Source organism: Seriola lalandi, unplaced genomic scaffold (assembly GCF_002814215.2).
Source record: "Seriola lalandi dorsalis isolate HSWRI2012SDOR001 ecotype SW California unplaced genomic scaffold, Sedor1 jcf7180002054664, whole genome shotgun sequence".
Classification (NCBI taxonomy): domain Eukaryota; kingdom Metazoa; phylum Chordata; class Actinopteri; order Carangiformes; family Carangidae; genus Seriola; species Seriola lalandi.
In genome coordinates, this window is record NW_019525217.1 from 135794 (window position 1) to 202801 (window position 67008).

The 67008-nt window shown below is 39.6% G+C and overlaps 10 protein-coding genes across 17 annotated transcripts in view; 5 read left to right on the forward strand and 5 right to left on the reverse strand.

Annotated features, from left to right (window-relative positions):
* plat (plasminogen activator, tissue) overlaps nucleotides 1-4546 on the reverse strand; it is a 12724-nt gene extending 8178 nt beyond the window's left edge. For 2 of the 3 annotated variants that reach the window (XM_023421157.2, XM_023421154.2), the window contains exon 1: nucleotides 4401-4546. The gene's annotated coding sequence lies outside the window, so the exon portion shown is untranslated. Of the gene's footprint in view, nucleotides 1-571; nucleotides 798-4400 lie in introns of those variants that run through there. The other variant, XM_023421156.2, reaches the window with a different exon arrangement.
* Nucleotides 4547-8045: 3499 nt separating this feature from the next.
* ikbkb (inhibitor of nuclear factor kappa B kinase subunit beta) lies at nucleotides 8046-25282 on the forward strand. The gene is made up of 22 exons (XM_023421166.2): nucleotides 8046-8226; nucleotides 9629-9750; nucleotides 11717-11811; nucleotides 14226-14346; nucleotides 15320-15389; nucleotides 16982-17070; nucleotides 17603-17692; nucleotides 17805-17929; nucleotides 18808-18915; nucleotides 19012-19141; nucleotides 19441-19635; nucleotides 19743-19857; nucleotides 20401-20524; nucleotides 20629-20780; nucleotides 20980-21041; nucleotides 21120-21220; nucleotides 21342-21391; nucleotides 21511-21610; nucleotides 22669-22816; nucleotides 23079-23176; nucleotides 23636-23729; nucleotides 23908-25282. The coding sequence occupies exons 2-22, from the start codon at nucleotides 9646-9648 to the stop codon at nucleotides 23965-23967; spliced, it is 2232 nt and encodes a 743-aa protein (XP_023276934.1). The 5' UTR covers nucleotides 8046-8226; nucleotides 9629-9645; the 3' UTR covers nucleotides 23968-25282.
* A 153-nt stretch (nucleotides 25283-25435) lies between these two features.
* vdac3 (voltage-dependent anion channel 3) lies at nucleotides 25436-34541 on the reverse strand. 2 transcript variants are annotated; one of them, XM_087177943.1, is made up of 10 exons: nucleotides 34443-34513; nucleotides 31304-31420; nucleotides 29759-29830; nucleotides 29547-29596; nucleotides 28417-28569; nucleotides 28260-28312; nucleotides 27863-28090; nucleotides 27584-27734; nucleotides 26592-26649; nucleotides 25436-26500 (listed from the first exon to the last, which is right to left on the reverse strand). In XM_087177943.1, the coding sequence occupies exons 2-10, from the start codon at nucleotides 31416-31418 to the stop codon at nucleotides 26409-26411; spliced, it is 972 nt and encodes a 323-aa protein (XP_087034069.1). In that variant the 5' UTR covers nucleotides 31419-31420; nucleotides 34443-34513; the 3' UTR covers nucleotides 25436-26408. The 2 variants fall into 2 exon arrangements, with proteins under 2 accessions (XP_087034069.1, XP_087034068.1); XM_087177942.1 differs by lacking the exon at nucleotides 31304-31420 and having other exon boundaries at nucleotides 34443-34541.
* Nucleotides 28487-38777, forward strand: enkd1 (enkurin domain containing 1). Of its 3 annotated transcripts, none has more exons than XM_087177940.1 (8): nucleotides 28487-28624; nucleotides 36289-36386; nucleotides 36619-36843; nucleotides 36976-37148; nucleotides 37235-37378; nucleotides 37633-37775; nucleotides 37923-38059; nucleotides 38173-38777. In XM_087177940.1, the coding sequence occupies exons 1-8, from the start codon at nucleotides 28620-28622 to the stop codon at nucleotides 38331-38333; spliced, it is 1086 nt and encodes a 361-aa protein (XP_087034066.1). In that variant the 5' UTR covers nucleotides 28487-28619; the 3' UTR covers nucleotides 38334-38777. The 3 variants fall into 3 exon arrangements, with proteins under 3 accessions (XP_087034066.1, XP_087034067.1, XP_023276901.1); XM_087177941.1 differs by lacking the exon at nucleotides 28487-28624 and adding an exon at nucleotides 31181-31204; XM_023421133.2 differs by lacking the exon at nucleotides 28487-28624 and adding an exon at nucleotides 34716-35859.
* Nucleotides 38778-38832: 55 nt separating this feature from the next.
* polb (polymerase (DNA directed), beta) lies at nucleotides 38833-44185 on the forward strand. Its single transcript, XM_023421165.2, has 14 exons — nucleotides 38833-39045; nucleotides 39334-39391; nucleotides 40020-40086; nucleotides 40755-40829; nucleotides 40948-41006; nucleotides 41218-41267; nucleotides 41460-41511; nucleotides 41635-41689; nucleotides 41776-41848; nucleotides 41943-42013; nucleotides 42123-42209; nucleotides 42350-42417; nucleotides 42734-42873; nucleotides 43012-44185. Exons 1-14 carry the CDS (start codon nucleotides 38985-38987, stop codon nucleotides 43104-43106), a joined length of 1011 nt encoding a protein of 336 aa, XP_023276933.1. The 5' UTR covers nucleotides 38833-38984; the 3' UTR covers nucleotides 43107-44185.
* A 728-nt stretch (nucleotides 44186-44913) lies between these two features.
* On the forward strand, nucleotides 44914-47263 carry dynll1 (dynein, light chain, LC8-type 1). Of its 2 annotated transcripts, none has more exons than XM_023421140.2 (3): nucleotides 44914-45035; nucleotides 45792-45930; nucleotides 46881-47263. In XM_023421140.2, the coding sequence occupies exons 2-3, from the start codon at nucleotides 45799-45801 to the stop codon at nucleotides 47016-47018; spliced, it is 270 nt and encodes an 89-aa protein (XP_023276908.1). In that variant the 5' UTR covers nucleotides 44914-45035; nucleotides 45792-45798; the 3' UTR covers nucleotides 47019-47263. The 2 variants fall into 2 exon arrangements, with proteins under 2 accessions (XP_023276908.1, XP_023276909.1); XM_023421141.2 differs by having other exon boundaries at nucleotides 44915-45039.
* A 596-nt stretch (nucleotides 47264-47859) lies between these two features.
* On the reverse strand, nucleotides 47860-51194 carry rpl6 (ribosomal protein L6). The gene is made up of 6 exons (XM_023421139.2): nucleotides 51027-51194; nucleotides 50824-50922; nucleotides 49892-50035; nucleotides 48508-48556; nucleotides 48157-48341; nucleotides 47860-48044 (listed from the first exon to the last, which is right to left on the reverse strand). The coding sequence occupies exons 1-6, from the start codon at nucleotides 51171-51173 to the stop codon at nucleotides 47892-47894; spliced, it is 777 nt and encodes a 258-aa protein (XP_023276907.1). The 5' UTR covers nucleotides 51174-51194; the 3' UTR covers nucleotides 47860-47891.
* Nucleotides 51195-54358: 3164 nt separating this feature from the next.
* acaa2 (acetyl-CoA acyltransferase 2) lies at nucleotides 54359-59651 on the reverse strand. The gene is made up of 10 exons (XM_023421142.2): nucleotides 59496-59651; nucleotides 57999-58165; nucleotides 57729-57857; nucleotides 56931-57047; nucleotides 56691-56838; nucleotides 56247-56422; nucleotides 55589-55718; nucleotides 55383-55453; nucleotides 55025-55179; nucleotides 54359-54940 (listed from the first exon to the last, which is right to left on the reverse strand). The coding sequence occupies exons 1-10, from the start codon at nucleotides 59509-59511 to the stop codon at nucleotides 54859-54861; spliced, it is 1191 nt and encodes a 396-aa protein (XP_023276910.1). The 5' UTR covers nucleotides 59512-59651; the 3' UTR covers nucleotides 54359-54858.
* Nucleotides 58291-62605, forward strand: mrpl40 (mitochondrial ribosomal protein L40). 2 transcript variants are annotated; one of them, XM_087177944.1, is made up of 5 exons: nucleotides 58291-58406; nucleotides 60177-60263; nucleotides 61067-61222; nucleotides 61862-61943; nucleotides 62072-62605. In XM_087177944.1, exons 2-5 carry the CDS (start codon nucleotides 60235-60237, stop codon nucleotides 62297-62299), a joined length of 495 nt encoding a protein of 164 aa, XP_087034070.1. In that variant the 5' UTR covers nucleotides 58291-58406; nucleotides 60177-60234; the 3' UTR covers nucleotides 62300-62605. The 2 variants fall into 2 exon arrangements, with proteins under 2 accessions (XP_087034070.1, XP_023276911.1); XM_023421143.2 differs by lacking the exon at nucleotides 58291-58406 and adding an exon at nucleotides 59865-60042.
* Nucleotides 62606-62685: 80 nt separating this feature from the next.
* On the reverse strand, nucleotides 62686-65012 carry cunh22orf39 (chromosome unknown C22orf39 homolog). The gene is made up of 3 exons (XM_023421144.2): nucleotides 64917-65012; nucleotides 64109-64276; nucleotides 62686-63320 (listed from the first exon to the last, which is right to left on the reverse strand). Exons 1-3 carry the CDS (start codon nucleotides 64953-64955, stop codon nucleotides 63189-63191), a joined length of 339 nt encoding a protein of 112 aa, XP_023276912.1. The 5' UTR covers nucleotides 64956-65012; the 3' UTR covers nucleotides 62686-63188.
* Nucleotides 65013-67008: the final 1996 nt, after the last annotated feature.

Here is a 67008-nt window from a genome sequence, read left to right on the forward strand (position 1 = left end):
GGGGGTGGGGCAGGACGGGGGGGCAGAAGGGGAAAATGGGGAAGAGAAGAAAGTTGCACACAATCAGGACTGGAATGTAAAAATGGCCTAAAAATAAAGAACTTCCAAGCTGCTTTGAAAATAATCTTGAGGAACTTCTACAGACACATGCACGCAAAGAACCAGACATACAAGCAGTAATCATCCGCATACAGGCCTGCACCGACTCTTCTATTCTTGTGTAAGTCTTTATACTCTCCTCTCTGTCGGCTCGGTCTCCACTGACTCACGTTCTGTGGTTGGCTGAGTTAATAGAAAACAGCACTGTGTTTTGATATATCAGCAAGGTATGTGGTGTGTAGTTGCCAGTGTTGGCTGGCAACTACACACACATACATGCATACTCTCACACACACACACACACACACACACACATACCTGCACAAAGTGCTCAGGACCGTGGAGCTAATCAAACACCTACACAAAGATTTACTGCTCATTCCGCTCATTGTTCATAGGAACAAAGACCCCCTGCACCCCATCCCAGGACTTCACTTTTAAAACACAGACACACACGTATTCACACACTCACCATTAAGAGGACAGGTCCCTTGAAAACTGTCCTTGCGTCAGACTAATAGAAACCCTGTTGTCCTTCACTTTCCCCCTCCAACTGAGCCTCACTGGCAGGGTGACAACAACACTAGTTTCCTTTTTGTTTCCTTTGTGCAGCTGTTCAGTCACCCCTCTCTCAAGCCCTGTCAGCTAAAAACACGTGCTTCCTGCCAGTACATATCAGCACACGCACGCACAAAAACATACACCAACACGCACTCATCAGACATGAACATATGTGTATCCCACCCTGTTAAAAGTCTGTGGTATCTGAGATGCAGAGGCCCTGTTTGGATGCCATCATTTCTGCTACTTTGACAATACCACAATGTAACTAGCCTGATTAATACATATGACACAGACCATAAACACACAAAATGAACATGTATATGACAAACTCTCACTTACAGGATACAGAGTTCAAACTTTTATATACAATGTAACTACCAAAAAACTTGCATTTATCTGACTCCCAGAATCCCTTATTTGCTTTGACTGTATTACGTTATATTTGATGTGATTTCTGTTACAAAATGCATTTTATTGGAATTCTGAACATTTCAAATATGACAGCTCATTACAGAACAGTCATGCAAAATGATCAGGTGCAACAACAAAAAATACCTCTTACTTACTCATGTCATGCTAATTTGGTAACCCTGTTCTGTCCACATAGCAGACAAAGGTCAAAATCTAGAATGATTAAAAAGAGCATCATAACTAACAAAAAACATAAGCAACTATTCAGTTAACTCCTTACATATTCTTCCCCCCATTAAGTAGAATGAGATAAAATCCAAACTTTGATCACTATAACAGCTGGTCTTTTTTCTAGAAGGGTTACAGCCAAGATTGATGTCTCACTCTGCTTGTAGGGACTGGAGCTATAGAAATGTTGACTGACAGTAAGATAGAGGAATTAGTTCATGAGCAAGCCGCTCTTAAAACGGGAGCAAGACACCGACGTCTCACAGGCACTGATGGGGTTAAAGCATTCGTCAGTTACACCCAATGTGTTATTAGTTGAAACATGCACAGCCACATATGCAGCCTGAGGAGTGTGATTCCCCTAGTAGGTCAAATATGAATGGAAGAAATGAAAACATCTTTACAGTAGCAGCAGCCAGACTATGAGTCAGCAGCAGCTTCCTAACAACAATTTGCAGATGCACAAGTTTAGTGCATCCACTTTAGATCCATCCAAGATAATAAGGTAGACACACATAAACAAACTCTTACACACAAGAATTTATGTCCAGAGCAGAGAGCTTTGAACTGTTTTCTTCCACCAAAGTTATTCATTTCCTATTTGTGCGCAGTTTCAGTGTATTTAGTGGAACTGCTTTTCAAGTGCTGACCACAGTCTTCTACATTTAGCGGTGAGTTCACTGGACCATTAGCGAGGATGTGTAATGATGATGGCGTGCTGAGGTTGTAGAGGTCTGAGATGACACATTTTTTGTTTTCCAGCAACAAGACCAGAATGTCCAAGTCTAAAGCGGTGAGAACGGTTAAGACTGTGTGCAGGGAGCATAGTTGCATCTACCTGTGAAGTTCAAATTATGGTTCGGTGTACACTTTAAAGCATCTCTGAGGCTCCTCTGCCTGTATCTCCTATGCAAATGTCAGAACTGATACCAAAAAGAGCTTGCATTGGGTGGACTGCCAACACTGGGACCCAGGGGAGGAAATGGCACAGGACACACCTTTGCAATGCACTTTGGCACTTTTATGGTCTTATTTACTTTGGCACTGAAGTCAGGGTTCATAAAAATATTTCTTAGAAATCTAAACATGGCTGGATTGTGAACAGCATTCCCATTCTCTTGTCACGGCACGCTGGCAGTGTCCGTTTCCGGAAGTAAATCTGAACATCATAACGTGTTTTTGAACTGGTTTGACCTGCTGGGATCCCTTAACCTGTATTCAACCTTTTACAATAGCTTTTACAATAGCTTCAGTTTAGGTGTTGTTCCTTCATTTAAAAAGGTTTGCATGTGTGTAGCATGTTTGCTGATGATGTGCTACGTGATGTCATCTTGATAAGCAAGTTACTCAGAGGGCATTATGCATTCTTTACTCGGGGGATTTTCGGCCAGACTTCAATTAACCAGCTGTGATCCGGCTCTGTAAAGTCTCGCAGAACAGAGAGCTGCATTGTTACCCTCCAGCTTCCTTCTGTACACAATGTGAAGCATTCAACTTCTTATCAGGAAGGAACACAAAATTCATACAGCCAAAAGAAGCAGGTGTTCATCAGAAATGAGTATACACTGAGGAGATAATGGAGCTGAAAGAACTACGTGGAAGGAGATGAAAGGATGGAGAGAGAGAGAGAAACGTGAGCAGAGAAAAAAGAGGGAGAGGAGGAAAATGTAATTAGAAACCCAAGGTTCAGCAGAAAGAGGGTGAGTAGTCCTGAGTCATCCTTGCTTCCAGGACTGCACAGAGAAAGAAGGAGAAGGAGACACGGACGGAGGAATTGATGGGATTTACAACCACAACCGAGACCATTATATGATCAGTCAGATGGGAAGAGTAGAGATGTGAAAGAGAGCTTTTGTCCAGATTCAGTTTAGTATTGAATTAATAACTCTCAAGGGATTCAGTTTCATCTTCTGTTCATTGTTCCCAGAGTCTGCTCCAGCTCTATCATCTCTCTGACCTAGTCTTAACTTACAGCTTTATGAGCCAAACTACTGATCTATGAGTCACAAACATCAACTTGAGGCACAAACCCAGCTGACCACACTGCAGGGAATGCAGATAATGGATACATAATCTACTTTGTGTCAACATGCAAACAGTACAGAGTGTCAGTGCGATGGAGACTCAGCGCTGACTGATGGTGCTGGGGAGGAGACGCAAATCCAACTCATTAATTTGATAAGGCAGTGATCCTGTGCAGAGCCTGGCTTGAGTGGTAGACAGATACAGATGCACACCATACACACACACACACACACACACACACACACACACACAAAGTCCAGCAGCAGAGTACAATATCACCATGTTCTTGTAACATCTAAAGAAGCAACTACAGAACACTTTATGATTTTGTATTGCAAGGAGAGATTTCAAATGACCTTGATAACAACAAATGACTGATTAACTCTTGAGTGTGTGGGGGGATGTGTACAGGGTTCCCACCAGATTAAACAGGTGGATGTGTCCGCCAAGATGTAATGTGTCATGTTGAATCATCTTCCTCTTCCTCTCTGTATTTCTGATCTTACTTTACATTCACAAAAGTTGAATTTGATTTTGCTGATTAGCATTAAATAATACAAGAGAGCTGTGTGTCAAGCTAACTCCATATCATCCAATCACATTTGATTATCCATTTGCATTTGATTAAAGGTAACTATCCCAAAGAAAGTATTTTAACCTTCAACCTTTAAGTTGATTAGACTATTATTACTATGGTTGGGTAATATTTTGATATAACTGAATAGAGTCTTGCAGTAGAATCTTGCATAACAGATTAAATCCCTACTTCTACTTGACACAAGCAAATAATAACCATCCACTCACTATACTGCTTATTCTTTGAGGGTCGCAGGGAGCTGGAGCCAATCGCACATCAAATAACAACCGTGCAATATTTTCAAGACAGTGTCATTATCTACGCAAGTGATCTATAAACTCTACAGCCTCAGATAATAATGATGCTTAAATAACACGAGTCAAACTGAAAGAGAAAAAGAACTGAAGTTGCCACTTGAGGAGAAAGCAGCATGGTGCACAGTCTGGATAGATCTGTATCGCGAGAGCATCAACGAAAAAGGAAAATACCCACTTACCCACTGAAATCTTCTGTCTTCTCGGTATGTTTGCAGTAGAAATGTCAGTGTCCTCGGGATTAGTGGCTCGGACTGAGTTGGCTTTCACTCTGCTCCCCGCTTTTATCGCAGCGCTCCAGCCCTGCCGGTGCGCGGAGGGGGAGGGCTGCTGTGACCTCAGCGGCGAAGCGTTGGCCGTTTGGGCCGGATGCTGATGCAGCCGGCTGGGTGGTGCCGAGACGGGACGGGACGGTCCCAAGTGCTTCGAAAGGTTGAGAAGGCAAATCACTCATTTAGTTAGAAATGTGTGTTTTCTGAGGTGTGTGATCGGGTAATCTTTTTTAGCTATAATTTCGCCCAATGTCAAGGACAAATATGAAAATTCATCATTTTGTATGGATTTTAAAACACTAGTTGTGTAGTGTTTATAATGTTGTTTGACCTTTCTCAACAGATGTGAGAAAATATGAATATTCAGTTTTATTGAAATGTATTTATTATCTGTTTTAATATAAACAAGCTATTCATCTCTCAAGGCACCAGGGCAAAAAACTTGTTGTTTAGCCCATATTGACTCCCATTATACATGTGGATATGTTTCAGGTCATAAACTATATCTTGAGTTGATAATGTACTTCAGAGGTGCAAATTTCAAACAAATTTGCAATTAATCAAATTGGGTAGACCAAACGACACGATGTAAACAGAGGGCTTTTGGAAATAAGATAAGTTAAGATAAGATACAATTAAAGTGACTATAGGTGCTGAGTGACATACAAACTGGCATCCCTATTAATTTTTCACACTGTCAGTGCCCTCTGGCAGTCTTTGATGGGCTGTGGATCACACCACATCTGTGTGGTTAACCATTTGGCACCAGGAGTCATTTGTTAAACCCACTGTCCTCCTTATTCAGCCCAGCCACTCCTCAAGAAATCAGTCACTTAGGCTCAAGAATAGCTCCAATTTTTGTTTGGGCAATAGTGATTTTACTTGCATTGGATAATTCATGTTCATTGCTTTTACTGTCTATTAACTTAACTCCACATTAAATAGCTGAACACACAGCACTTTAGGATGTAGTGGTCGAGGGTAATAAACTTGGCGTCTGCCCTCTTTGCTTCCATCTGTGTTAAGTTAGAGCACACTCCCACTACTTGATGAGAAAATCCCATACTTACATACATACATACGCACACACACACACACGCACACACAGACACATTGGGTGGTGAAAGATACTTGCAGCATGTAATCTATTACAGATGACTCAAAATGAAAGTTATGCATTACATCAGGTTCCTGCAACAATGCCAGGAGTCATATCTCTTAGAGATATTTTTTATTCTCATTTAAAAAAAACTATCAAATTCTTTAAACATAACTGACCATGCAAAACCTCCCTTGTGTTGGATGATTAAAAGGGTATTTCAATTATCCTCAGTTTGACTGCCCCTTATTTACATTATGCAATAAACGGCAGTTCAGGAATTTGTGAATTCTGTGGGACAATTACAGAAACTAGACAGACCATTGTTTTAAACATCTGTGTTTACTGTCTTAATGTGCGGGTGAATGCTTTCACAATTCTTTGGAATCAACCTCTCAAAACCCATACACAAAGTATCAAGTCTTACATATGATGAATATACAAGAATCTGTTTTGGTGAAGTTTGAACAGGGATACAACAGAGTTTTTCTATCTGATATGACAATAGAGCCTGTTACAGAGATAAAAAGAAGCTTTATAAATCACATACTTTATGTATTTTATATTCAATTAACAAACCAGTAATATATCTGCACAGTGTGCATATCACAGTAAATAAATTATTAAGAACGTGTTAAGCTGTGGAAAAATTCATAAAATATGAAAAAGCAAATCATTTTTCTCTGTAAAAGTCTTCTGCCCTTACTATGTGTGTGGGTGCACAGTGAGCTTAACACTTTTAAATGGAAGATATCAGGTGGCCTTCAAAGTTTTTACCAGTAGCAACTGTGAAACTCTGAAAATAGTGAACAACACATTCAACTAAATATGTATACAAATCAGTGGTCAAATTAGATAGGCTGCTATACATCAATGTTTTGTAGAAAGTAGCTACAACAAAAAAACATGGAATCACGTCATATTGTTTAAACCGTAATTAAGGTCAGCAGTCAGGGAAAAAGCTTTCAGGTCAGCCTCTGACTAATTCAGAGTCTAACATATCAGGAATTTCTGACAGCAACAAAATCAGGAAAAAAAACTTACAGACCTCTTGAACTGTTGGCATAATGACTGTAAATGCCCCACCTCTGGCAGTTACATCAAAATAAATCTAACATTAACACTGATACAATAAATTCTGCTAGTTTTACAGGAGCTATACACAGTTTTTTTGTATCTGGTTTCACTTGGTTAATGAATTGCAACAAAATAAGATAATATAAGATATTCATCTGGTGTGCTAAACACCTTGGAATAATGCATGAACACTGCAAAGTCAAAATAACGTGTGTTTTTTATTATGCCAACATTAGGTGAATGTAGCATTAGCAGTTACAGAATGCTGTATTAGCAACACTAGCTTCAAACAGCTAATGTAATGGCTAGCAAGAAAACTTAATGAACAGGTTGCAGTTTGCAAACAGATAATGATCAAGGGAACTGGGGGAGTAAAGGATATTACTTGGAAATGACAAAATGATTAATGGTTAAACTCCTGTGCAATTTAATGAGTAGGCTAACTGTTAGTTACTCTACTAGCAACAGCACGTTAGACTGAAACCAACTGCTGGTGTCAGAATAAAAAGCTATAATGAAACAGATGAAAGTAGTGCAAAATAAACACTAGTGTGATAATATGTAATCGAGTACAATACTTTCCACAGGCTAGGTTTACATGACTAAACAAAGCTAAATACGACAACAAAGGTCTTTCATTATGAGTTCCATTTGTTCTGGACTTCCATGAAGCCCTCTCTCTGTTGTCCACTATCCTCGTAGGAAAAGCTTAGGAAGCAGCACCATATTTGTAAGTATAAACAGGAAAGCTTTTTCTTCTCCCTACAAACATTTCCAATCTGATGAAGTTGGTTTTACACACCCAAACACCACGTCAGCAAACGTCACCATGTGCATTAACCAATAGAAATGTGTGTTGTTGCATGAGAGCAGCTTATCTGTTTTTATCTCATTCAAGAAAAGCAAATGATGAAATGAAGAACATCATGTAAAATACAACATCCGCTGGATCAATAATAACACTGCAATGAATGTTATATACTGAAATGAGTTTTTCAGTAAATGTTTAATCCTGTGATTGCTAAAAACAAAAACTTCAGTGCCCGGCTATTTAAGATAGTCATTTAGCACTTTATAAAAATAAAAAATATATTTGTAACCTGTTGTTTAAAGAATTTTAGTGTATGAAACAATGGGCACAGACAGGGTAGGGAAGCATTTAGGGAGGGAAAAACAAATTGTTAGTTCTTCTCTTTTTGTCCAAGCTTGAACTTTCAGAGTTGGATTTAGGGACTCAGGTTGTCCATGAAACAATCAGGAACAATGATTTATGGTCTGAAACTATGAGTTTTTTCTATAACTTCTGCATTGACCTACCAGCTGGATGTGAGCCGGGGAGTCTGCCTCCTGTGGGCGGGTCTCAGCAGGTTTACAGGAAATACGACTATCAGGAAGTGAAAAGTTTGTAAGATTTGTTTGTATCGTCAAAATATACTATTGATAATAGAAGTGTTCAAAGCGGTTCAAAGTTTAAGTCTAGTCTAAGTTAAAGACCGGATACGCACGTGTTCAAAGACAATCAGGTGTGAAAGCGTGTGAACGCTGCCTACGAAGTCTAAGGTAGGATTCAGTTGAAATGGTACTTCAGATGAAGCGCTTCCCTGCAGTGAAATAAAAGCCGAGAACAAGCGCGTTAAACTTCAGAAAACGTGAAACATTAACAGAGACGGAGTCATTTTTACTACTTGTAAGCAACATATTGTTATGAGCAGAGAGGTGAGAGCAATACTCACCGTATAAAGCATGAAGGTAAAAACGGAAGCTGCCTCATTGATGCATGCTGTCACTGCAGTGTTGAATAGGCCTGATAACAGCATGAAGGATAGTGACTACAACTATAGAGCCATTCGTAATATACACATATATACAGGGAACGATTTACCCACTTTTCTATAGATTATTTGGTCTGTGTAATTACAATCTGTGTGAAATTAAGCCAGTGTTTATACACAGTCATAATAGATATTGTTGCAGTTTTGTAACATAACATTTTTTGATCCAATTTTTAATCAATATTTTTATAATGCTTTACACCATATACAGACAGCTCCAGCAGCAGCAACAATGTACAGTGCCCACAAGGACTAAAAATCTGATTTAGCTCCATGATATAGGATGTACATAACACCTGACATACTCAGATCATTTCACATTCACACAAATATGTTGTAAAAGTATAAATGTGGAAATATCAATACATCTATTGTATATGGATCCCATAATAAGAACTATAACCAAGGCATTTCACTGTTAAAAAATTGATAACCTTGTCAGGGAAATGACCGGAAGCCTGTTTGCACCATACCAGGATCCTGAAACTGAAGTGTGTCAATGTGTCTGGTTAAAAACTTTGGTCTGGAGTGAAAACCCTGAACAAGCAAAGGGCAGGTCAGATTAAAATGTACCAGAGAAATTCCACAGGATGAACCTTTGGGATTTCAGCAGTACTTCAACTCATGATTATTTATCCAATCCGTTCATTTATTTGTAAAAATTTGTTTAATGATCAGTTAATTGAAAATGTAGAAGCTTTAAATCGAGAATGTTCTGTCTTAAACGATTACTTGATTACACGGGCACATTATCATACACATTTTTATTTACTTGTTTGCATGGTAATGTTAGCATGCCAACATGCTGAAAGACCCGTAGAGCCTTGGTACACCTGAAGATGAAAAAGTACATCTTAGACTGATGAAAATTAGGGCGAATGTTGATGTAGAGCTGAGATATTTCACAGACCATTGACTCTTTTATTTTACATGAAAACAAGGCATTTTTTTCTGGTGACAAATCTTGACATTTTTTTCCTAGTAGTGGTAATGATCTACGAATGACTAAGCTGCTTCCCCGTTTTTTTATCAATCCACTTTATTTTTCTTTTGCTGATGTGAGCCTCTCAGAGCCACTAATATGACTGTATGCTTAACTATATCCTTGTTATTTACTGTATCTGGTGTAGGACCAGCTGAGGAGGCCATGAATCGAGTCCCCCTGCAGCAGCCACAGAGCTGCGGGTCCTGGGAGCTGAAGGAGCGCCTGGGGACCGGAGGCTTCGGGAATGTCACAAGATGGCAAAATAAGGTACATAAACCACATACTTCTAACTGTGATGGGATGTGATAGTAAACTGAATGACTGGAAATTCCTCCAAAAAGAGGATGTTTAAATAGCAAGCTGTTAGACTGACTAAAAATGTTAAACCATTTGAAGTGCTCAGATGGAAGATAAGTAAAGTAGCCCTGCCAGCATTTCCCAGAAGACATCAGCTACGTCATAAACAGTGCAATTAACACTACCCTCAAAATGAAAGCTCCTAAAAAATGTCAATTTTGTCAAGTAAACCAATATATAACACTAATAGAACCAAATACAATATATATTATGAATATACAAATAAATATATATAAATAAAATATTCTCTTGCCCTATTTACAAATAAATTAGGAACTTTAAAGTGCCCTCTTCAGGTTGCAGTAAAAACGACTCTCATTGCACATAAGGAACACATCACTGTTTGCTTGTTTCTTGGACAAGTGTGTGTTCAAAAATTCTTACAAAACATCAGATTTTCCACGTGAAACTCAGTGTTTTATTGGTTTCATATAGTTTTTTGTTTGTATTTTTGCCCGCGATATTGGTGTTGTCATGATAGAAATGGATTAAATTGAAAAATTTTTTGATCTGAATCAAAAACGGTCACACACATAAACAAAAGGACGTAACAACAGTTTACAAATACAATAAAAAACACAGTGCCCCAAAAAGAGAATTTTGCTTCAAATTTGTGAATGGGTTTTCACCAGCACCTTTTCTTGAAAATAGCATGACATCAGTGCAGGAAGCTGTTTTCTTTCTGCGCCCGGTCCAGCCAAAAGTGTGTCTATTGTTGATTCCACTGTAAGTCACAGGATGAGAGTGAGGACACTATGGGAATATGAACACGCCCGCTTAGTGGACCTTCCTCTTCCTCCCTTCAGTATCAGCTGCAGCGGTGTTACTCATACTCACGCTCAAGGCAAACTCTGAGCTTTCATTGAACCAGGCAGCATCATCGTGTGAATTTAAATATACAGCACAAGTGATGGAAAGTCAGAAACTGTAGTGAATATGATCCCTCAGAAAATCTTTTCACTTGCACTTTCAAATAGAAGACATTTTTACATAGCCACTTCGTTTACATAAACACAAAGTCTGCTGACTTCCGCCTTAATAGCCGTAATTGTTTTGCGGAGTGAAAATTTGTCCTTCTGAAATCTTTTTTGAGGTTTTACACTGACAGTGTGTGTCACTACATTATAGTTTGTTTACACTGTAATAATTCTACTGCTGTTTGCAGTAAGCAAGGAAGTAATCATCAGCGCCACTGCAGACTGGGCTGTAGGAGTCAGCGGGAAAAACACAGGAGGAAAATGACCTAACTGAAGAGGGCACCGCTGGCACTGCTGCCGCCCCGATGATTAAGCTTCCTGTATACGAAATTTCCCGTCTTCCTGTATTAATGACAATAATGTGGGCTATTATTGGTTCACATATCACATTATAGGAAGCTGGGTGTCTGCTTTTCCTTGATGATGCCATGAGAAACAGGTAGTGAGATGTACTTGTGTTGCTCATTGATTTTGGCAAACGGTTAACTGTGCAGTTTGCTCTGCAGGTAAAGGTGTCACCATGCATGATACGTATTTGTGTCTTGGTTTGTTCTCTAAGTATATCATTCACATTGTATTAAATCCGTTAAAAACATTGTTTAAACATTTCCCCTGCTATGTGGCATCTGCTTCTGTTACATGATTGAAAATAATATCAATAGAGTTTCAATGATTAGTTGATTAACTGACTACTCGATTGACATAAAATTAATTTGTTACTTATTTAATAACTAAATAATAATTTCCGTAAATTGCCAAGCAAAACTGGCAAACATTCACAGACCCCAGCTTCTCAAATGTGAACATTTACTGATTATTCTTGAACTGGCATTGCGGTAAATTAACTATATATTGTTTTGTGTGTGTGTGTGTGTGTGTGTGTGTGTGTTTGTTTTCAGGACACAGAGGAGCAGGTCGCTATAAAGCAGTGCCGTCAGGAGCTGAGTGACAGAAACAAAGAGAGATGGTGTCTGGAGATCCAGATCATGAAGAGGTCAGTTTCACTCTCACGTGCATCGACCTACAAAAAGGTCCCAGAGCAAAAACGTAGTAGTCCCTCCTTGGCCCCTCCGCCCCGTCCTCTGTCACCTTGAAATACCAGTCTTGTACAGGACACACAGCAGACACATGGCAGCTTGTGCCATGTTCCCTTTTCTTAGGCAGTAGACAGTGAAGATGAGGAGAGAGGGCGGATGATTGGCAACAATCAGTGTTCCTTTGCTATAAACAGAATTTATGTGGGATTATGAACCATACAAGCAACGGTTATGGTCTCAGGATCAGGTCATGAAGCAGGACCTGAGGTTTCGTTCTGTAACACACAGGGAGTAAACTGTTTTGTTAGCTTTTAGTTTGTCCATGACAAATTACCTAAACTCTTCCCGCTGTTTACAAAAGATTCCCGAGTCTCTTTTTCCACAGTGATGCATCTCAGTGTGTGACAAGTTTTTTTTTTTTTACTCGGCTGAAGAAATTGGTGATTTCCCCGTTTCTCTTTACCGTCCAAACTCTTTCACACCTTGCCCTAAAGCCCGTTCTGGCATGAGAGAGAAGTTTTGGTTTGACTTGTTGTGACTCACCCTGGTATATTCCATGACAAACTGGGTGCTAATGAGTTTGACATTTGACTTTTATGTACCCATCTGTTTCGCAAATTTTCTCAAAATACGAAAACTAAATTTCTATCCTGAAATAGTAAAAATCACACAAGACATGAAACAATTAGAACAGCATGGAAGTTTGGGTTATTTTGGTCTTTTGGTGGTTATTTCTGACGGGGGAAAGTGCCACCTCCTCGTTTTGCTCAGGTTTTGTTTGTGTTTCATTTCCACACACGTCTGCGTTGTCAATTAACAGTTTCAGTTTTGGTGTCGGGTCACTGGAGATGGATGGTAGCTTGTCCTGGTTTTGATTGTCTTTGAGATGCGGTGTGTATATGTGTGTGTGCGTTCATGCGTGCATGTGTGTGTTAGTTTTGTCATTTGCTGGTGCAAACATGAGTATTAAACCACTTTTCTTTCCTAGTCCCAATTTAACAAGTGTGTTGTTTTCAGACAGACACAACCACAGCCCTCCCATGCACCCACGCTCGACTCGTGGAGAAACCACAGGGCAGGGGACACATACATGGCAACCTACCATTATGTTATTACAGCTACTTAACACAGATTTAAACATACACATATACTGAAAAACAACACTTTCACAATGTTTTTGAGTTATGATGTGTTTAAAGAGCTTGTATTGCATTCATTTCGCATCTGCTGAATTTTTAATTCAAAACCAAGGAAAAAAATAATAAAAATTTTATTCATTCCACAATCTCATGCATGTTCACTATTTCATCCCACTCTAACTGTGATTCCATCCACTCTCCAAAATGTTTTCAATTACAGTCAAGAGAGGCAGAACAAAAGATGAGAGAAATAGTTTCCACATCAGATCATATATGTAGCGCTGTGTCGGAGAGGGTCTATAGTAACACAATATCACTACACTACTTCTAAACATGTTTAGGTTTACAGTGTTTTCTCCTCTAATGTTAGCTAACACTGTAGATCTGCAGGGGAAAAAACATTTTAATGAATAATAATGACTCCACTGTTCTATGGAAGAATCCTCTCTCCTGTTACTGTCGCTGTTACAACACACCGATTGCATGTGCTACAGTCTTGTAGCTTCAGTTTGTATCAAATTCTTGCTGGCTCTGGTATCACTTTGAGATTGTTATCTTTCAATTGCTCCATTGCTTTTTTAACAAAGCCGTGACCCTGTGGTAATCATAAACACATTGTTTCATTCAGAGTTACGAGACGGTGAAGAATGGGAAACAGGAAAAGTAATACAGCTGGTCCAAGAGGTGTTGGGGGAGGGCGATGTAATCAGTTTTAAAGATTATTAATTACCTAATGAACAGGTTTGCATGTATTTAAGGTATATTTGTTGGACGCTGCAATGATGCAAGAAAACAAAATTAGAAGTGTACATGTCTGATTGTACGTAATGTAGGTTTTTTAAATTTTCTGTAATTTATGCTTTTTTTTCTTGTGAATTGTTGGATACTTTTACCTCTTTAGGCTTCTAAAACCTGTTAAAGAAAAAATTTGCTTACAGGGGGAAACGCTCTTAACTCATTTACATATACAAGCAGGGTGGCAAGTAGACAGTGTTTCATGTTACAAAACCAAAAGGATTGGAAAACATGGGTCTAGATCTAGATCTGTACATTTTTCGCAGATTCTCTTTTATCATCAAATTATATGAAATTTATATGCGCACATATAAATCTTAGGCATCTAATATGGCAGCTTTTGGCAACGCGTTTATTGTGTACATTCAAAGTACAGATAAAAGTATGATTCACAGTGCAGCCCTCTGACTGATGTCTGCTCATCTTTATTCACTCAGGTTGGATCATGTTAACGTCGTTGCAGCCAGAGAGGTTCCTGAAGGAATGCAGAAAATGGTGGCCACCAATGACCTGCCACTGCTGGCCATGGAGTATTGCCAGGGAGGAGATCTAAGAAAGGTAGGAGTCTGTGATGTGTCTGGGGGAGTGTGCGCACATACTGTATGTGGTTAAGGATACAAGATTAAAGCTGAAAGACCATTGGGTTAAAGTATTAAATCACAATAAATGAATAAGGAGGAGTAGGCGGGTGTATCGATATTTCTTTTTGTACCACTTTTCCCGGCTCTCTCAGCGCCAGGCCTGAAGATATTTTTGTCTTTGTAAACCTTCACAGCTTTTCTTGTTTGTATCAGGGTCAGAAATCACTCAGGTCCTCCAGCAAAATATTCTTTAAAAAAAATCATCAAGTTCCTGTGAAGGAAAAACATCCAAATCATTTTGTAATTCACTGAGTTTAAGGTACTCAGGCATTTGCTTGCAGTGCATTGTGGGGGAGAAATCTGGCGCAGTTTTTAATCCGAAACCAACCGAGTGCGCAGCCTGAGGCGATGTTGGCACCAGGCAGCCAGCAGAAGAGGAGAATGCCAACCATCACAAAACCACAGTGTCATAAAAATTTCAAAGCATCCCAGATGGTCAAAAACTAAGCCGTGGAGTTGGGGGCAGGTGGAGCGGTTAGTGGGGACAGAGAGTGGAAAACAGCCCCATCCTCTTTTGTCAGGCCTGCCACAAGTTTCCAGTCGTGGAACAATTTGAAAATATATTTCTTTTTAAAGTAAAGTGTTACAACAAAGCTTTGATTTGCCAATTCACAACCAGCAATACCGCTGAAAATCAGCAAACAATGCAAAAAAAAAAAAAAAGATGTGGTTTGTTTTCTGCTTGAATCTGAGCCCGTTCATGTCCTCTGAAGTATGTCAGATCTCTTAGAAACACAAAAAATAGCTTTTTATAGAATAAAAGAGCAGGACGTTTTAAAACATAAAGAAGATTGATGAACCCTTGGCTAAGCCTGTGTCTCACAGTATTGTTTTCTTCCCATGGGTCATACTTTTCAAGTATCAAATGTCTGTGTTTGTGTTCTCTGCAGTATCTGAACCTTCTGGAGAACTGCTGTGGAATGAGGGAGGGCTCTGTTTTGATTCTGTTACGGGACATTTGTAAGTATCCTGTTCAATCCTCAGCTTCAACGTCACTATTATGAAATCCTTAATTGTGCGTATGTGAAAGGGAGCGATTGATCTCGTGATCTCGCAGGGTGATTAGTTTCCTGTAGTATGGAGTAAGTCGTCATAGTGACCAGTATCGTGATGTCACCAATGACCATTAACCACCAGCCTCTTAGTCACCCTGGGGGCTGCCCCACGCAGACGGGCTTACGTCAACAATCGGACTCTGTCGTTGTTTTTCACAAACACAATGTACGAACGCTCACATCAACAACACAGTGTGTATTACATGCTGTATAAACAGCATGAGAGGAGACACATATGGTATGGATCACACATCTAGAGTGGAGGGTAGAGTAAGACAAACAAGCGCGCGCACGCACACACACACACACACACATACACACACACACAAACTCCTTTTTCCTGTTACCCACTGGTGGACGTTTCCTGATAATGAGTGATCCCCTTTAAACTGTTTCACGATTGAGGAGAAAGACACAGGCATGCGGGTCCACACCCACCAACGCACACTCTCACTCACACACTCATACACACACCTACACAAACACACATGCATTTTAGGGGCCAGAAGGTTATAAGTTCCGCTACATTGAACTCTCATTGCCAGCACACACACTAGTCACCCTCTGACGCAAGTGAGGCAGCATTATTGTTCTTTAACTTCAGTTACAGCAGATTAAAGGCTTACATGTGTCGATACGAGTCTTATCCTCTTATGAGACTCATTAAACAGCCACTTAACACCAGGCTGAAAAGCTTGTGTTTTATAGTCCTCTGATTAAAATTTTCAAGCCTGTTTCACTGTCTTACGCATCCTTCTCTGTTGCACCTATTGCACCTGTAACCACGCCCAGCAGTGATGTCACAGGCTCCCGGAGTACATCTTTACATCACTGCAGTGAGGGCAGGAGTTAGACCACCGGAGGTCAGCAAACATAAGATTCTCAGCGACTGTTCAGTTGCTTTTAAAAGAGTAAATTAACAACCTCTGAACATCTCGCTGCAGTGAGGTAAAAGTGTACTCTAGGGCGTGTCAGTGCACTGTGACATCACTGTTAGGTGTGATGCAACAGAGCGCACTTCTGACCACATCCTTTGGTGATGCTGGGTGTGATCAGAGGTGAAACTTTCGACCGGAGAGGGCAGTGACTTGTCTCAAGTGACGAGACTTGAGTCAGTGTCGGCTCAGGCTGAAACCTAAGTTTGAAAATTAAAAAGTGTGTGTGTGTGTGTGTGTGTGTGTGTGTGTGTGTGTGTGTATAGACATTTTACACTTGTAGGTCCTGGACAAATCTTTGGCATTTCTGTAGTGCAATTTCTTTCCTTTGTATACATTTTCCTGTATATATACGTCATTTGTATACACATTAATATCTATCTGCAATAAGCTAATATCGGTCCATACATCCGCCTGGCCAATTTTTCAGTCTAGCTCTAGTTTATGTGCAGCATTAACCTCTTTCATATGAGAATCTTAGCCAAGTTTATAAAGGTAAATTCAGACTTACGCTTTTAAATGTTCCTCTAAATATGCTGTTCGTTCGTATTTTCTTCCGCAGCTTCGGCTCTGACCTACCTCCATAAGAAGAGGATCATCCACAGAGATCTGAAGCCAGAAAACATTGTGCTGCAGCAAGGAGAGAAGAGAGTGAGTTAAAGACCCCGTGAACCATCTTGTTATGACAAATACACCCAAGCCACAACAAAGAAGTCGTATAAAGGCTTTTTGCCTCTATGTGGGTTATGTGGAATAAGTGCAGGAGACTCGTCTCTCTCACGTCCACGTTTACACTCACCAGTCGCTGCACTGAATATTTAATGTGGAAAACTAAATCCTTTAACTTATCCTTAGCGGTTACGTGGAACTTTCGGGGTTGTCTTGCTCTTACCTTCCTCTGTGGGCCCCCTTTTGTTTAGTTATATAACAAATCATAGCATCCTGCAATAGGAACCAGGGAAATGAAAAATTGCTTTATAACTGAGGCTAGACGTATTAAAGATGTTTATGCACACTGCTGTGTTTATGGCATCTTAACAAAACAAACTTTATCTGCACTAAGTTTATAGTTTTGCATGAAAACTTATTTTGTCTTTCATACTAGAGAAACAATAGAGCCAATATAAACAACGTAACATTTTTGTTATTATCTTTTTCTATGCTCTCTCCTCCCTAATCTTAGTTGATCCACAAGATTATAGATCTCGGCTACGCTAAAGAGTTGGACCAGAGCAGCCTTTGCACATCATTTGTGGGAACACTGCAGTACTTAGTAAGTGATGAAACACAGGTGGACATGTTTTACACATCATTTCCTCGCTGTGTTATAGACAGTAAAAGCTTTAACCTGTTTTTTTTTCTTTTCTCTCCTTCCATCTTCTCAGGCTCCAGAGCTGATTGAGAGGCAGAAGTACACGGTCACTGTGGACTACTGGAGCTTCGGGACTTTGGTGTTTGAGTGTATCACAGGATTTCGCCCTTTCTTACCGACCTGGCAGCCTGTCCCCTGGTAGTACCACCTTTCAAAATTTTCAAGAAGTCATCAGTAAGCAATTGAAGTCATGTTTCCCCAAAACTAGGGAGGATGATAAATTTCAAAATTTTCCACCATGACTCTTCTCAAATTTTTTTATTTTTTATTTTAACACTCCCTCACTCCCTACCTTTGTGACTACATCCTAGCTTTTGCAAAAAATATACTGAACAATGATATTTTTGATGTTAAGCAATGATAAGCTTAATTCCAACTGATTATTGTTACGTGACTGGATTTCAAACACACACTGAATTTATAAATACACAAAGCAAAGAATTGCAGGATATGTGGGTTGTGCCAACTTCAATGCCCCTTGTCGCCAATATGATAAAAGAAAAAGAAACAACAACGGGTTGGGTGTAACAGACGTGTGTAGGACCCAAATGCAGCACACAGTTCGACAAAAGCAGACCCTAATTTTAACCAAAGCAGAAGCTGGAGCTGACAGGTAAATCCAAAAAAAAAAAAAGGCTGGGGTATGTGTCCTGGGTGAGTGTAATCAGGGGCAGCTGTGTGGCCAGGTGAACGGAGTTGGCTTGATGAGGTGGGCGTGGCTAATGCAGGGAGGTGAAGGGGAACAAGGTGAAAGGAAACCTGGCTGGATGACAGGGAGTGTTGAAGTGAGGCAGGTGAGCTGAGATGCAGAACTGTGACATCTGGGTTACACAGAGAAAAAAAAAAATACTCCTCCATTGCTGCATGTATCATTTGCAGATTGGAATTTACAGTCGTCACACTGAGGATAAAATTGGGGACAAACATTTATACCCTCACGAAACAAAGATAAACAACTCTGATCCAAAATGTTTAGAGCTTCTCTCTCTCATATAATCCATCTGTTTCCTTTTTAGGCACAATAAACTGAGGCTGAAGCAGGACGATGACATTGTCGTCTATGAGGACCTCTCCGGAGAAGTCCGCTTCTCCAAACACGTGCCCCAGCCCAACAACCTCAACAGGTGTTTTTACATTTGACAGGCCCACACATACACATAAAAATGCTACTTTAAAGACCCTTATTATCTCAGTGTAACATGCTTACTGTGGTTTCACAGTCTGTTATTAGAGAAAATGGAGAGGTGGCTGCAGCTGATGTTGAAGTGGTCTCCTCAGGAGAGAGGCAAAGACCACGATGCTACTCCCAGCAACTGCTTCTCCCAGCTGGAGATCATACTACAGCTCAAGGTTCATTGAGTAATTCATTCATTTATTCTTTTACTATGTCATCCCCCGTTTTTGTTCTACTGTTGAATATTACTCAGACATCACTGGTCTGACGTTGACACATTTCTTTGAATCTGTGGTCCAGCATTAAACCAATTACCTCAGAGACTGATGGCTGTACTGTAATTAAAGGCGCAGTTTCTTCTCAGTTTCTAAAGTTTGGTGGGATTCGAAGGGATTTTGTACCTTTTTTTGATTCCTTAGACCAACACATTGACTTGTTCCATCTTCATGTGCTTGGTCCTTCTTGTTCCCCTCAGCTGGTTCACGTCCTAAACATGATGTCTGCTAAGATCCTGACGTACTCGGTCTCGGACGATGAGACCGTGGCCGACCTGCAGCTGAGAATAGAAAAAGACACCGACATCCCCGCAGCCAATCAGGAGCTGCTGCTGGAGGCGGGATTAGCCTTGGAGCCTAACGGACTGGCCACGCAGTGTGCCATAGATTACACAGTAATATCTAACATAAACACCGTACACACCCTGCCTTCACAGATTATTCAACAACACAATGTGCTAATGGACCTGAGTCATAGTATTATTATAATCTGTGTCTGTAGGAAATAGATGGTCGACGGACAGACTTGCCTCTGGTCTTCCTGTTTGATCGCTCCTCTTGCAGTTATGAGCCCCAGTTTGCTCCTCGCACGCTCCCTGAAAACATCCGCTTCGTGCGTAAGTTTGTTTTCTCTCAACTAAGCATATTAAAAAAGTGCAGTGCCTGCAAGATTTATTTTGTGGTGTTTTGTTTTTTATTTTTATGCCGATGTCAGTTAGTTCAGTTGAATGTGCTTTAGAGTGTAAACACAAAAAACTGTTAAATAATAATCAAGCAATTATATAAGATATATGTTCTTTCAGGGTTCCTGTAGTAAATTTCCAGTGGAAGTTTTGCATTGGGTTTTTGATAAATTAAATAACTGAACAAAATTTTTTAACCATATTTAAACCCCCCCCCACACACACACACACACACTACTAATATGAAAAGAAAATTAACACTGTACAACCAAATTCTTAGTTAACATGATTTACAGTTGTGACTTACACTGTAGAAAAATATATTTTAGTATGAACCATGAACCTTATTATCTACCTGAACTGACTACAAACTGTACTCAGTTGAATAATATACGATTACAACATCCATTGCTTTTTTCTGACTTGTGTGTTTTGTGTGTGTGTTTGTGTGTTTCTTTGTCTCTGTCTTTCTCATAGAGACTGACCCCAAGCACCTTCTGGCTTACAGCCCTCTGAGGAGGACCTGCGGCCAGGCGTGGCACACCATCCGCTCCCTGAAGGAAGACTGGCAAAGACTGCAGCAGGGGCAGAAAGCTGCCATGTAGGACACACACAAATACACAAACAACCTCCCACACACGACACACACATGTATTACCTCTTTGATAAAACAAACACGTTTCTTTTCCTCCTTTTTCACTCCAGCATGAGCCTGCTGAGACACAACTCCTCACTGTCCAAACAGAAGAATGAGATGGTGTCCATGCACCAGAGACTCACAGCCAAGCTGGACTTCTTCACCACCAGCCTTCACATAGACATGGACAAATACCAGGAACAGACAGCCACTGGGATTGGTATTATGTTACAAAAACGTGTTGGTAGATAGTGGGGAAATTACATTACGATTGCTAAAACTGCATTTTTTCTGTCCTTCTGAATTATTTGTAGCTCTATTGAGTTGTTTCTTGCTTTTACTCCAAGCAGAAAGAGCACATGAATGTCAAAACAATTCATTTTGCCTCTGACTAATGATAGTCTTTTTACATTTTCTAGCGTCAGAGAAACTCCTCTGCGTGTGGAGGGAGATGGAGCAAACTGCTGTCAGCTGTGGTCAGGTAGAGTTGAGTGTGTTTCTGCGTGTGTGTGTCACTTGTCCTTTAAAAAGACTAAAACCCACATGTTTGGGTACCCAGGCCAAGGTGAGTGAACTGGAAGAAGAGATGATGCAGCTGCAGCCAGACATAGTGGATGTGCAGAGGCAGCCGTGGAGGAGTGGAGAGGCTCTGGACACACTGTAAGTCTGAACCGAACTGAACTGTAAAAAAGAAAAAAAAAAAAAAACCCAATAAAAAACAACAGAAGCAGCTGCTTTGTTTATCTTGGTACATGCTTTCTTTTCCCTCTGTGGTCTCCAGGGAAGGAAGGGCCATGGAGCTGTTCCGTAAACTCAGGGAGAAACCCAGAGGTTTGGATTGTTCACGCATCTGTTCACTTCTTACTTAACACTCGTTCCGGTGCTTCCATGTTAAAATAAACCTCCATTTTACGTCTCCTCTGGCTTTCCCTTTCCCTCGCCCTGCTCAGACCAGAGGTGCTCAGGAGACAGTCAGGAGGTGGTGCGTCTGGTACTTCAGGCTGTGCAGTTCTATGAGAAGAAGCTCAGAGACTTCTACACACACCTCAGGTACTCATGCACAAAACACTATTTATTTATTTTTTTTATTTATCAAACTATTCCCAGGTCACACTAAACAGTGCTGTTCCCCAGTCATCAAGACCAAGCACACCTTTTGAAGCATAACCAGTATGGTCATTGTGTTGGAAAAATGTGGGTTGGGGAACTGAATGAGTACCGAGCAGCTCTGTTGTTGCAGTGCGTTAACTTCCATTTGAGAATTTATGTATCTAAATAAAAATGAAACGCGTTGTTGTCAGACACACTTACATTTATGGTCCTCACTGTGGTTTTGTAGAGCATAGTCGGGGGCCAATTTATAGGCATACTTCCTGTATCAGAGCTTTACAAGTTTAGTACTAGTGAATTTATTAATACGTGATGTATTATTTCCATACAGATTATATGAGAGGCCACTATAATGGGCAGTTAAGATTAGTTATTAGGCTCTGAACCTCAAACACTTTGAGTTAGTGTCTGGAGTTTTGTTTAGAAATAAGTAAAAAAAACTAAAATAAAAGGAATTGTAATCATAAGTGGACTTTTTCGCAACGTGCGTTTTGGCACATCACAGCAGGCAGAGCGCAGGTGTGAATAGTAAGATTGCAGACAATCAGGAGAGGGAAGTCTTTGTCAGTCTGTCTGGTATGTAGACGCCCGCACAGTCCTGAGAAGAGCTCTAATCAGGCAGGATAAGTGAAAACATTTGTGCTGGTGACTTGTTAACATTTACAGCTGTAATGTGATGACTAAGTGTAAAAGGTGACAAGTTTTTAACGCTTAATTAAGGGCATACTGACATTTATAACTTGAAGTTTGATTGCTTATTATAAAGTTATAAAAAATAGTAGATATGTTTGTCATAAATGATCAATAATCAATGGGAGGAGTCTGTTCACAACATGGCAACCCAAAAACGCTTTTTTATTTAAGTATCAAAGCAGCTTATTAGTTATCAATAATAATTCATGGCTGATCCATTTAACATGTATGTAAATACGGTCACGGCACAAAACAGTTCATTTCTTCTTCCGTACTGAGCCACTACTCTTGCGTGTGTTACGCAGTAAGACGGCGGTGTGCCGTCAGCGTGTGATGGAGCTGCTGCCGAAGGTGGAGGGCGTGGTCCAGAAGATGGCAGAGAGCGAACAAGTCCTGATGAGTCTGCAGGAGAAACGACAGAGGGAGCTGTGGAACCTGCTCAAAGTCGCCTGTGTGAGGACGCTACTCACACACACACACACACACACACACACACTCTCCCACCTCTGCTCCTCTTTAAGGGATACCTGTTATATAACGCAAAGCCTCATATAATAATCATTGAATACCAGCAGGTACGCACATGTTGATGAGTTTCACTGGATTTATCTAATTCTCAAGGACCACTAACAGTATGTTTTTAGTTTGCTGTCATTATTGATCCATTTGGAATATTGGCTCCACTTTAACCATAAGAATATGTTGTCTTATGTAGAGTAAAGTTCGCAGCCCAGTGAGTGGGAGCCCTGATGGATTACGCACCCCCTCGTCAGTGCCGCCTCTTCTGACCCCGAGACAAAGCCTACAGCAGCTGTAAGTGCACTGACACACACATACACACACACACACACCACACACACTGTGGTTTAAAGGATGTTTTCCGTTCGTGGTCTAAGACTCATCTTTTGCAGATGTTATTAACATCTACAGAAAATAAATTTGACACGCATATATTGGCGCACAAAGACACATCTTATGAGAATATTCTTGAATTCAATACATTTTGGGGTTTTAAACACATCTGCCAATGTGGCAAGTCAAAGTCGTGGGAGTTTTCTTTGTGTCCTGATGATCTCCTACAAACTCACAACTTGTAATTTTGCTTTCACACGCTCTCCAGCTCTGTTTATTTTCATTCAAAGACGCGTATCATGGGGCGTCGTGTGGCGTAGTGGTCTAATCAGGCAATACACGTCCTGTACAAACACAGATAAACTATTATCCGAGTGACATCTTCATGAGTCATGAATCAAACATTGGGTATGTCTGCAGTGATGAGTCTCTCGTGGAGCAGAGCAGGACGTTTGAGAGTCGACTCCAGAGCTTGCTTCATGACACCATCCAGGAATCAGAAAACAGTATGGAGGTATGCACATGCTCACACACATACACACATTACTCCCCTTTTTCAGCTCTTATACTTGGTACTCTTATATACTCTCACAATCTTATACGTCTTGTTTTGATGCCAAGCAGCTTTTATTGGATTTGTCCGAATTACGTGGAAGATTATTAAACTCACCGCCCTTCTGTTTTTGTCCTAGATGTTGAGGGAGTGGACGTGGCTGCACGGAGGCCAGAGTTTCTCCAGTGACCTCTCCTGAATTGGGGCTCATTCTTTGATTATGTGTGATACTGTACTGCCTCCGTGTGGATGGGATGTCACACTACATTGGGATGTAGTACCGGCTGTTCTGACAATGTGAATGCAGTAATGGCTGCTGGCACATATTTGTTCAACCAGATTAGGGAGTAGGTAAACATACTCACTGCAAATATTTAGAGCACTGAAGCCAATTCTAATTCTGATAATGACTTATATCAGAGAAAGAGAATTATTATTTATTTACCTATCTGAAAGTTTAAAACAACCATGAAATAGGTTCAACCGTTCCACTGGTCTTGTCATATGATCCCCCCAGTCTTACAGTATACAGAGAGGCTTGAAGAGCTTCAAACTGGATCATCTATCATCTTTCCTGAATCATCCGAGACTTACAAACTGCAAATTTCATCCTCAAATTTATGCACAAGAAAGTTCATGAACGTAAATAATGTGTTACAGAATTGTAACCAGTTCAGTCTTTGTTTTCAAACCGTACATTTTAGTTACATTTGTTTCACCATGTTTGTTGGACAGTTTATTCAAAAAGTTTGATTGTAGATTTAATACTATGTACCACGATATTAAAAAATAATGGGTTTTAGTTATAGTTTAAAAGTATCTCTGCCTTGAACTGTGTGTTATGTACCAAAATGTTATTGCACATCAGTTTTTATTTGTGTTTATCACTGGACTGTCTTTTTTGTTTTGTTTTGTTTTACTAAGACAATCATTGAACATGGGAAACTATAATAACTTTATGCTAAATGACTATGAATGTGATCTTTTTTTTACATTCACTGATAATAATACGAAGGGTGACACAATAACAAGAACACCTGTACAATGTGGTGCAGCCCAGGTTCCATGCAATAATGAGCAATAAAGTGAAGACAACACAAATATTACATAACTCTTTTGGCCTTGGTCCAAGATGGTGATAAAAGGTTGAAAACATAATTGATTTCCAAGCATTTCCTTGTTTTGTTAAACAATGCAAATGCAAAAATAGTCGCATTTTCTGTTGTAAAACTGTGAATACAGTTACCAAATTAGAGCTAAATTTGCATTCACATTACCTCCTTTATATTTGAATCTGTGCTGCATCATCATTTTTTTCTTTGCTGTGCCCATCTTAATCCCAACTATTGGAGGCAGACTTTGCTGTATATAGATTATACAAAGTTATGTTACATTACCGTGTGTCTCGAAGTCTATTTGTGTACATACTCTATGCTGTTCAGATTGTAATAATGTGAGGATAACAGAATGTTACACATTTCTATCATCATTTCTAAAGCAAAATTGTAATTTTGTATCTTGGATACAGTGTTTTGTTGTTCTATAGTAGTTTTCCTACATTAATTTCCATATTTTTTTAATTTTTATTTTTTATCAGGACACAAACTCTCTTCCTTCACTGTTTCATGTTAACCAAAATTTGAAAAAAAAACACATACCCATTAATGTTATAAAGTTTTACATTCTTTATTCCATTCAATAAAATTAGTTTGAGGTCCTAACTGTTGACTAACTTTCCTATACAAAGCACAGCACAGATAGAGTGAAATGTAGTGGTAAAGGTCGAACACGTACAGGACACAAAACGAGACAAGACAAAGAGGTGACACAGAGATCCAAACTGCCAATCGGCCCAATTTTAACAAACAGGACCTGAAAAATAGACATTTTGGCAACTGAAGGTTCACAGTTTATAACTGTGTTACTGAGGTCAAATGGTGGAATCAAAGTTAGTCCACTCAGTCTGAGAAGGATCAGCCACTCCTTGTCTTTTCTGCTTGATTCTCTCCAGCTTTTATTGCATCTGTTTACAGTCACTGTACTTATCAATGTGACAATGAAGTCAAAAACGTCCCGCTAGCCTTAAAAGCATGCAACAAAACCACATTATACCAAAACAAGCATCGTCTAATGATCTTTTTACGGTCTAAAACCCAAAATATATCTGAACAAAAATTACCTGACCACACAGTCAAAATAAGAAGGTGCTTCATATCTTATTTCAGAAAGAATACAGATATGTCTGAGACAAATGCTCTATTAAAAGTGCACTTTGTCTGGTCAAACTGATCATTAAATAACACATTATTTAGAGAACAGGGGTTTTGCGTGATTTATATTGTATAATATATGCTCAAAGGTCGGCTGTGGGACCTGTAAATAATGTAAAATTTTAAAATAACCAACACAAAATAATGTTTGATTTCTTTAAAAATTACAGTACTGAAGTTCTTGGAGGCTGTTTAGGGTTTCTGGGTTAAGGCCAAACAATGTGTGTGTTTGTGTGCATATGTGTGTGGGATTTAGGGTGTAGGGAAGATGTGTTTGTGTGCCACGGAGTGGACCTTTGTGGTGTTATCACATTTGGGCTTTTCATGTTGCTCTCCCCTCTCTCTTGTTGTCTGTCCTCCTGCTGAATCTTTATGCTTCCAGCTCGAAGCCCATGCCGACTTTGTGTCCACCGCCGTTCACGTTCTTTCCGTCAATCAGAGCTGAGAGGGTGAGCTTCACTCCTGCATGGAAGAGTGTCGGATTATGCGTCAAGCACCGATGCCTATGCCCTAGAGGAATTTGTTTTTTAAAAAGTAATGGCTGTTGACTAACCTGGCCTAAGGGTTTGTGTGTATCCAACTCCAACAAGGCAGGCGTTGTTCACTTTGGTCTGTGAGGAGAAACAGAACATCATGAACGGGTGAGGTAGCCATGAACAGCATTAGGAGACTGGGAATTAGGATGCAGTTACATAATTTATATCATATATATATGTATATGTAGATACATTAGCCTCGGGTAAACAACTGCAGAAGAGTTAGATGATGGCTTGAAATGTATGTCGGGAAATTATAAAGAGTGAGTGTGCATTTAGGTAATTTCCTTTAGCCACGGTAGCAGTGTGGCTCTATGAATGGCAATGATGTCCCATTGGTCCACCACTTTAGTCCAGACTGAAATATTTCAACGATTACTGGATGATGACCATGAAAGTTTGAACAGACATTAATGGAATGAATCCCACTGACTTTTCCCTTAGCACCACCACCAGGCTGACATTTTTTGGGTTTAAGTGAGATATCTTGACAACTGTTGGATTAATTATCATGACATCTGAAACACATCTTCATGTCCCCCCTCAGGATGAATTGTAATAACTGTGGTGATCCCACGGCTTTCCATTTATTGAGATTTTCAGGTCAAAATTTCACTTAGTCAGATAATTTAGTTTATTACCAAATACCTGCAAAGCTAATAACGTTCCCATCAGCCTCAGGTGTGGTTAGTGCTAACTAGTAAATGTTAACATGCTAACACATTAAAGTAAGATGGTGAACAATAGTGAACAAATATACATGTTACTAAGCATGTTAACATTGCCATTGGGCTCATTTAGCTCAAAGCGTAGCTAAGTACAGTCTCATAGATGTTAGCGTAGATGTAGACTGTTTTTTAAGATATTTCTAGGATATTTTCCCTGTTTCCTCCCAAACTGAAACATATAATTCCTTATGCACTACAGTCACTGTCACTGTTAACTCTACTCGTGAGGATTTTCTTTAGCAGTTCAGATGTGTCCGTGATGTTTGGAAGTCAGTTCTTACAGACAGGGAGGCATCCTTATCCAGCTGGTATTTGGCTCCAATTCCAAAGCGTGTGTTGTTGCTGCCAGCTGTCCAGGCCAGGTGTACCGCTGTCTCCAGCTTGCCGTTCACCTTTTGGTAAATGGAACCACCAAACTCTGTGCCATCATTGCTTAAATACAAAAACGCAAACACAAAAGGTGGAGATGAGATTAACTTTATGTTTCATCCTGAGGAAATGTTTCGTCCGGTGTATCACTTCCATTTCCTGCCTCTCTTCACTGTGATGTATTGACTCACACATTGGTATGAAGCTGGAAGTCACCGGCCTTGTATCCAAGGGCAAAGTTGTTCTGGGTCAGTTTAGATTTGGCAGTGTCAAAAGCCAACTGGTAACCAGCCAGCCAGCCCTCGTAGCCCAGCACAGCAGCTGCGTGGACGGTGGGACCGGCCATGTCGAAGTCCAAGTCACAGCCCACATTGACGTACTCACGCTTGTAACCAGTCTTCAGTTTGGCACTCTTCTTTCTACAGAAGGAATAACAAGGAAAGAAAAGAGGTAAGGTCAATGAGAAAGCAGTACTGCATTATTAATATGTTTATAGCATGCATCTGTATTGACTGACTGATTTATTCACTTTGTTGTCAATTTATTGAAATATTGAAAACTACGCAGCATGAACAGGATCGCTCTTACCCAGTGTTAGGCACAAATGATGTGTCCAGACTGAGCTTCAAGCCCTTAGCCAGCTGCAGACAGACAGACAGAAGACAAACTGAGCTAATATTTGGTCTGAAAGTGAATATATTGATGTTTTGAACATTTTTTCAATAAGCTGTTTGTTTCACTCTACCTGGTCCTCCACAGTGATTTCTGTGGTGAGAGTGTTGTCTGTGTTCCATTTCTGGTTAAAGCTGAGGCCCAGGTCTTTCACTTTGTACTTGGTCTCCAGGTGACCGCCTGACTTCCCTGTATCTGTGTTGTTGGAACCAGAGGTGGCAAACTCCTGCAGGACAAAGAGGGATGGAGTGATGATGGGGGAGATGAAGACAGGAAATGAGGTGGGAAGAGAAGCAGAAAGGCACATTGCCACATTAGAGCCCAGCTATGAAACTAAAGGCAGAGAGGGTGAGAAAGCATTCAGGGAGAGAGAAAGAAAATTAGGGTAACAAGCATCGTTTTTCTGCTTTTCCTCTGCCACACAATCCCTCTCAGGTTTGTATGGCTGGTTATTTAAATGAAGAACTACAACTCTTAAGATGGAGAAATGAGTTGAGAGGGAAAACTGAAAATATAGGCAGGACTGTGAGGGAGAGGCTGGTTGTGAGCGGATCCGAGGATCAGTGCTGTTACTGGTGCAGCAGTTTGGGGTAATGGTGGCACTTACATGAACTACGGCTGCAAAGAAACACTTGGCAGAAAGCCTGCAAACATTGTTGGTACACAAACACGCAACTGGTACCACTGGCTTACCCAGCAGTGCACCTGTGTTTAATCATTACATATGCGCACACACGCTCTCTTACCATCTGACAGGAATGTCCAAAGGAGACGCAGAAAAAAGAGAAAAGAGAGAAAGTTAGGGAGAACCACACAGAGTTTAAATGCAGGAATGAATCCGCTCACTATGACAATGAAAAGCAGCGCTACACAGAGCGGAAACCTGGGAGTTTGGACACAGAGTGAATACATTTACAGCTTGAGTTTTGTTGCATGTGGGAAACTCTGTATGCAAGTGCTCATTATGGTTTTGCCATGGCAACAAGTTTATAGCAAAACAGACAGAGTCTCTCTAACGACCTAAACACTCGTGTTACTCTGCTGACTCTGGATGTTAGACTGAGTACAAGTCAGGCAGCAAACACACTCTGACATGAACTGCTGCAAGTCCGTGAGTCAGCCATTTGATGTATACCACTGAGAGAAAGGCCTGAGCATGAAATTTAGACACATCAGGCTCACAGAGACAACATTAGTACTTACAACACCACTTTGGGCCTTGGTCTTAACATCAAGCTTCAGGACTCCATAGCCTGGGGAGAAAGGACATCAGGGAATTTACAAAAAAAAAACGACATCCTTGTAGTGCACAGCATGGCTCGAAGACAGCTGCAGCAAAAATAAACATCCTGCTTCAGCATAGCTTTGTTCAAAACAGTTCAAATAGAATAATTTTATGAATTTGTTGAAGTTACCATAGCCCTTGTTGAAGATGTCTTTGGCAGATTTTCCCAAGTCAGAGTATGAGGGAGGGACGGCCATTGTGCCTGAGGAAACATACATGTACGTACTGTCAAGTTTTTACAATTTTCTCACAACAGTGGAACACACATACAAATATGCATATCGCTGCTTGGACCTGACTGATGCATAGTCAAAGGGATATTCCAGCAACCTAGAAATGCACCTCCATGAAGTTGCAGGGCTTGCATGACTCATCAAAAGAATAAAAGCAGAGGCCAAAATATCCAGATTTTTTTTTGTCACTAGTATGGGTTAAGCTCCAAATGTGCTGGATCCTACATTTCCCATGATGCAACTTTGTTAGCATCTTTCACTAGACCCTAACTATTAAACACCCACACTTTTTCTGGGTTTTTATACAGACGTTCTGCTAAAAATATGAAGTCTCAAAGCCCAAACTGAGACAACCCTGCCAAAGAGGATATTATTCAAGATACTAGTGTTATCAAAGACAGAGTAGTTCTCCCTGTGAGGACTAATACCTCTATATGGAGCCCTGCACCTTTGTGGAGGCTAAGCAATGCAACTCAGATTTCTAAGGGCATTAAAAAAAGAGCTGTATTCACGCACACAGAAAGCACTGCAGATAGCATTTTCTGACAAATGTTGCAAACAATCAGTACACATCAGTATTCATATTTGCCTCAGTTGAGAAACCCTTGCTTTCTGGAAAGGGCCTGTCTGGTGATATCCAGCGTCTCTCCTCCCCCTCCATCTTCCATGTGAACCTTATTGATTGCCTGGCAACAGTCCATTAGCAAGCAGCAGTGGTTGTTTAACTAATGGGACTGATTCTCTTGGAGGGAGGGACTAGAAATGTCATGGAGCAAATATCTTTAAAAAAAACCACAGAGACACCCAACAGAGGAATTTTACTGCAAAAGTTACTACTGTATTTCAACACGAGTAACATCCTCATTATGCTATGCTAGTGATGAGAAAGAGATATAATATCTACGATGGGTAAAGGAATACTACGCAAGGCAATGCAGTAGAGCTAACATAAGCAGTAGCAAGTTTGGTTAGTCAGCAACTACAAGTTCTGCACACCACTGCACTGCACCGGAGTGCTTCAGACAGTCATCAGGGTCCCCTGGGACAGTGTGTGTGTGTGTGTGAAGACATTTTTGACAAGGTGACTTTGCAGGAGCATTTAAAATATCCTGCATTCACTTACAACCTAAACCAGGATTAATATTTTACTACAGGCTTGCCTTCTTTCTGGTGCTTCTGTCCCCCCACTGTTAATCTCATCTATCACATCTTTTCTACAGAGGATGAAGATAGGACATCACTCGGGCTAATGCAGCTTCTATCTGCTAATGCACCAATGATTGACCCAGTGCAGACCATCAAAATGTTGTCATTTTAATCCAACAACTTGAAATTGACAAAAGGTAAAGATCTCAGGTCTATAATGACAATGTAGCCAGAGTGCAATCCAGGGACCCTGATGATACATCATCCGTCTCTCTACACACACACCCCCCACTCACCATGTCCCTTGGGTGCGTGGTGCTGACATGTCACACAGTGGCCTTTGTTCTCTGCCTGCTTGTCTTTTCCTGTCTTGTCCTGCTGCACCATATTCCTCACTTCTTTCTCTGCCATGTCTCTTCAGACGAGGGAAGCACAAGGAGGGACAATAGAAAACTTTGGCAAATTGTGCTGCACTGTTTGACAGCAACAGTGCACAATGTGTGGGCTTGTCTGAGAGTGGCTGTGAACATTAGCATGCTTCCTTAGCATGCAGTCAAGAGCTCACAGGTGTCCTTTCTATGCAGAAAACTGGCCAACTATTGCGACACATTGTACAATATGTGCATAGGCCAGCAGATGATGAACACATTGTACTTTGTGCACAGCCTTTGAACACGATAAGGCCTGTGTGCCTTGTATGGCACTGAAAAATGTCATTTTTATCAGACAAAGAATACTGATTAGCTGCATGAAGGATACAAAATGATGAACTGGTGATATATAGAAGCTTCTCTGCCCCTTATACGAGAGCACAGAAAGCACAGCACTTCTTACAGGTAAGCATGTCTCCTCGAGTGCTACATCAACAGCAAATTATTATAAAAAATATCAATTACAGCTGTTTTAAGTTTAACAAAGAGTCAGCTAATCTGCTTCATCTGTACTGTGAGGGTGTGGTTTGTTCATAACTGACTGACAGTACTGGAAACATAAGCAAACAACCTCACAACTGTCTTCAGGATCTGATTCAGATGTTGCTGAACTCTGATTGATGAATGGAAGTATGTGAAATCACCTTTTTCCAGCTGAGATCTTGCCTAATTCAAGCCAGTGAGAAAAAACAAGGACAAGACCACAATAACAGAAATCTCTCTAGTGAAATACCCAAACCTGATCTCCATCTTTCTCACACACACAAACACCTGAGAATAAGTCACAGTCTGCGTCAAAAAGTCCCGTCCGTATCTGCTGTTTGCTTCTACAAAACCTAAGCAACTGTGTGCCAGCTGACATGCATTTTGCTGAGCTCATGTAATTCCTGCACTGCCTTTGTCATTTCACGCGACAGACATGCTCCTTCTCAGCTCTGTGTCCCCTCACCCCCTTCAGGTCCATTTTTGACTCCTTCCCACCTCGACTCCATCCTTCAGTCTCAACACTCGGCTCTATATTTAGCCCAGGTGAACCTGACACTACAACACATGTGACTAGGGGTTCAACATGTGTCCTCATCCAGGTTCAGCCTATTGAAAACCCCTATAAAAATGGATATATTTGTCTGTATTTTACCTCCACACTACATTTATATACAAAACACTCTCCCTCCTCTGATCTTGACACTTTCATGAGCTGCAGCCTTGACTGAGCTCAGAGGTCAAAAGGACATTTAGAATTAATGTGAAAGGAAAATTACGACCACACAAACAACAAAATGGTGGATGGTGCTCAGGTACAAATATTAATATGTTACATGCACACAGCACAATAAGTGTAAATTGCCAATTTTTCAGTTTGAATTTTTTGCAGTTGTCTGATTAGATAGCTGCATACTGTCTGACAGACCACTAGTATGTTACATGAAGTCTGATTCATTTGAACACAAGGATACTCCTGATTCTCACTAGGTCTGCAACTTCCTATAATTAACATTATTGAGAAATCTATTGAAAATTATTCTATGAATACTCTATTCTGTCTATGAAATTGATCAATTATATCAATGAATCTATCAAACGAAAAATATGTTCACTTTGTGCTGATATAAACTGGATAAAAGCCACCAGTTTCTTGTATTTGTAAAGGTGAAGTCAATGTGTTCCATATTTTATTTTATGAATCAATCACAAAAAAAACTGGCAGTAGTCATACATCTGTCTTAAATGACTAACAATTCAAGGAATAATTTAACATGTATTCGATAGTTGACAAACTGATAATTTAGCAATTTAATATGAGGGCACTGATAATAGACCCTTTACTAATGAACAGATATTGAACAAAAAAACTATAAAACTGTGCAAACAGACAGTTACCCAACACTGGCCGAACCCTCTGATAACATGACACCAAGGCAAGTGGGTGAGGGATATAACAGTGTGTGTGTGTGTGTGTGTGTGTGTGTGTGTGTGTGTGTGTGTGTGTGAGAGAGATAAGTTCTAGTGCAGTCAAGTTACACCAAGACAATATATAGCTTGAACGTAAAGTGCCTGATGTAGTGATGATGTATTTGCTTCATAGTCTGCTCCAGACCACATAATATGTTTTCCCAGTGAACTTCAGAGTGTATGACAACAGTTAGACTACTGTTGTGTGTAAGCACCTGTTTACTGGTGGGTGGATCGTTTAATACTTATTGCATCACCCTGTATTGGTACTAATGTGTTCTTTCAGCCCTGAGTCAGTCTAGCATTTGAACAATGGGCCTGATTTCAGAACTTTGGATAGCGCCGGTCTTAGAAGACCAAATAAATTACCCCAATTCCATTCCAATATAGATTTAAAACAGTTAAAATAACCCAGGTTTCATTTTCACTTATTCCTCCGAGCTGACCTTGATATTTAATGTACCTGTTCATAGACTTTTGGCTTCTTGAAAAACAGGCATATAAGATTTATGGCATCAGGTCGCCCTGTCCCACAAGTGGACGAGTATTTTTTATTAGCCCAGATGTGTCCACCTCTGGTTTTTCTTTGTTTGTCTGTAGCCTCGTCCACTGTGTGCTAGGCTACCAACCCTGCAACGCCTGCCTTTCTAAAACACAATCTCTATTTTTAAATAGGATATGGACAAGATGTCCCACCACAATGTTAAAAATGTGCCACTTAAAAAGCTTTACAGAAAATGGGACCATTTTGTCCCATGTCGACATCGCTGATCGCAAATCAGTTATGGCCAATAAACTTCCCTTTGTGGAGAGATTCTTTTTCAGGCACTTTACAGTTGTAAATTTCAGGTAACTACTGGGATATACAGGCCTGGACTGCCATTGAAACCATGGCATACCCGCCTGCTGCACTCCCACCCCTGTATGTGTGACTCATATCTCTCTGACAGTCACACGATTATTGACAACAGCTGCACCGTAGTACAGATAAACCGACATAAGACAATAACTTTTTGAAAATAACAACTTGGTGAAGTCAGTTATTTCTTACCTTTCTTTACGGGGTGGGTGCAGAGTTTCTTAACGTCGGCGCAGCGGGGCACTGTGAAGGAGAAAGCAGAGACGAACAGACTGGGCAGGCGCGAGTCAGACCTCCGGCCGAGGGCGGGGCCGTTGTGTAATTGACATTGAGGAAAAACTTGTCAAACAGTATAGGCCTGCTGTATATGTTTTATATATGTAAACCGTGTTCACATTTCGTACATTATTGCTGAGAAGTTCATTGGTGCTTAGTATGTGTTTGATATAGGTAAAGGCATACCTGTCACAGTGATATTCATGGGAAAGTCTCCATAGTTTTATCATAGTATTTTATCATATCATAAACTATCACGAGATTAGGCGTGCTACCTTGATGCATTCTACATCACATCAAATCATTATTGCACAAATAGTCACGCAAAATAAAGCTTGTTTTTGGATTTGTGTAAACTGTGATTAAAAAAAATATTTCAGATTTTCGTAATTTAAAATGAGGTCATGGACACAGAAACTCACAAATGTAAGGAATAACATAACAGTGCAATCTCTGCAATGCTAGAATTGTATTATATATTTTTATATTTTTATATATTTTTCTAGCCACTTCCGTGTGAATCAACACTGGGTGGCACAAATGTGAAAATGCCGCATTTGTTTTGGTGTAATAATACTCTTACACCGCTCGGGGGCAATGACCTCTTGCTAAAATCGCTTATAAATAGAGGGTGTTTTTGCCCTGAAGTTTGTCTGTCAGGGAGAGGTTATTTTCAGGTTGTGCGCAGTGTCCCGCCCTTACAGTCTATGGTACTGCGCAATGACGCTCTAGCAATCACAACGTTATAGCAGTGGTATAGTATAATAGTAGAGAATAGTTATAATAAGGAACATAGTTGGAGCTTTGTTCGTTGCAGTCGAAGTTATGTTGAAGGGGAGATTGAAACAGCCTGAGAGGCAACACTCGGAATACAGGAAATCCTACACAGAAATACACCTGCTAGAACTCAAAACTGGTGCAAAGGCATAGGAACGCAGGTGTTTACCTGCATCGGGCAAGCTGCCTATTAAATCATGGGATATCATTTATGTTTTAGGCCTAAGTATTATTATTGCTGTAATTATCAAAAGTCGCTTTATGATTGGTATCCAAACTTTCGCAATAATCGATTGTTATTGCGAAACAGTTGTCAATAACACAATATTTTCCAGCGGTTGTTAGTAGTTTACCGCTGTGTCTTATTTCTAGTAAACTCCCAACTGCTCATCAGTAAAATGATTGTGAGATGTAGGAGACTCTTCTTTCTATCACTTCTATTTCTATATGCGGCTGAGCCGTTGCTATGGTAAAGCCTGCTGATACAAGTGTTGATGCCTCAGCGTCATCACCGCGCGTGAACAAAATCCTCGGATAAACAAGGCTAATAATAAAGGTAAACGAATGAAATTCATTACTTCATGTAACTGAACCGGTTACAGTTGTTTGGTCGACGTAAGCTGTTGTAAATATTTTTTTGTTTAACGCGTGGTTGTGTGTCGTTTCTGAGGAGGAATTCGTCGACAGAGCCTGTGTTGATTAGCCAACTTTACAAGCTAATTGACAATAGCCATTGTTGGTCACCGCTAACATAGGGATTTAGTGATTTTAGTGATATAAACAAACTCAAAAGCAACTACACTTCTGTATAGCTGTATACAGTCGGCGTGATTTGGTTTATACCCATGCCCAAGGAAATCAGGGTTTAGTTATTGTGCTTTTCATTTAGTAACTCTAAACAGTTTATCACTGTGAGAAATCTTTGTGTGTTTGACTCTATTATATTTCTTTGCTGATACTGTAGACTTTGTGTTTGTTTTTACAGTTTACAGCTTCAGATGTGTGAGGGGCCGTCATCAATATCTGGGCCAATCCCCCCGGATCCTTCTCTGTTCCCTCAGTACTACAAACGACCTGCTTCAGGTTAGGTGCGGCCATGGGGTTATGGTATACTAAAATCCCCTTTGAAACTGAATTTACTGTGTATGCATGTATTGATGACAATATATGAATGTCTACAAAGTTAAGATAGCTGTCTTCCTTATGGTAGATATTGCAGCAACAAGGCCCTTGACCTCCACACTTGGAAAACAAAACAAAAATAGTATAAATATTGGCCTCAAGTTACATTATTTCATTTTCTTTCCTCCCTCAGCTCGTGGACGTTTAGAGGGAAACCACAATGGGACTTTGGCCTTGCTCTCAGGGCCACTTGCTCCAGATCCTGTGTTGTACCCTGGCTGCTACAGTGCTCGTACCCCAGCACATCCTCCCCGTGTTGGCCCTAATGCCACCTATATCCTGGAACGAGGACAAAGAGGTGTAGTGGGGGAACTACTCAAACTAGATGGTGTTTCGATCACTCCTGTTCCCAAACAGAGTAAGTGCAACTGATTTTTCAGATTGATCTTTCAGATTTGTAAACTCGGCAGCTCTCGGCAGTTTCTTCTTATTGCCAGTTTTTACATTTCTATGTTGTTATTAACACAACTTTTATTATTTGGACCTTTAGAACAGCGAGTACATGACTTTAGTAAAGAGAATGTGCGTCGTCTCCGGGAGATCCAGAGACGCTGCAAAGAGCAGGAGGCTGAAAGAGCACATTCTCGTCCGGCTCCTGTCAAAGCTCTTTGGACCTCCTCCAAATATGAGAATGTCCCATCCAGGGTGATGGCCCAGCTACAGGTAAGGAATGTGTCTGCGAAAGATGGAAGTCCTTGAGTTATGAATATTTCCTTTGGATAACTTTTAATCCAATGTCTTTCATGCAGGTTTCTTGTCCATCTGTTAAACCACAGTGTCAAAAATTTCTGAAGGCCCACTCTAATGGTGGATTTACTGCCCCACCAAGACCACACTCCAAAGCTTTGCAACGCCCTGCATCGTGCAACTCTGTACATGACCAGGATTTGCAAGTGAGAATTGCCAGTTAACGTTTACTTCTTGATACACACTCACATGATCAAACAATTAGCCGTATAGTGTATAGATTTAATTTTTTCTGTCAAAGAGAAGAGAAGAGTAGTGCTTGCAATTGTTGTCTTGTGCTCTAACATGATTTATTAAACAAATAACATGAATGTGAATTTTACTGACTTTGAAGTAAATCTGCAATATTCTTTTTCTTTTTATATATATATATTTCATGAATTCTTATTTGTGGATACAGTTACAGGTGAAAGGTCAGACCATAGACTTCATAAAACATAATGCCCAGGCTGCAAGAAAAACTGTGCTGCGTCGGTCACAATCACTGACAAATCTAAGAGATAAGCCTGTGCCCAGTGCAGTCAAGGGACAGGTGCCTCAGTAGTGAGTACCCTTATGTCATGTCTTGCCTCCTCATCTTACCTATCATATCACCTATATGCTTCACCTGTTCTCATATTTCCTTTCACTGCTGTTACTGATGTGTGTTCTCTCTCTATCATTCCGACTTAAACACACACACAATTACAGTCTTGAGGAGAGGAAGGAGCTTTGGCGTAAAGAAGAGGAAGAGAGGAGGAGGAACACACCTGATCCTACAATCCCAGCTGGTCATGCCCTGATGCCTGAGAGTGAGAGACAAGAGACACTGAAGTCCCTCAAAGAGAGTATGCCTCTGTTAATCTCTGTCTTTACATTCATCATGACAACATTCACTTAAAGTAATGATTTTATAGTGAATATTTGTTAGTCTAACTCTGTTTCTGATTTTCGTCCTCAGCTCATTGCTCCCTGGTGACTGAGCTGCTGTCACTCCCTCTCAAAGCTGACAATCTGAGCTTTCGCTCACGAAGGGCTCACCTTGATTGTAGGCTTTCTGAAATCGAGGAGGCCATTAAAATATTCTCCAGGGACAAAGTTTATATAAAAATTAATTCCTAACACATGAAGAAGAAGATGAGGAGGGGGAAGAAGGAAGAGGAGACGATCCTTTATATCCACTGCTTTATTGAGATTCATTTTCATTTTGTAGTTGCTCAACACTGAACCTTTTAAAATAGATGATTATTTTAACGTTTTAAAAGTATTTTAATTTTGTAAATTGAAAGAACTATATTATAAATGGGGGGATTATTACTTGAAGTCAACCACTGAGGTTACTGAATGTCACTTACATGCTGTTGAATAACATGCAGTTTGCTCTTGGAAGAAAAAATAAGCAGATGCACTGTAAACAGTCCATTAGCTCATAAATATCATTTGCTGAGATGTGATTTGTTTTTGGGTTTTTTTGGGTTTTTTTGTGTGTGTAATACTGATGATTTTTTTTGTGAAGTCACTGTATATTACTTTTTTAAAATTAAAACTTACAATGCATCATTAAAATTAAGCTGCTTGATTTTCTTGGGAGGGGGGGGTATCTATGACGTATTACGCACGTCCCACCCCTTCTACGTCTGTCGGTCATTGTTCTGCGTGAGCTAGCTAATGTGCTAAAGGCTAACTAAGAATACAGAGAGGTCTTAACTTTTTTGCAAGCATATAAGATCGTTTGAAGTCTGAAAGGACATTTGAGACCTTATCAAATCCACAATGAGCAAGAGGAAAGCGCCACAGGAATCACTAAACGAAGGAATAACAGACTTTCTTGTGGGTACGTGAAGAGTCTGACGGTTGAATTCAGCTAACGTGATAGCTGTGTTCTGTTTTTAATTGAAAAAATAACACGAAAAAAACTTGAATGGATATCATGTATTTGTCAAACTATGTTAAATGATACTCTTTCTTTCTCGCATTTCTTAATTTTCGTTGCTTAGGCCGATGGACAATGTCTTGTCATTTAAATGCCTCATATTTAAATGGCTTCCTGAAATAGTGGCAGGAGTATGAGGGAACTATGAAGTCATTATACTACATTATACTGTCTTACTTCTGTCTCCAGAGCTGGCCAATTACGAGAAAAATGTCAACAGGGCAATACACAAGTACAATGCATACAGGTAAGCTCTGAAGGCTCAGCAATGAGGTGTGCTTTGTTGTTGGATGAGGGTTTGATTATGTGAATATAGCAGTGTATAATAATAGATATAATGCTGTTTGAACCCATACATCCAATGGTCGTGTAAAGTGCAAAAAGCACAAGTTACAAGTTTATAAGGCACAACTAGCTAAAACGTATGTAGTCTAATACAAAAAAAACTCATGCAGTCTAATATAACAACCCTGTAATAAATCCAACCTTCATGAAGTTTAATGTGTTCAGTTTGAAGGCTATAGTTTGTGTTGCTGAATTGTATTGTGTACAGTGCATATACATAGAATTGAATAGCCTAAAAACCATAACCATAATATTGAATAAAAAACATTTTTAAACAGTTTCAACAGAAACTGATCAACATAAGCTTCATGAGAGTTTTATGGTAAGGCTGTTGTATTAAACTGCTTTAGTTTAGGTGTGCCATGGCAAGAGAATTTGAATACTAAACATACTAAGGGGGGCGGGGGCATTGACCTGGTGATTAAGGATACAACTTTGTTATACTTGTTATAGCAGAAATTCAATAAAAGCTATTTATTTCCGTGTTGTTTTTCTATTACATAACCAGTTTTCTTTTGCCCTGTGGCTAGGAAAGCAGCATCTACCATTGCCAAGTACCCTAACAAGATCAGAAGTGGTGAAGAGGCCAAAAAACTGGTACATACACTGAATACAACCTTAATGTCTTCATTGGCTACCTTGATAATTAATACATTTGTGAATTTGTGATACACAGTAATTATGTAAAAACCTGGTGACAATGGGCCAGATGCATAATGAGATTTTGTGTCATACAAACTGAGATATTGCAATGCAGCATAAAGTCCTACCTTTGTGAATGTTATGAAGTTCAGTAGTTGTGGTTGAAGACACTTAGATATCCTTGTCAGTATAAAGGTTTTGTATATAGATAGATAAATAGATAGTAATTCATTTTTTGTTTTTCAAATCAGAGTTTTGTGTTTGCATTTCCACACATTTTGATTTTAGTAATAACTTTTCATGGTGAGTTGATCTGATTCACTGTGTCATGGAGTCATATTTTAAGATCTCTCTGTGTTGAACTTGACCGGGATAGATGACTTCATCCTTACCTCTTTTAGACAGTTCATATCAGTGCACTGATGTCTGGAAACTGGAAATGACCCTATCATTAATTGCCTTTCCTAACACTAATGTGCTCATGTTGTTGCCGTGGTTGTGTGTTGTGCGATGCCCTCTGCTGTAGCCTGAAAATGTTTGTCAACAGCTACTCTGGACATCTTACATAACCACTGCAGACGGCATTATTCTGCATCCTCATGTTTGCCTTCACATTTCAACAGGATGGTGTTGGAGCTAAAATAGCAGAAAAGATTGATGAGTTTCTACAAACTGGCAAATTACGGAAACTAGAAAAGGCAAGTCTTTGAGCATGAAAATACATGATTGCTGACACACTGGTATATTTGTTTAATAATAGCTTAATTTAAACATAGTATAAACAGACTGACATGCTTCTTTTATATTTTCCTCTAGATCCGAAATGATGACACAAGCTCTTCCATCAATTTCCTCACCAGAGTTACTGGAATTGGGTATGTGTTATCAATCCAAATTAAAAACCCCTTAAATGTTTTGCATGGACATTCACAGTGAAATGCATCATGACTTTTTTTTTTTTAAATGCAATGGCTAACGAATTCTGTTGCCAGAGGCATGCAGGAATATTTTGTAATTTATTTGTTCATGTAAGTTTACCATATGTGCCTCATGTAACAAACTGCATCTTTTGGCTCCTGACTTTAGCCCTGCTGCTGCCAGGAAGTTTTTTGATGAAGGGGTGAAGACATTAGAAGGTTTGTTTAGCAGTTGACTTGCATTAAAATTGTTAAAATAATTGTTTAATCTTATTCTTTGTCTGTTTGAATATATTTTATTTGACACACTATATTGCATGTTCAATAAATGTCACACACAATGTAGATTTAGCTCTGTTATTACTTCAAATGAGCAATGTTCCTCAATGTTATTTCTTGCTGTATTTTTAGATCTGAAAAAGATCGAGCACAAGCTAAACCATCATCAACAGATTGGACTGAAGTAAGTTTGGCTCCGTGATGTTAGAATATCATCAAATCACAATAAACTCTCCTTTGAATATATTAAAGTCTTGCTCTATTGATCCATGAGCTGGGTGTCATGAGTGTACTTTACTGCCTTCAGGTACTTTGAGGAGTTTGAGAAAAGAATTCCACGTGCTGAAATGGAAAAGATGGAGGTGATCAAGCATTTATATTTTTATGTAATTTTCAGATGAGTTTTATTTTGATTTTTCTAACTCTGTGTGATGATGTTTTCATTTAGACACTGATTCTTGGAGAGTTGAAGGAAATTGATACAGAATATATTGGAACAATCTGTGGAAGTTACAGGAGAGGTAAAACTTTCCCTTCAAGTTTGTCACACCTGATATCCAGTTAATGATAGGAGTTCAAAGTCATGATATTGATTCATATGTTCTTAATTGACAGGTGCTGCATCGAGTGGTGATATTGATATTTTGCTGACCCACCCAGACTACACCTCTCAGACTGAGAAGCAGGTAAGACTCTTCTCTACCCTCACTAATCCTGTTGTAAATGTAGTGTGTTGCCATAAACTGCAGGTTGACTTCTTTTTCTAATTCATTTTGTCCAATTTTTCTTTTCCAGCCCAAACTCCTCCATGCTGTGGTCAACCATTTGGAGTCCATTGGCTTTGTGACTGACACTCTGTCCAAAGGAGACACCAAGTTCATGGTGAGGCTTGTGCTTATTTTGTCTCACATGCTCAGCTGTATGTGTTTGATGTTGTAAATGGTAACACAATTAGTGTAGTAACTATAGCCAACCCATGAAGCATATGACTGGTCACAATGTTCTGGATCTTGTTTTTCTAGGGAGTCTGCCAGCTGCAGCCGAGTGATGAAGATGAGGAAGAATACCTTCACAGGCGCATTGATATTAGGTGCCCTGCTTTATATTGCTTTAATGTTTCTAGATTAGGTTTTTTAAGCATATATTTATACAAAACACCATGGGCTGAGCCAGTGGGTAAGGATTCCTTATCCTTTGTCTGGATAATGATGTGATTTCATTTGTTGAGGGGATCAAATTGTGATCTTCAAATTAAAACATTACCTCTACCTACGCCCAGGCTTAGTTTAGTATTGTAAATCTGGATACACAGCAAAAAGTTAAGTGGCAACCTTCTGGCTTTATTTATTTGTTCTTCTAATTAGCTGTTTGTTCCTGCTCTCTAACTGTTCTTTTCATTTCCCAAGGTTAATTCCCAAGGACCAGTACTACTGTGGAGTTCTGTATTTCACTGGAAGTGATATCTTCAATAAAAATATGAGAACTCATGCTCTGGAGAAGGGCTTCACTCTTAATGAGTACACCATACGACCACTTGGGGTCACTGGTGAGTCTCAATCAAGTGTGACATGAACCATCTGATCACTGTTTCAGCCCTGTGTCACTTCTGTCATCAGTCAGTAACTAATGATTCATGCTTTTAAACTATTTATATCAGCTGTTTTTCTTTGTGGATGTGTTGTAGGTATGGCAGGGGAGCCTCTGTTGGTGGATAGCGAGAGAGACATCTTTGAATACATCCACTACAAATATAGAGAGCCAAAGGACCGCAGCGAGTGAAGTTACAGTTACAAATGTAATTAAGGCTACAGCTTTCCTGCAAACAAGCTCAGGAGCATGGGTTTGTGTGTTAGTCTTTTATATACCATTCAACTATGTTACTGAAAAGAAAACAACTGTGACAGTCATTGTAATTATCTGTTTTGGACATTTGGACTGTTAATGAAATTTAAAACTAAACACAAGACCATGTGTGTTTAGCACAACCTAATTGTTATTTTGTTTTGACCTTAAGTTTAATCATCCATGGTTGTGTATGAAGATATATGGGCTCACATTTTTAAGAAGGTTTTTAAATCATGCTCAACAGTAATTTATTCTATTTAAATTTTTTTACCACACCTGAATACATTTTAGTTTTTGATATTCCAGAAAATTATTTCAACATAACCTGGGAAGAGCAGTCTTAATGTGAACTAGCTTTTGTTACAATTGTTACCCGTCCATCATGAACAATGACGACTCTATCATCAACACTGTCATGACAGTTGTGTATTTAAACACTTTGGCTGAGTTCTGCCAAAGGTGTTTATGGTGTAGTTGTTACACATTGTTTGTTTTTTTTAAATAAACTCTCCATGGAAATTTAAGCATGTGTTATGTAGTAGTAGTGCCAATACAGGCAAACTAATAAATTAGGAAGAAGAAATGCAATGATGCAAATAATATTTGTGTTTAATTGGCTAAGTGTCTAGTTATAGACACTAATTTTGGACAAATTATTTTCTTTTGTTTTCTTTATATTTCATCAGTTTTTGATTGGTGTGGGAATATGACTGTTATACGTAGAGACTTGGATCTATTGCATGTGGTTGTGTGAAAATGATAACGTGTGTAAGTTAAGGAATTATTTTATCTTCAGTTTTTAGGGGGGCATTTGAAAGCAGTAGATAAAAGTAATAAAGTTAACCAGGTACCTGGATACTGCTACAATGTATCTTGTGATTTTAATCTGTAACACAGAACCTGAACATTAGTCTATTTAAGAAAAAAAACTATTTAAAACAGTGGGGTTGTTAACCTCCAACTGTTAAGTTTGTTTATGTAGGAGTAAAATAAATGATAGTGTAAAAATGTTATTTTTTGTTTTCACTTTATTTTTAGGAAACTCTGAAAAATGATCATTGAAAAGATGTTTATTATAAATATAGACACTCTTTTAATGAAAACGGGATGCCGTTGATTGGGCTTTTTGGCTATATAAGATAAGATAGAATAGAACATGTTTTTTCTCATCACAAAAACATTTTCCAGTTGTAATAACAGAAAATTATCTGGTAAGGTACATAATGCCTGGGTGTAGGATGGGAACCATTTTGTCTGCCAATATGTTTTGTTTGTTGTTGGCGTTTTTTCATGTTTGAAAGGGGAGAAGTTGGGAGTATGTTCACATTATATCTCATATATCTAACTTGTATGTACAGTGTTGTTCAAATAATGGCTTTCTACTTAACACAAAAGTCCCAACAAGGTCTAAACATCACTAATTGTTGGATTTTAGTCATACCCATTTATGAGAACGGTTTCTGGTTAAAGTGAAATACGGTCAGTATTAAGTATGTAAGTATTAAGTTTTTTATTTATTTATTTATATATATATATTATATTTTTTTTTTTTAACGTCCGTTTTTGTGTTGTGTGCAATAGTGCTCTCGTCAGTGGAGTTGTTTACAATGGTTGTCGCGGCAACCATCGTGTCGCAAGGCATGATGGTTTGAAATAAAATGCAGCGAGAAACACCGGAAAGATAGGGCTCATTCAGCCAATGACTTCGCCAAGTGCATTAATATCAGCCAATGAGAACACGTCAAGGCAGCAGTCTCTTACGGTTACACACCCACATTACTTTTGTGTCAACCACTTCGCGGGAGTTGTCACTGGAGGAGCGGTCGTCTCTTTAAAACTACTCAAACAGTATACGGGGGACTTGTAGGTAAATCTTAGAATTTTGCATGCAGAAAATTATGTGATGTCTACTTCATTCTCATTTAAGTATTTTCGAAACGGCAAGATCTATGCTTAGACGTCGTTTTTTTGTTTGCTGGATGAATGAGCAGCTACTTATCGTGCTTTAACGTTAGCTAATCAACAGCTCATCATCGCTCAGTATGCGTGTGGTGAGATGTTGCCAGTAAACCCTTCTCACTGTGACACCTTACTTCTACTACTTACAATAATTTAAAGTCCAATTTATGCCAAACATTATACTATTATGAGAACGTGGGGTTTATTTTGATGACCCGCACGTTGAAGCAGTTAAGGCGTGTTTTTTCGCTGCTTTCTACCGTTAGGTTGTCGCAGCAATGTGCTCATATTTTATAGAATTCTTGTTGAAAACTGGTAAATTTAAGACGATAATCTCACATTTCTTGCGTATCCATAGAAACTACGCAGAGCGCGCATTCAGTGAGCTTGCCGCTGATGGAAGTTGTTATGCAACACTTGTAGAAATGGCTAGTTTAAATATAATGTGTCAGTTATTATATAATGATAACTTCGTCACTAACTAGCCGTTTTTTTCCCCTTACTGACTGACGAGACCCTTTATGGTCTCCATACAGCACCGTTTCAGTCAATCGATGATGAGGGCTGTTCGGATGCTCGGGGTCTTAAGTCGATTGTATTGTGTATGTGCCAATGCGCCTGTGAAGATGATGAATCCTCCACTGTGTTTTGGTTTCCCAGGGCAACCATGTCTGACAGAAAGGCAGTGATCAAAAATGCCGACATGTCGGAGGACATGCAGCAGGACGCCGTGGAGTGTGCCACACAGGCCCTGGAGAAGTACAACATCGAGAAAGATATCGCTGCATACATCAAAAAGGTAAAACCACTGCTGGTGCATCCAACATCTTCATTTTTCAGCTCAATTCACGAAGTAGGTTCCCAAAGTGTAACTTTCACCTGCTTACTTATGTACCAAATCTATTATTTCTGTTAAACTTAGTTATTTCAGTGATGTGACTGCAGTTAGTGATGTAAAGCTATTTTTGCACTCACTCACCAACCATCCTGTGCATCATCCATGTTACACACCCAGTCTGGTATTTCCAATTGTTTCCACTCTTCCTGAGGAAACATATTCCTCTTGGACTGACTGTCCTTCACAAGCCACATGACCATGTTTTTATTTCCAATGATGGCATTCCTACTCAGAGTAGAGAGGAACACACCTCCAGTCATGATGGTCATTGAATATAGCCGTGTATTATCTTTCATGCACTCAGTGTTAGGAATTCCACACCTGGAATGAGTTTTTACAGCAGGTGATGTTGATTAAATTGTCCAAGTTTATATTTTTCTTATTTGCAAAATTGGCAATATGCTTGGATACAGGATTTTTAAGATATTAAATGGAAAGATTAAATTTTCCATCACTATAATTTACCATAGCTGTCCAGACTTAAACAGACCACATTTTAGAATTATAACCACACAGTAGCCAAATCCCAGACTTAAATCTTGTCACAATAAATCACCCAGCTCAAGCTTGAGTTCTCACAATTGTTTCTAGCTCCTAGAGCCTGTCAATATAAATAAAACTTTATGTATTTCCACTCAGTGACATCCTTATTAAGAATGACAAGAAAATATTTTGGATGTAATCATTAGTGATATCATGTAATATTTTCTATCGGATTGGAAGCGTTGTGATGAAAAAGTAGTTTTGATGTTCAGGCAAGTAATGGAGTACATTATTTCATTAAGATTTTTCTTCTCACATCCAAACACATTTTCCATCAATGTCTGATGAATACAATGTGTCCCACACAGGAGTTCGACAAGAAATACAACCCGACCTGGCACTGCATCGTTGGGAGGAACTTTGGCAGCTACGTGACTCATGAGACCAAGCATTTCATATACTTCTACTTGGGTCAGGTGGCCATTCTGCTGTTCAAGTCCGGCTGAGGGAACGCATTTTCTCGACACCAGCTTACCATACATACAGTACTGACTGACTCGACAAAGGCACTTATCATTCCTTGGCAAGGGGCCGCTGCCTTTTTCTGTGCTGCTTTCTACTTCGTTCTGTTTTTGAGGATAAAAACCGTGGCCATGTTAAAGAGATGAAACACTTGTATTTATTTTTGTCTTGTTACATTAGACATGTCCTTTTTTAATTAAAGCGTAGCTGTTAAGCTGTCTGGGTCCAATGTCTGGTGTGGTCATTTCATTGCACAGCTTTATTATATGCTAAATAAACAAGGACATTTATATTCCCATATGACCAGGTACACACTATGCTTTGAGATGTGATGACTGTGGTATTGACATGTATACAGATGTATATGCAGTATGTTCTTGTAAACATTACCAATGGGATGAAATTGTCAAGTTGCATTTGCTAGTGTAGTGAAGGTTTTAAACTTCCCCATGCGCACATTTGACATACTAAACCCTTATCTGTACAGTCAAGTAATGGTGTATGAAACTCTAGTACATTGTGTCACACACTGAATATGCTGAGGTCAACAAGTTCAGTATATGAACCACTGCATTGTTCAGGGAGTTAAATAAGCACATAACCTTGAATACTGTTTTTGTATAGTGTTCACATGTAGTTAAAAGGATTTCATTGTCAGACTGACACCTGCTAATGGTAAATTCAATAAAACATGTTATCTACACTATTGTGGCTCTGGAAATACTGTAACATGGTGCTGAAATGGGTGCAAGCTCACGACAAAACTGTCAGGAAATATCCAAGCTATGTGTATACACTAAATGCCAGAACAAATGAGGCAATAGATGGCGTAAGATGGTACTTTTATTACAACACATTTAGAAAACCAACTTATGTGGGTAGACACCATTAGACAGGCAGAAGGAAGAGCGCAGGTATCCTTTCAGCTGAGGTACTTTCTTGATGAGGGGCAGGAGCTGAGCATCAACAGCTTTCTGGTCCTCCTTCCTCTGCTCTGTCAGCTGGTACTTCTGCAAATGAAGAACACGAAAACTAAGAGTCAGACATTAATCTGGAAAACCCTATGTTCTGTTGAAAATGTGTTAAGTTGTGTACTTTGAGAAAATATCCAAGTTGGCCCACCTCTTTCTCTGTATCAAAGATCTCTCCCTCCTGGTGACGGGGCCTCCTCAGCTTCTTCTTCTTGAAGTAAGAATCGTTCAGAGTTTTGGGGATCTTCATGCCAGAGATGTCGATTTTGGTGTTGGTGGCAATGACAAATTTCTGGTGAGCCCTGCGCAGGGGAACTCTGTTCAAAGCAAGAGGGCCTAAAAGTATGCAAGAACATGAATGTTAGCAAAAGGAGAATTAGGATGTCCAACATTGTACTGTCAGTGCTACTACTTTGAATTATGGATGGTTCTTCTATAATATGCATTCATGTTGATTAATGTTGAGTTACCAACATTTTTACCACTAAAAACAGACACTTACCAGTGACAAGCAGGAGACCACTTGAGAGCTGCTTCAGGAAAACCACACGCTAAAAAAAACAAAACAAGTATTATAGATATGAAGCTACCGCATTGGGGGGTGTTTTGCACACAATGAGCCCAATTACTGCATTAAAACACAACATGTTATATTTAGTGCCAACTTGAACACAAAAAGGATCCTTCAATTATTCAACTCATGTAAGTGCGCTCAGAAACAACTAACCAATCATATTTGTGCCATATGAATGAGAATTTACAGCCGCAAACCACCTTCATACCAAGCTATTTAGACAGAGGGAAAATACATGTACTTGACACGCACCCCTAATTTTATCGAGAGCGCTCTCTTGCTTGTCAGTTTCATAGCTGAAACATTATTTAGGTCAGCCACTGCTTTAAGTCTGTGTGGGCATACTTGCTTCCATAACCTGCCCATGTAGTGTTTGAGTGTGGGAGGGACAACGTCTGTGGTATCGAGGGTGTGTGATCATACTGATGTTAAACCCACAATGTGTCCTTAGGCAGGAGGCATCACTGATTTCTTTTTGGGGCAGTTCTATCAGTCTCCTTATGGAAACAAATGGTGATAAACAGCACTGCCATGTTGTCAATTTAAAATCTGAGTTCAGGGGAAAATAAAAAATTACATAGTAAAAACGCTAGGCCTATGTTAGTTGGTTAGATATGGTGTAGAGGAAGGTGTCACGCAAGAGAATAGTTGAGGAACACTATTGTTGGGGTTCCTTTAGCCAAATCCCTCATTTTCGACATTAACCTCCTCCAAGTGCTTCATTGAGATTATAACATATCCATTTTCAACTGTACACCACTGTCCAAAATCTCAGGGGACTGGTAATCAGTATTGCTGCTATAGTAACTTGCCGTCCTCTATGACAAGCTACCATAAGCAATGAATGACTAATATCGATGCAAACTTCTTATACATAAGACATTGAATATTGTATTTCATATCTACTATACTTATCAATCATGTTGGTTTTCTAGTAAACAAATCTACATAAAGGAAGACCCAAATGCAATGGGAATAATGCAAGCTCATATTCTGACATCTAAAATTTTGATGGAGAAGAGATTCTACGTTTACATCTGGATCACAGATCATGTCTTTGAAGATTAAAATTACCAATAAGTTACAGGAATTATCCTGATTTAGTCATAACCACACAGATTCCTGCTCCTTTAACTTCCACAGGCACCTCTATATTTAGAAGATTACTTCTACACCCTGTCATACATAGGGCACTGCATATTCACCTGTTAAGTCTTTCCAATCCTCTGAAAGCATTACGTCAATCATTTATGCCAATTCATGAGAACTCTTTAACATCATTATCAAGTCATGTGCTAGAAATGGTTCTCACCTTTCCGCGGTGGCGACCAGTGAGCAGAATGAGGACAGTTCCTGGGGTGATGGTACCGCGCAAGTTCCTCTTGTGCTGGCTGAAGGGCTTCTTTCCATGACTCTTCAGTTTACGGGGAACATCCTCTGTGGGGTAGTAGCGGGGCTACAGTAGGAGCACATAAGAAAATTGTTAACATTTTTTAAATTCTGAGTCTTGGGATGGCACAAACACATGCAAAGTGGGATTTTTCAGAGTTGACAGCACTGCGTGAGCTGATACGCATGGCCGTTATCAGAATAGATGCAAAATTAAACCCCTTTCCTAGCTTGAAGTTTATTAGGAACGACTAGCTAAATCTAATGCAGTCTAATACAACAGTCCTACAACTGTTTCAGAGAGGAGCTGATTCAACTATGATACTTCTGAAGGATGTAGTTTGTGGTTCATTATATAGGTGCTTGTTATTTGGCTTAATTTATATAAATGGGGTAGACAAAATGTAAGAAAATTTTAACATTAAAACCTTAATGACAGAAGGATTTAATGCAGGACTGTTGTTCAAGGCTGAATTAGGTCTTAGCCAACTGTACTTAAACTTTGACAAAAGAAATTCATTTTCTACCATTTGGTCATTACCAAAGTAGCCTGATAATTAACCTTTAAAGTGCTTGGTGCAGAAAAACTGACTGCGTTGTGTGTGTAGACTTAAGATTTGATTTGTTGCTGCCCAGACTTAAATTTTTGTCCATTTCTCTGTCCTGTAAATGCCAAAACACCTATGACTCGTTTTAATAGATGGATCCTCTTAATAATAATTAGTTTATTCCCTTTCAGTCAGGCAACTGTAGATGAGTGGTCTGATTATGCACCAACCCATTATGAATTCTGCTTCTCTTTGCATAATTACATCTAATATTTCAGATGTCATTGTGACCAGTCACATCACTCACCATCTTGCGCAGCTTGACCACACGAGTGCTTCCGTTCTTGTCTCCTCCAACAGTCTTGACAACAGTGGCCTGGGGCTTCACCTTAATCTTTTTCTCCATCTGAAACAGGAGCAAACACCAAAATAAGACATGAACAACAACTGTGATGTGCATGCGGCTTATTTTAACGTGTATTTTGCAGGGTGTCATGGCTCTGCCCTCACCTTGGTCTCAGTTGTCTTGGTCTTCCTCTTGTACATAGCCCGCCGGGCATACATGGCGGAACGGGAGTAGCGGCCAATGCCCCGGGCCAGAACCGGGTTCCGGCTCCCGTGCTTCTTCTTGGCAGACTTTTTGTCTCCCTCTGCCATCTGAAAAAGTAAAACAAATGTTGGTACAGAAACTGCAGAAATCTCCAAATTTTCTTTAATGTGGTTTCTCTTTTGTTGATAGAGAGCAAAAACAGTATTCCAGCCTAGGTTGGACAGTGGGTTGTGTTCTGTTAAGTAGTGCCCTGGTTTTGGTACCAACTACTGCATGCTAGCAGTTTATCAATGAAAACTACACTCTTCCAAGTCAATAGTGTTGTTAGTCGAATTACACTTTGTTTGAAAGCAAGAGGAAAAAGCACAACCAGTCTAAAAACTCTTCCACACAATCGTCAATGCCTAAGCAGCATGACATGTAACATTAGCTAGCCGTTAGCAACACTGGAGAGCAGAGTCGCTGTACTAGCAAGCCAGCCACTAAAAATGGCAAATTAGTGTTTAAAGGGAAGATTAAGTTTGAGACAGCGGAACTGTACGTGTAAACGGCAAATACGTGCAAAGAGGAACAACACGTTTCTATTAGCCTACTAGCTAGCGTTATAGACAGCACGGAGGCTAGCCAGTGGCCTATACACCAAACTGTTCATTATTACAGAAACATGACAAATAAATCATGGCAATAACGATGTCTAACGCATCATTTAAGTACACGGATTCGTATTCTCATATATGGAGGATGGAATATTTGTTCTATAACACAGATGAAAACAGATTTTATTCCCACAGTAACACGAAGGCAAGGCAGTCTTACCTTTGCTATGAAAAAAAGACCGACATCCGGGCATGTGACCTATATAAGGACGCTGCACCATGACGTAATTACGTCGAGTTTCAAGGGTGTAATGGACCTTGTAGTCCTTCTCCTTTACTTTCGATGTTCATTTGAAATAAAATAACCACTTGTTTTTAACAAATGGCACTCTCCAAAATCCAAAACAGATTTTTTTTGTTTCTTTTTAGGAACTTGAATAAACAAACTCCCGCTTACCTCCTAAGATTCTCTGTTGCAGCAGCAGAAAAAAGAACAAAAACAAAGCAAATCATTTCTCATATGGTTAATTCTCATATAAAAGCTATTTATCTTAATAACAACTACCACTACAACTACAATAAAAACTAATCGTGGTTATCTGTTAATTCCCTACTAAACAAGAAACCAGAATTAAATTATATTGAGTTAAATCAATTTACTATAATTTAAATAATTAAATATTTTTAATTAAATTAAATTTTGCTTGAAATCATGAATGAAAAATAAAAATGAATTGTTTGATTTACATTCAATTTAATTAAGTAAATATATCAAATTAATTCAAATCTAGTTAAATTCATTTAATTATATAGCTATTTTTGGACAGTTTACATCATGTCTGTCAATAATATACAGGTGCTGGTCAATAAATTAGAATATCATCAAAAAGTTGATTTATTTAAGTAATTACATTCAAAAAGTGAAACTTGTATATTATATTCATTCATTACACACAGACTGATATATTTCAAATGTTTATTTCTTTTCATTTTGATGATTATAACTGACAACTAATGAAAATCCCAAATTCAATATCTCAGAAAATTAGAATATTACTTAAGACCAATACAAAAAAAGGATTTTTAGAAATGTTGGCCAACTGAAAAGTATGAACATGAAAAGTATGAGCATGTACAGCACTCAATACTTAGTCAGGGCTCCTTTTGCCTGAATTACTGCAGCAATGCGGCGTGGTATGGAGTCGATCAGTCTGTGGCACTGCTCAGGTGTTATTCGAGCCCAGGTTGCTCTGATAGTGGCCTTCAGCTCTTCTGCATTGTTGAATCTGGCGTATCGCATCTTCCTCTTCCCAATACCCCATAGATTTTCTATGGGGTTAGGGTCAGGCGAGTTTGCTGGCCAATTAAGAACAGGGATACCATGGTCCTTAAACCAGGTACTGGTAGCTTTGGCACTGTGTGCAGGTGCCAAGTCCTGTTGGAAAATGAAATCTGCATCTCCATAAAGTTGGTCAGCAGCAGGAAGCACGAAGTGCTCTAAAACTTCCTGGTAGACGACTGCATTGACCTTGGACCTCAGAAAACACAGTGGACCAACACCAGCAGATGACATGGCGCCCCAAACCATCACTGACTGTGGAAACTTTACACTGGACCTCAAGCAACGTGGATTCTGTGCCTCTCCTCTCTTCCTCCAGACTCTGGGATCTTGATTTCCAAAGGAAATCCAAAATTTACTTTCATCAGAGAACATAACTTTGGACCACTCAGCAGCAGTCCAGTCCTTTTTGTCTTTAGCCCAGGCGAGACGCTTCTGATGCTGAGACGCTTGTTCAAGAGTGGCTTGACAGAAGGAATGCGACAGCTGAAACCCATGTCTTGCATACGTCTGTGCGTAAGCACTGACTCCAGCTGCAGTCCACTCTTTGTGAATCTCCCCCACATTTTTGAATGGGTTTTGTTTCACAATCCTCTCCAGGGTGTGGTTATCCCTATTGCTTGTACACTTTTTTCTACCACATCTTTTCCTTCCCTTCACCTCTCTATTAATGTGCCTGGACACAGAGCTCTGTGAACAGCCAGCCTCTTTAGCATTGACCTTTTGTGTCTTGCCCTCCTTGTGCAAGGTGTCAATGGTCGTCTTTTGGACAACCGTCAAGTCAGCAGTCTTCCCCATGATTGTGTAGCCTACAGAACTAGACTGAGAGACCATTTAAAGGCCTTTGCAGGTGTTTTGAGTTAATTAGCTGATTAGAGTGTGGCACCAGGTGTCTTCAATATTGAACCTTTTCACAATATTCTAATTTTCTGAGATACTGAATTTGGGGTTTTCATTAGTTGTCAGTTATAATCATCAAAATGAAAAGAAATAAACACTTGAAATATATCAGTCTGTGTGTAATGAATGTATACAAGTTTCACTTTTTGAATGGAATTACTGAAATAAATCAACTTTTTGATGATATTCTAATGTATTGACCAGCACCTGTATAGTCAAGGCTGAAGGAACAAAAGGTATTCATTGCATCTTATCATGATTAGAATATAAATTTTTGAGATGGCCAAAAATGTGTTTTGTGAACATTTTGCCAAATTTGAAGAAATTCCCTGAAGGCATTCAGGAGAATGGGACGGACAGACAGACATATGGAAACATAATGCCTTCAGTCACACCTGTTTCTAGTGCAGAGGCATAAAAAAAGCATAGGCTGCTGTCAAGGGCTGATGACGAAAACTTCTCTTCTTTTTTCAAAATGCAATTTATTGAGATTCTCTGACATAGAAATACAAAATCAGTCTTTTGCGGGAGCCATCACAGTACTAATCCCTGATAAAGGCGTGATAGAGAGCATTTTAAGGCAAACATCATATTTCAGAGTTCCTGTAAACCTCACTATAACCCAACAAAAAACTGTACTTTATGAGTTAATAATTTGCTACATGGGTTAATGTGACCAAGGAGCTACCACTGTATTTCAGGCACACACAGAAACAGACTCTTGCTGTACTCTGGGACAAAGATCAGAAACATGAGTTAGCTCTTTATCTTAACAGGGCTCCCAAGGCAAACCTTGACTGAAACATTTAGTGTGTATTTTTGTATAAATAGGCTGAAATAAGCAACAAGAGTAAGCAGAAAAAAATCTCTTTTTAACACGTGTCAACTTAATTCTATTTCATGTGAGTGTGGGACATTCTTCGACAGGAATTGATCCGATACTGGCAGTTTCTTCAGTCAGTAATTCTCGAGAACAATGGCGATACCCTGACCACCACCGATGCAGGCAGAGCCAACAGCGTACTTGCCTCCTCGTCGCCTGTTAGAAACAAAGTTCATTACTCAAAGCTGCTCAATTTGCCAACATCTATACTGCGCATGTAATTACTAATGACTAGGTTACCTGAGCTCATGAACCAGGTGAGCAGTGATGCGTGCTCCAGAAGCACCGAGAGGATGTCCTATGGCAATAGCGCCACCATTAACGTTGCTTTTCTCTGGGTCCAGTCCGAGGGCCTTAGCGACAGCCAGGTACTGAGAGGCAAAAGCCTCATTCACCTATGCAAAGCAAATGACATCAATAGCATAATATAAAGTCATGTGTAATGTGTTACTTTTGGTACTTTAAGTACATGTTGCTGGTGTTTTGTCACTTTCACTTGGGTGAAAGATTTGACTACTTCTTCCATCACTGATAAAACGTATGACATAATCTGAGGTAGAAAGTAAGTAAAAATATTGTTTTTTCACTGGTAACAAACCTCCACTACATCCATGTCGTTGAGAGTCAGGCCGGCTTTTTTAAGAGCTTCTGTGATAGCTGGAACGGGACCTAAGATGATCAGAGGGAGAACAGACATTCTTACTATAAGAGATCATGTCAAATACCACCACAGTTTATTAGCCATCTAATCATTTTCAACTCAAAAGGGTTAAACTGCATTTCCATAACAGTGGTGTCACTCACCAATTCCCATAATGCTCGGGTCACAGCCTGACACATGATAGGCTACAATTCTGGCCAAAGGAGTGAGCTTGTGCTCTTTCAGCGCATCTTCACTTGCAATCACCAATGCAGCAGCACCGTCAGATACACCCTGGAGATCAAGCAGAGAGTAACAGTAGGTTAATCTACATGGTAGAAGTAAGAGTGGTTGCATCATATTTATATTAAATAAATACATTTTAGTCTTCAACTCAAACAGTGGAACCCCTAAATGACATTGCCAGAACTCATAACTCCTTCAAATGCTTGAAAAGACAATACAGATTCTTATCTCATAAAAAACATTTATTTTCAAACTGGTTAACTTTTTTTAGATTCTGTGTAATGCCTCTTCCTTCTGGTTAAACAAAAAAATGACAAGATTGATGAGGAAGCTAAATGTATCACTGACAATTTTTCATTAACCAAGAAAATCAGCGTTGCCTTGAGGTTTCCTAAGCACAAGAGTGATCAGAATGATCTCATCCCATCTAGTTTTTCAGGTTGAAGCAACTGAACATTTTGAAGATAATGTCTGAAGTCAAACAGAGAACTTGTTTGATCTTCCACTCGGATGATGAAAGATAAAGTGAACACCTCAGATCCTTAAGAGGGGACAAAACCTCAGGCTTGAACTCACCGAAGCATTGGCAGCAGTAACAGTCCCTCCCTTCTTGAAGACAGGAGGCAGTTTGGCCATCTGTTCTAGTGTGGTCTGCGGCCGAGGGTGTTCATCCTGAGCCATGGACACCTTGCCTTTCCTTGCTTTCACATCAATGGGAGCAATTTCTGCTGTGTAGTGACCACCCTCATGAGCTGGAAATAGAACAAAAGTTACGATCTAACTGCTACAACTGTATAGCTAAATTCATAATTTTATCAAATTTATCATAGGACTTAGGATATTAAGCTTAAGGAGCTCTTCACTGAGTCTGGTCCATTTTCCGTAGCACAAGTTTCTTGTGTTTACCTTAAAAAATTAACAATGGACTTGCCTTGACCAGAAACTTCTTGACTGCAAAAATGAGTATGTGTAAGGTGAACAGACCGTGTAAAGAAAAGAAAAGGATGAATCCCGTCTTACCAGCCTTCCACCTTTGCTGCGTCTGGAATGCATAGTTGTCACAGTCTTCTCGTGTGATCTGGTATTTCTCTGCCAGGTTTTCTGCCGTGATGCCCATCGGGATTTTGATGTGCAGGTCAGTCAGACCCGCCCACAAAGTGTCCTCTAGCTATCAGGCCAAAGAGGAAAGCTTTTAAAGCTTCTGCAGTTTAATAACAAGCTGTTTTTGTGGCCATCAGAGAAAATCAATGAAAAGCCAACCTTGAGATCGACTCCAAACTTTGTACCAAATCGGATGTTGCGAACAGCGTACGGGGCCTGGCTCATACTCTCTGAGCCTCCACACAGGACCACCTCTGACTCCTTCAGGCAAATCTCCTACAAACACACAAAGCAACCGTTTTTATTTTTTATTTTGGAGCAACAAGAGCAATCCTAAGACACAGTATGTTCAACTGATATATATGTGAAATATTGTAGGTTTACAAATATATAGACCTTGCTCTTGGTGATATATCACCAGTCTTTTACACATAGACACTAAGTGGCCACTTTATTAGGTTTAACTGTACAATCTAATGCATTTCAATACAACAGCACTGACTGCCATCTTTAACCTCATAATGTTCAGTTTTTAGTGACATTGTCAGACATTTGTAAATTCAATTATATATATATATATTTTTTTTTTAGGTCAAACCTAAAAGTGGTGGACTAGATTATATCAAGAGGTGTTTGTATTTTTTTGTCTTTCAAATTATAAATATGGAGGACAAGAAATTAGAAATATGAGAGGGGCAGAATATTAGAAACACCTCTGAATATAATGCAGTCCAGTTCAAAACCATCATTAACTACGTATAATTCAACACTTACCACTTCTATGACAGTGTCAACAAAAACGAAACATCATAGGCAACATAAAATCCGACCTTACGGCAGAACAGTTGTATGTGATTGCATTCAATGGCACAGGTGGCCACTGAGTGTACAATAATATGGTTTATTGTACATTTGTATTCCTGCCAGAATGTTTTTTGTTCTTGGTGGCGTGCTTACATGAGCACCACTGATGACGGCCTGGAAACCAGATCCACACAGTCTGTTCACAGTGAGAGCAGGCACTGGGATAGGAACACCACACCTCAGACCCACATGACGAGCAATGTAGGGGGCGTCGGCTGAGCTCTGAAATTAGGGGGGGGGGGGCAGATAAAGACAGGACACTAATCAGCACACAAAGAAGTAGTAGTAGTAACACAGGTATTTTCATTTGATAGCACTTGTGATCTGTTAAATGTGACAGCTGATATGTTGGCTTTTAGTTACCTGCATGACATTTCCCATGATGACACTGTTTACGAGCTCTGGTGCAACGCCCCCTGCAGCGAGGGCAGCTTTGGCTGCATGCTCAGCCAAGTCTGTTGCACTATGGTCCTTCAACACGCCACCATATGTACCGAATGGAGTGCGCTTGGCAGCTACAATAAATACACCTGCAGAGAAAAGGAGCAGTTTAGTACAACGACAAGTTCACAACACCCACCATTAAACCACAGCCAGATCACATTATAAGGATTTACTAGGGTGGTACATGCTGCAGAGATGGTTGACACAGCCAGGTCATTGAGATGCAGAAGTTAAAGATGCGGTATAAAGGGGAAACTAACATCAGATGCATCAGATGGGAGTGTAGGGACAAGAGGAGCAACTAGTTCTGGATTGTTAATCTTCGAGGTAGAGTATAAACGTCTTTCTGAGTATTTTTTCTATCACACACACACACACACACACACACACACACACACACACAGGGATATACTAACAATTAATGTTCAGGGACTACAGAGTTGAGTTGAAAACATGCATGTTAAATAAAATGGAATCTCTTGATCACAGTGAAACACAGGTGTGATGAATATTTTTTATCTGCAAGTTAAACGTGTTGGTTAACATGTGTGGTGCCCTCTTTGAAAGGACATACCGTATAATAGGCAAATCAAATGTTTAAATATTTTGCAACTTGCTTCATGTGCAAAAAACCCCAAAATACATAAATAAGAACGCAATATTAATTCAGACTTTCTTTTAGGTCTCAGGAAGCTTTACAAGCTCTTTACATGCTTTACTAACTATATTTATGTTTTGGGTAATTGTTCCATTTTATCCATTCAATTTCTCATTTAAGTAACACCTGCTGTTGTAACTACCTACTTTTCAAAGTTTGTTTTTAAATTCAAACTATATGATCTTACTTATTATATGTGCAAGGACCCAAACCCACTCTTGACCATCCACAGCTGCTTTAAACTTTTAGGGCGTGCTACTGTCCAACTGCTACAAAGGTAAGCACTTATGATAAATACGCTATAATCATAAAATAGAAAAGCACAGCTTGAATAAAGGATGTATATTCCTGAGACAGTTCATACAGTGGGACTTTTGTTTGTTTGTTTTTTTGTTTGTTTCGTGATAAGGAAACAGTCTTTATGTAAGAGTCCATATGGTTACAAAGATATTTAAAGCATTGTTTCACCTTTTCTCATGTGCGTTTGTATAGAAAGTCTCAAGTCCATCTTGTCACCTTTCACCTATATTCACGTCATCTTCAGCAAAGTATAACAATCTCCTCACACGGACATTTAAATAAAATCGACTTTACAGCGAAGGCATTCATTTAAGTCACTAATAATAATAATACATTGATAAAGAAATGTGAAACGTGTACCTCCAACATTAACACTTTTCAAAGTCCACCAGCATGCACTATTCCTGCTTTTTTGGCGTCTTGCTGAGATGAAAGCGTGTGTGTATTTGTGTGTTTACCTCTGAGGAGTGCCATGATGCTTATTCAACGACCCACCGCTGTCGGATGAAACCTTCCCACTGATATCTTTGTTTTGGCACTCTGAATCAATGCGAGGTGAACATAAGAACCGGACAAAGCTGCGACCTTTCCCCTGAATACTGCCGTCGCTAGCTGTTCACTCGTCCAGTGAGATTCGCCAGAAAATGTTAAACATAGATTCAAGCTAAGAAGTTAGAAATAATTAGTATTTTCGCATAGTTTTTATCATTGCCTGTTTCGTTATTAATTAAATCAATTAATTAACCTGTATTTAACAATTATTTATTTTTCTGCGGGGACAAAATATTCGAAAGTGCGCCTGTTAAATTGTGAAAGAGCCTGATCAAAACGTCATCATCCTGCGCCACTCAAGCAAGGGGACAAGCCAAGTTATGTGTAGCTACATGTGAGCGTTTCTGTCACTTTAGTATGAGTTTAAAGTGAAACAGCACACCGTGGAAACATGTCTGGGGCTTTATCGCGCTGTCTCTGCAGGGTTATGGCCCGACAGACCGTCCCGTCAAGGTACGCTTCTCTAGTTTAAAGTGAAATCACAAGGTGTTAGCTACCTGGAGCTAACGTAGCTAAGGTTATTCAGTAAAGAAATCAGCTCTGTGGTTGACAAATACACAAGTCCTTTGTTGTGTGTTGTTTTGCAGCTTCCTGTCGGGAGAACATCAACATGCTGTCACCGTGAGTCCTTGGTTTGCCCCTGTGATGACACTGAAGACGTCTGCTCCACTGAGGTAAGATCAAGGCTGAATTACATTAGTTTGCCTGCAAATCGCAGTTTTTGTTGATTTCATGAAGTGAGAGGAAGGAAAAACAACCTCTGCAGCAAACAGACATTAAAATGAGTCTATCTTAAAATGTTTATGCACTGTGAATATTTTTTTAATGAACTTGCAAAACAGAAAAAACAATTGTGGTATGTGAAAAAAGTTTGTGCTCCCTACTAAGTTAGTATTCAGTAACAATCATGTCTGTTATGTCTATTTCTGCAGGGGTTGTATTTACTTCTTTTCACTTCAAAAACATACAATTTGTGCAAACTTTTGCATACAACTGCATGCCAACTGCCCCGAGGACCCAGATCCCTAGGGGCTTTAAATTCCCAGGTACACGTTAATTCTTTTTAGTAATTTGATTAACTGCAAATTTGTTGGTGAATATAAACCACTAAAACAGTGGATCTCTGTGTGGACTTGAAACTTGGAGGTGGCAGGGTGCAGTTCACGATGCACAGAGTGCCGGAGGTTGGGGTGGAGGGTCAGGAGAACCCCAACGACAAATATTATGATGATGGATATAATGGTTTTTAGCAACCAGATTGTATAACTGATGTGTTTTCTTTTGTGTCCAACTTTGCTTCACACGCAATTTAGTTCCAAGTCAACTCTGGAAACTCAGTTTAGAGAACAAAGTAATCAAATGCTAATTTTTAAATCATTACCCCACCAAAACCCCAATGACTTGTACCATGTCACATTATCTATATATATATGATATTGAATATGCTCACATTGAACTGTGCCTTGTGCTTTAAAAGAGCGGAGCCCAAAAAGAAGAAGAAAGTGGACCCAAGAAGGGAGCAGGTAATGAAAGACCGGCTGAGAAAAAAGCTGAGGAAGCTCCAGAAGGTTCCACCTGAATATATCCCAATAGAGGACTTTGTCACTCCAGTCAGCTGCATGGATGAAACAAGGTACACCTCATTTCGCTGTTGTTGTTGTTTAACTAGTTAAATTTGTAATGTGTTGTAATTTGTTAGATCTGTTTGAGGTTTTGTTAACCTCTCTGTAGAGCTCGTTGTGGCAACAGTACATACATTAAAGTATTATCAGATAAGGCAACAAAATGTCTGAAAATACCAAAAACCAACTATTAAATCTATTGAAAACGCATCAACGAACACAATACTTGCAATGGGTGCTATTTTGTTTTGGTTTGTTAATGGATTTTTTTGACAGTAGGGAAAATATATGTTAACACCAGACACATCTTATTTATTTGTCACATTTGGACTGAAACAACCAGCTATAAGCAAGATGAAGGAAAAGAAAAGTATGTTCTCACTCCTCAGTTGTAGCTTTGTCCAGAAGCAGTGTCAAACTCTTATTGCACAAGGGAGAGCAGATGAATTAATTGAAGGTTACTTTTTTCCTCTCCCACTGGATCCATGGTCAACACTGTCATAGTCAGTACACAACTAGAAATCCAAACTCAGCAGAGACTAGGACATGCTTTTATGTATCATTTGTGTTGCTTTGACTCACTGTGCGGTCGTTCTTTTCTTCCTTGCTCTGAAGGGCTGTAAATCTGTGTTTATTATTCTCTTACAAAGGCAGCGCTCCAGACCAAGGCTGTCATTTGATGAAAGTGACGGTCGAGCCCTGCTGCTGAAGGAGTGGAGTCTGTACAAACAGGTAACCACTTAGCTATCACATCGCCATCACAAAAGCTTTTATAGAAAATGCTGCTTCTAACCTCTGCTCTCCATCATGTACAGTTAGTGGGCTACATTTTCTGTGCTCATCTGCCTTTGTTCTTGCAGAAGCAGCACATGGATGAAATGAAGGCTGTTGAAGTTGCTCTGGAAGCACAGAGGGAGGCGCTGGATGAGCTAAAGTTGGAGTCTGAGGAGCTGTACCAGGCAGCACTGAAGCCAGACCCCCTTCTGTTTCCCTTCAGTCATGAAGGTCCTGCCTACACACCGCCAAATAGCACGTATGAAGCTCCTGATGGGAAATACAACGACATCACTAAAGTCTATACACAGTGATGGACAGGGAACAGCTGTCGGTGCAGTCTGTGTGTATTGTTTTTTATTTAGTGTGTCCTTGTTTGTAAATGATTCAATAAGCCAAGATACAGCATTTTAACATTATACAGGTGTAGGTATGAGGGACACCTTGCATGTCTTCTTGAATTGTCATGAAGAGTATGAGGCTTTTAGTTACATCAGTTCTCTAATTTTTGCATCAAATGCAACAACATTCATGGAAATGAGGCATCTAGTTGTTGTTTTTTTTTCTTCACTTTCACACCTCTATAAAAAGATGAAATAAAACTGAATAAAAAATTGTGATTTTTTTTTTTTCTTTTTTGATGCAATTTGTTCAGAATTCAAACAGTGCTGTTCTGGTTTGTGCGAAGAAAAGCTGTGCACAACATCTACATTTTTTATTTAACCCAGATCAAAACAATGTACAGACAATCCTTCATTACTTAGATGGATATCTTGAAAATATATCCACTGAAATTTGATGCAATGTTGCCCTTTCCTTCAAAAGAAACACATGATTAATGTTAAACTTGTTTACAGTGAGTAAGTGCAGTCAGCCTCTCTGCTTCAGTTTCACAGGCTTTATTATCATTAGTAGTCATTATTTATGACTGTCTTTAATTCACTGTATTCATTCATAGTTGCTGTCATCCTCATCATTGACCACTAGATGCTGCCACCAATGTTTATACCGTACATGTCTTGTTTTCATAGAGCATCTCTCTGAACACAACCTGAGATGGCAGTGAGTGATGACCAGTCTCTCCAGCAGGTAGATCTGAAGGATTTTATGTCCATGAAGTGAAATACAGTATATTATGAATGTTCATTTCACTTTGGTTTGGCTGCCATGGAGCACAAACAGCAGGTTAATAATAGTGACAGTTCAGGAGTCCTGAGGCTTCTCCTGGTTCAGGGGCATGTGCCAGTCTCTGGGAGGGTCTTGTCTCAGTTTCCACACAGGGGTGAACTTTCTCTGCTCTGCCAATCTGTTCCTTTCACTCCTCTGCAACGCTTCCTGCAATATATAAATATAGAAAAAAATGTGATGGTTTCCTTATGAGTTGTCTTGTGCAGGCATGAGAAGCTTCAAGTGTTGCAAAGAGTGATCAGATTTGGTGAAAGAAAAAAGGTACTGTATCCAAGCTGATCTTCAAAATGTTGATTTAATCATTTCAAGGCAACTTGTTGCTATCATTAACATCACAATGAATTCTAAAAGTAAAAATCTGTGGAATAAAGTGAGAAAGTGTTTGAAGCTTGTAATGCCTATTTGACACTAGGTGTGTATGAACAGTTTGTTCATTTATACTGCCAATGGGAATAGACCATGATAAACAAGCTGAGGTACAACTAATGCCCAGGCCCTTCTGAGTGGTATCAGAATAGAAAATGCTACCCCCAAAAGCTCAGACATTGGATGAGGATGGCAATAATCAAAATAGAAAATGTTTGAAAATTAACATTTCTAACAGTTGATCGCGTTACAAATAAAACCAGACTGATACAGCAGACAGAATAGACAGTTAACCAAAACTGGTTTAGGTTAAGAACTACACCAGTTTACTTACAGAAATAGTAAGAAAAGTGACTATAGACTAGAGATCAACAACCAATAACTAATTTTTCACTGGAAAACATAACACCAGAAAGAACCAACATTTTGACATGTTTTCAATATCAAACTGTTCTAAAACTCTTTTATGGATCTATTTACTATATTTGATTGTCAGTATGTGTTAAAAAAATAAATAAATAAATAAAATTTTCTGGTCTCGAAACAATACAATCTCAGCTCTACAGTACCTTTGACTCTGTGCCTCTGTGTTTCTCCCACTCTCTGCAGTTGTGGTAGTCCTCTTTCCACTGCTGACAGGAAGGGGATGTACCATAAGTGTAGTAGTGGTGAAAACGATTCCTCAAGCTTTTGCAGTGTTTGAATTCGCTCCAATAGTCATCACATCCCCGGGGTGGCTGTATGAATAGACAAAGGCAGAAATTACCACTATTCTAGTTTGGACAAATTATGTTTTGAACCCCCTCTGTTTTGTTGTTTTTGTATTTGTGCTGAACGGCTGCACCATTTCCACTTCGCCACAGTTAAAAAAAAGATATTCAACATCAGCCTGGAGTGTGTTTAACATATGCTGCTGATTATGGTTTTTGCTTCATAGGGGTTGAAATTCCAGCCCAATTTGAAACTATCTTGATTGACTAAGAAGTGGCAATAAATAGAAGAAAACACAGGTGTCTGGAGGGGTTGAACTGAACATCAGTTTGGGCAGTGGCTGGTCTGGCGTTACAATAATCTATTTTTACATATAGTTTTTTAATTTGACAAGCAAAGTTCAGTTTCAAAGCAAATCATAAAGCAGGTAAATCACTGAAGGTTTCTCTTGAAACCACCTAGTTTGCCTGACATTGCTTCTCGATAGCTAGCTAAGGTTACTTTGGCAATTTAGCAAGATAGCTAATCACCTTCCTAACTGTTTGGTTGAGATTTGGCACTCTTCACACTTTATCAGGACTATCAAGAACAACTCAGAGAAAAAGAAATCGGAACATTTTGCCGAGAACATTATTCACAACATAGATACTGCTTTTGATAGATTACCCTCCATGAAATTTTTCCGGACTGGTCCATTGCTAGCATTAGCAGTGCAGGCTTGAACAGGAACAATACTTCCGGTTCGATTTCTTTTCACAACAAAAGCACTACCACACCGTTCGACAACTCTTACTTTGAAACTCACCTATACAAAGGGTCCGTGCATGAAGCATAATCCTTCTGCAGGTTCTCACGTTATATAATGAAAAATGCCAGGTTAGGGGGTACTGCCTAATTTTGTTGTCCTACTTGTGCTAATTACAAATGTATGTTAACGTTTGTGAGCTCGTTCTTCATTAGCCGATGCTGCCTAAACGCTGTTCACGCTTTGCGTGTGTTATTGTCCTACTGAATGTAGACGTGCAATTCAATTCATCGCACCAAAGCTACAGTTTGTTCCATTACCAAACGTGTACAATAAAAATTAACAAGCAAGTCGAGAGCCGGAAAGATAAACAGATCGTCTTCAAAGTAAATTTTCGCAAGTCATGTTTATTTTGTTGTTAAGTAGTACATCTAATCTTCTTGGTTTGTTCTCACATATATATTTAAAGTGAGAATGAATTGATGTACAGATTTTTTATTTTGAATTGTTCATAGTTGGTGTTTGTTCAAGATAATATGGTAGAATTTGACCCGTATGTGCACTTTTATTTGTAGAAATATAACCACTCACACCTGACTGACTGCAAGCAAAAAATGAAATACTTTGAAATGGAACCTGTTGACTGCCTCTCCTGCTTGGCTAATTTCATCAAGTCAAGTCCAGTGTAATCCTAGAACACGTGTAGAAAATTAAGTTGCATCGCGAGACAGTTAAGAAATCGATACAACTGTGAGGACAGCGAAAGTATTTTCCTAGATTGCCCCCCACAACGCTGGGTGAGACACCTGGTTAATCCAGGTGAGCTGCTGCTGCTGCTGCTGCTGCACCCTGGGCATTTCATGAGTTAAGATTGTTTCCAGAATTGTGTTTAGATTAGTTTATGTTATTAACCTGGCCCCCACCATTATTTTTGTGATTATTATTATTTTTAATACTTGTGTAAATAGGAGAAAACTCACCTGATTTCTGTTGAAGTTGACTTAGTTATAATACTTCTCACCAATAGGTGGCGGTAGCAGCCTTGTAATCTGAATGACTGACGCTGTAAAACCGTTGGTTAAGGAAGTCCGCTCAGTCATATCAGAGACAGTCACAGTTACAGCAGCGTAATTGAAAACTCACAGACTGTCTTTTTTCTGTTTGGTCGCAGGTGAGATAAGTATTGATGTTAAGGGTATTCGCGTTTGTTTGTTACATTTATGTTCTACATGTGTATTAAGCGGTACAAGGAAGGGCAGCTAAAACTAGCTTCAACCGCGACGTTAGCATGGCGGCACGCTAGTACCGACACGTACAGTAATGAATGACTGACGCTGTAAAACCGTTGGTTAAGGAAGTCCGCTCAGTCATATCAGAGACAGTCACAGTTACAGCAGCGTAATTGAAAACTCACAGACTGTCTTTTTTCTGTTTGGTCGCAGCATTTCTGATTGAAAAAAAATAAAATCCTCTTACACCTGAATCACCAGTGTCGGCATACGGTGTGTAACACTAGCTTCAGGTTGTGGTGCGCTGCTAACGGTAGCCTCCTCCTGTCACATTAATAGCAACATCCCTGCAGCAGCGCCCTCCTGCGGTCCGAATGTGGTGTAACACCTTGAAAGGTGAGCGATTACTTTTGAATATCACATGAGAGGGGGAGTGATGTTGTATTTAAAACCAGCACGGCTGTGATACGGTCGTTGACTTGTCATTGTGTTTTCAGTAGGGCTGTCCCAAATGATTATTCTTTAAACGATTAATCTAGCGATTATTTTTTTTTGATTATTCGACTAATCTAAACGATTATTTTTTTGGACATCGGGGGCAGTGCTTTGGAGTGGCAAACCGGGGTGGTGGTCCCCATCTTTAAGAAGGGAGACCAGAGGGTGTGTTCCAACTACCGTGGAATTACACTCCTCAGCCTCCCTGGTAAGGTCTATGCCAGGGTACTGGAAAAGAGGGTCCGATCGATAGTTGAACCTCAGATCGAGGAGGAGCAATGTGGTTTTC

Bases quoted from the DNA above. Each gene is read 5' to 3' on its own strand.
- mrpl40 (XM_023421143.2), top strand. From the start codon at position 59,981: ATGTCTGGGGCTTTATCGCGCTGTCTCTGCAGGGTTATGGCCCGACAG. The intron at 61,223-61,861 runs GTACACCTCATT...TCTCTTACAAAG, and splicing joins AGCTGCATGGATGAAACAAG to GCAGCGCTCCAGACCAAGGC. The intron at 61,944-62,071 runs GTAACCACTTAG...TTGTTCTTGCAG, and splicing joins AGTGGAGTCTGTACAAACAG to AAGCAGCACATGGATGAAAT.
- acaa2 (XM_023421142.2), bottom strand. The intron at 57,858-57,998 runs GTAACTAAAAGC...CCCTAATTTCAG, and splicing joins TCATGGGAAATGTCATGCAG to AGCTCAGCCGACGCCCCCTA. The intron at 57,048-57,728 runs GTAAGCACGCCA...GTGTGTTTGTAG, and splicing joins CCGTCATCAGTGGTGCTCAT to GAGATTTGCCTGAAGGAGTC.
- ikbkb (XM_023421166.2), top strand. From the start codon at position 9,646: ATGAATCGAGTCCCCCTGCAGCAGCCACAGAGCTGCGGGTCCTGGGAG. The intron at 20,781-20,979 runs GTATTATGTTAC...TACATTTTCTAG, and splicing joins ACAGACAGCCACTGGGATTG to CGTCAGAGAAACTCCTCTGC. The intron at 22,817-23,078 runs GTGAGGACGCTA...TGTCTTATGTAG, and splicing joins ACCTGCTCAAAGTCGCCTGT to AGTAAAGTTCGCAGCCCAGT.
- cunh22orf39 (XM_023421144.2), bottom strand. From the start codon at position 64,955: ATGCTAGCAATGGACCAGTCCGGAAAAATTTCATGGAGG. The intron at 64,277-64,916 runs GTAATCTATCAA...CTATTCATACAG, and splicing joins CCGGAAAAATTTCATGGAGG to CCACCCCGGGGATGTGATGA. The intron at 63,321-64,108 runs GTACTGTAGAGC...TATATATTGCAG, and splicing joins ACAGAGGCACAGAGTCAAAG to GAAGCGTTGCAGAGGAGTGA.
- polb (XM_023421165.2), top strand. From the start codon at position 38,985: ATGAGCAAGAGGAAAGCGCCACAGGAATCACTAAACGAAGGAATAACA. The intron at 41,690-41,775 runs GTGATCAAGCAT...GTTTTCATTTAG, and splicing joins CTGAAATGGAAAAGATGGAG to ACACTGATTCTTGGAGAGTT. The intron at 41,849-41,942 runs GTAAAACTTTCC...CTTAATTGACAG, and splicing joins CTGTGGAAGTTACAGGAGAG to GTGCTGCATCGAGTGGTGAT.
- dynll1 (XM_023421140.2), top strand. From the start codon at position 45,799: ATGTCTGACAGAAAGGCAGTGATCAAAAATGCCGACATGTCGGAGGAC. The intron at 45,931-46,880 runs GTAAAACCACTG...TGTCCCACACAG, and splicing joins TCGCTGCATACATCAAAAAG to GAGTTCGACAAGAAATACAA.
- enkd1 (XM_087177940.1), top strand. The intron at 36,844-36,975 runs GTAAGTGCAACT...TTGGACCTTTAG, and splicing joins CACTCCTGTTCCCAAACAGA to AACAGCGAGTACATGACTTT. The intron at 37,379-37,632 runs GTGAGAATTGCC...TTGTGGATACAG, and splicing joins TACATGACCAGGATTTGCAA to TTACAGGTGAAAGGTCAGAC.
- rpl6 (XM_023421139.2), bottom strand. From the start codon at position 51,173: ATGGCAGAGGGAGACAAAAAGTCTGCCAAGAAGAAGCACGGGAGCCGG. The intron at 50,923-51,026 runs GTGAGGGCAGAG...CTCCTGTTTCAG, and splicing joins CCAAGACAACTGAGACCAAG to ATGGAGAAAAAGATTAAGGT. The intron at 48,342-48,507 runs GTAAGTGTCTGT...GCATACTTTTAG, and splicing joins TGGTCTCCTGCTTGTCACTG to GCCCTCTTGCTTTGAACAGA.
- vdac3 (XM_087177943.1), bottom strand. From the start codon at position 31,418: ATGGCAGAGAAAGAAGTGAGGAATATGGTGCAGCAGGACAAGACAGGA. The intron at 29,831-31,303 runs GTGAGTGGGGGG...ATGTTTCCTCAG, and splicing joins CCACGCACCCAAGGGACATG to GCACAATGGCCGTCCCTCCC. The intron at 26,650-27,583 runs GTAAGAACTGAC...TTCTCCTCACAG, and splicing joins ATAAGGATGCCTCCCTGTCT to ACCAAAGTGAACAACGCCTG.